We start from the raw sequence: 71,567 nt of genomic DNA on the forward strand, positions 1-71,567 counted from the left end.
TCAGGATACATGAGACTGTCTTGAGTTTTTGTTTTTTTAAAAGTATTATTATTATTTATACAAGTACACTGCAGTTGTCTTCACACACACACACACCAGAAGAGGGCATCAGATCCCATTACAGATGGTTGTGAGCCACCATTTGGCTGCTGGGAATTGAACTCAGGACCTCTGGAAGAGCAGTCAGTGCTCTTAACCGTTGAGCCAGCCCTGTCTGTCTTATTATTATTTGTTTTAATGATTAGGGGATGGGGTAGGGGAAAGGCTGGAGACATGATTCGGTAGTCAGTGGTTAAGAGCACCTGTTTCACAAGCATGGAGACCAGAGTTTGGATCACCTCACCCATCTAACAAGTTGTATAGAACCCTAGGTTTATAACCAGAAAGTAGATGTAGATGTGTTTCCTTAAATTCTAAGCAGTAGTGCCTGCTGAAGGAACAGGTTTCTGACACTGATGACAAGATTTAGAGTCACCATGGCAACACACCACTGTGCATCTGTGTCTGTGTCTCTGTCTGTGTCTCTGTGTGTGTGTGTGTGTGTGTGTGTGTGTGTGTGTGTGTGTGTGTGAGAGAGAGAGAGAGAGAGAGAGAGAGAGAGTCAGTCTAGATTAGTTTAGTTGAGATGAGAAGATTCATCATAATATGTGTGGTGACATTCCTGTGGGCTAGGGGTATTGGTCTGTAACAAGGAGAAGGCAGCTGGTCATAATTCATCCTCTCTGTCCTGACTGTGGACACAATGTGATCAGCTGCCTCACCTTCTCCGGCTGTGACTTTCCTGTTTGGTGGGCTGTAACCTCAAACTGTGAACTAAAGTAAACCCTCCCTTATTAAATCGCCTTTGTTAGTTATTTCACAATTCCAAAGGTAACTACAACATAACCCTGTAATCAATACTAAGACAAACATTAAATCTGAGTGTTGGGAAGCCGAGTTTTCTTACTTTAATTAATTAATTAATCAATTAATTAATTAGTTTGGTTTTGGAGACAGACTTTCTCTGTGTAACAGCCCCGGCTGTCCTGGAACTCTGTAGACCAAACTTACAGAGATCCACCTGCCTCTGCCTTCCCAAGTGCTAAGATTAAAGGCATATACCACTACCCATTGAATTTACCTTTTTTAAAAACTGCTTTTGTTTTCTACATGTTTTTTTTTCCAAACGGTTGTATGGTTGTATGTTTAGACTGCAGAACAATATGTAAAATAAGTGCTTAAAAATTATTGTGTGTGTTTGAGTTGAAGACTACCCATGCTACTGCTGGGTGTGTGTGGTTCTCTTTCTTTTTGGGCTCCGGGATCTGACTCAGGTTCACAGTCTTTCACCGTAAGAGCTTTTACCTGTTGAACTATCTTGTCAATCCAAGATGAATGCTTTTTAAAATGTATGTAGAAGGGTATGGTGGTGCTATTGGCACTTGGGCAGCACAGATAGGTAGATCTCTGACTTTGAAGTCACACCTTGTCTACTTAGTAAGTTGCAGGCTAGCCAGGCCTACACAGTGAGATTGTGGCAGTTTGAATATGCTTAGCCCATGGCAAGTAACACTATTAGTAGGTGTGGGCTTGTTGGAGGAAGTGTGTCATTGTGTAGGCAGGCTTTGAGGTCTCCTAATGCTCAAGTTCTGCCCAGTGTGGAAGAGCGCCCCCTCTTGGCCGCCTGCCTTTTTCTGGCTGCCTTCAGATCAGGATGTAGAACTCTTGGCTCCTCCTGCACCATGTCTGCCTTCATACTACCATGCTTCTTGCCATATGGTTGTCATATTGATAATGGACTAGACCTCTGAATCTGTGAGCTAGCCTCAATTAAAGTTTTCATTTGTAAGAGTTGCCTTGGTCATGGTGTCTCTTCACAGCAACGGAAACTCTAATTAATACAGAGACCCTGCCTCAAAACAAACAAACAAACCAAAAAAACCAACCAACCAAACAAACAAACAAAAAAAAAAACAAGTAACAAATTAAACAAAAATGTACTGAAGGGAAAAGTAAAAGGAATAAACTGGTCACTAGCCTAATGACACTCCCTGTTCCAGTGTTCATCCATTTGTCCCAGTCCTGATGGGGAAGATCACATGCTGTCACAACAAGAGTAGGAGAAATGACAAGCATAAACCTTCTTGTATGGACATCCAGGTGAGAGCTGTTCACTGTGGGAAGATGGAGCTATCACATCCGAGACTCAATGAACAGATTGCAGGAGGCCATGGAGGTTATGAGCATCTGTACCCCAGGTTCTGAGGAAATGGGGAAATTCTTCTTTATATACCTTGTAGCCAGCACACACATTCTGCATGTACACAAGTGGTTGGATATTTGCTGGTGTCCTGGTTCTCTGAACATGAATTCTGACTCCAACCCTGAAGCTGGCAGGTTTCTTTTCCAGGGAGGCATCCTTACTAAGGGACTCTTAGCTAGGATGGCTGCCTCTCTGACCATAAGACCTTACCAATCTCAGAAATTTAAGAAATCATTTGTGAGCAGGGCATGATAGCACTTGGGCTACCCTAGCACTTGGACAGCAGATGCAGAATGGCCACAACTTTGAGCTTACCTGAGTCTATAGAGTGAGTTTTGGGCTAGTCAGGGGTAGTGAGCTCTTGCTTGAAACAGCCCATCAGTTTGGAATAACAGAACATGGTTGTCATATGTCATAATCCCAGCACTAGGAAGGTAGAGGCAGGATGACCAGAAATTCCAAACAATCTTGGGCAACAACAAACACAGCTTCAAAAAACAAAGCAAAACATAGAAATACTATTTTTTCCTCAGTAAGAAGTTAACATCTTGGGCTGGAGAAATGGCCTAGATGGTAAGGTGCTTGCTACACAGCCTGGTTACCTGAATGCAAATCCCCAGCCTCCACAGGAATCCTGATATGGTCGCATGTCTGCAATCACAGTATTCTATAGTGAGGTGAGAGAAGACAATTCTCAGAAGCTTGCAGAGATGCTAACCTGGGATACCAAGTAGTGAACAAGTGAGTCTATCTCAAGCAAAGTGCAAGAAAAGGATCAGCCCCTGGGATTGCCTCCCCACACAAATAAATATATTAAGTGTCCTTTAAAAAACAAACATAAAAATGTTGATAAAAAAAAATCTTTGCACTTGGGAGGCAGAGGCAGGTGGATTTCTGAGTTTGAGGCCAGCTTGGTCTACAGAGAGAGTTCTAGGACAGCCAGGGCTACACAGAGAAACCCTGTCTTGAAAAACCAAAAAAAAGCCGGGTGGTGGTGGCGCACACCTTTAATCCCAGCACTTGGGAGGCAGAGGCAGGTGGATTTCTGAGTTCGAGGCCAGCCTGGTCTACCGAGTGAGTTCCAGGACAGCCAAAGGCTATACAGAGAAACCCTGTCTCGAAAAACAAACAAACAAAAAAAACCAAACAAACAAAAAAAAAATCTTTGGGGGTTGGAGAGATGGCTCAGCAATTAAGAGCACTGACTGCTCTTCCAGAGGTCCTGAGTTCAATTCCCAGTACCCACATGGTGGCTCACAACCATCTGTAATGGGATCTGATGCTCTCTTCTGGTGTGTCTGAAGACAGATCCAGTGTACTCATATAAATAAAATAAATACATCTTTAAAAAAAAAATCTCTGGGGTTGGAGAGCTGGCTTAGTGCCTACGAGAATTTGCTACTCCTGCAGAGGACTTGTGTTCAGTTCCCAGCACCCACATGGTGACTCACAAGCATTGGTAACTCCAGTTTCAGTGGCTCTAACACTTTCTTCTAAGGGGTCAGACATTGTGTGTACACATACATGCTGGCAAAACACCAATACACATAAAATAATACACACTTAAAGATTTTTTTAAATAAAAAAAATAAATGTGTGCACAGGAAGGTGGGTGTCTGTCACAGCATTGAGTGTAGAGGACAGAGGACAACTTTAGGGAATCAGTTGTCTTCTACTGCCAGGGTCAGGCTCTCAGGCTTGGAGACAAGTTCCTTTACATACTTAGCCATTCACTCCCCAGAGCCTTTTTCTTTTGAGATAGAATTTCCCATTTCAGGTTAGCTCTAAACTTGGCTTTGCAAGAGGATGACCTTGAACTCCTAACCCCTGGCCTTCACCTCCAAGTGCTAGTTTTACTAGGATTATGGGTATGAGCCATCACGCCCAATTAAGTGTGTAGGATTATACTTCTTACCCCTGCAGGGTATGCAAGAGGGAGGGAGGATACTCTCAAAGTGCCTGTCAGGCAGGGAGGCCACAGTCTTTCAGGAAATGCATTTGTTTGTGATACAATCCTAACAGTCAGAAGGGGTAAACACATTGTAGCATCTCAGAACCAGCTGCAGCTTGTTGCTACGGGTGGAGGCCAAAGTAGAGGGGCCAAGAGGAGAAGGAAGTGTTACGATGGAGAAGGTTACAGGAATCCAGGGGTAAAACAAAAGCAAAACCAAGCTGCACCTCCATCTCTCCAGATAAAGAAACAGCACGTTTATGGGGTGATTTTGACAAATCGGCCTTCAGCTTTGTTTAGCAGGGAGAACCCCGTGTGGGCTGGTCCGCAGCAGCACCCTTGCCCAGCTCAACAACCTGGGTTTGATTCCTAACAAAACACTGTAAGGCAAAAACAAACAAATCCCCAACATTATTCAGTTTAGGCTGGTAACCTCTGCACTTAGGAGGCTTTTTTTTTTTTTTTTTTTTTTTTTTTTTCCAGACTCAGAGTTAACAGAGGAGTAAAATCCAGAGCCTCAAGCGTGCTAATGATGTCTTCCGTCATTGGGCAGCAACCTCAACCCTGAGACAGGAAACCCCTGACCCAGAATTTTCAAGAAACCTCAGACCTTATGTGGAAATGAAGAGATGGCTGAGTGGTTGAGGAGTTCCTATTACTCTGGAGTTTAGTCCTGCAACTCACAACTGACTCTGAACTCCAGAGGTTCCAGCTATCTCCTCTTCAGGCACTGCACTCATGTGCGTACTGCCGCCCTCACAGACATATTAAAAATGTACCTAGGTGAGGTTGGCAGATCTCTGAGTTCAAGACCAGCCTGTCTACATAGCAAGTCCCAGGTCAGCCCAGGCCTAACTACACAGTGAAACTCTATCACAGACAAAAAAAAGAGAGACAGTATGAATTATGTTTAATTATACAAAAACCTAACCATAGTTACTTGTATTTTTGTATTACATAGAGGTTTATTTTGCTGTATTAAAAGTAGGTACTCTATAATGCCCATCGACTCCCTTCTTCCTACTCCACAGTTTTTATAGACATTTCCGTCCTAAGGGTTACCTCATGGTCCAAAATGATTATTACAGCCCAGCACATCCTGTTTGTGTTTTAGGAAGAAGTAAGGAGGAACCAGGCGCAGGTTAAGTTCCTTTTAAATAGTTTTCCTGGAAGCTCCACCTAAAGACTGCCTCTTATTATTTCATCATCCTACATTAGCTGCAAGGGAGGCTGGGAAATGTAGTCTTTTAAGAACATCATTTTTATTTTGTGTTTTTCCTGCATGCATGTGTGTATGCCACATGTGGATCTGGTGCTCATGGAGCCAGAAAAGGAAGTTAGATCCACTGGAACTGGAGTCAAGGGTAGTTGTGAGCTGTGGTGTGGGTGCTAGGAACCAAAACCAGGTCTTCTATAAGAGCAGTAAGTGCTCTTATCTGATCCACCTAGGGAATATAGTCTTGAAGTCAAACGAATTTCTCACTTAGGTACTAGTATCTAAGAGTCATAGTGGAATGGTCATTTGCGCCAAGTGGACATCACATGCAAAGTTTGAGACATTCTTGAGGAACAACCTCTATTTCTCCCATAAGATTGGAGATTCCACTGGGGTAGGGGGTGGGTACGCAGATGGGAATGTAGTGGTGCTTGCCTTTAATCTCAGTGTCAGAAGACAGGCAGATGAATCTCGGAGTTAAAGACCAGGCTGCTCTACATACAAAGTTCCTGGACAGCTAGGTCTCTGTCTCTCTGTCTCTGTCGCCTCTTTCCCTCCCAGTCTGTCTGTCTGTCTGTCCCCCCCCTCTGTCTTTCTCGCTCTGTAGCTCTCTGTCTCTCTCTTTCTTCTCTCTCTCTCTGTCTCTCTCTCTCTCTCTCTCACACACACACACACACACACACACACACACACAAACACATACGATCTGAGATTCTTTGAAGATTATGGGCCAAAATTTCTTGTAGAGTTGGGATTCCAGCTCAGTTGTAGGAAATATTAACATTCCTGAGTATCTGGCTTTTGCTGGTCTCTTATCTATGTGGCTTCAAACTAGTAACTCTCTTAGTCTCCTCTGTACTGAGATTATAAACGTGAATTACTACACCAGTCTCCAAGTCTAGATATTTGTTGTAGTTTTACACACACACACACACCATGTGCTAGGATCATAGACTTGCACTACAGTTCACATTTCCTCCAAATCATTTTTTAGTATTTTAAATTTTGTTTTTAGGGTTATTTCACTTTTATATGTATTCCTGTCTTATTTGCATTAATGTATGCACATAGAAAGCATGCCTGGTATCAAAGTCAGAAGAGGGCTTTGAATACCCTGGGGCTGGCATTATGGAATGCTGTGAGCAGCCATGTGGGCGCTGGGAATTGAACCTGGGTCCTCTTTGAGAACAAGTGTTCTTCACTGCTGAGTCGTCTCTCACAAAGGTCTTTCACTGATATTTTCAAATTCCTCTGTTCCAATTGTTATTGATAATAAGACAAGTGTAGAGACCGATAAGCCATAGACTATCAGCTGGACTGTGGGGGTTGGAGAGAAGGCACAGTATGCCTTCCACTCTCAGCACTCCCACAGCGCTCACAGCTGTCTGTAGCTCTGGTTCCCGGGGATCTGACACCCTCACACAGACATACATGCTGGCAAAACCACCAACACACAGAACATTAAAAAAAAAAAAAAATGGCTGGGCAGTGGTGGCATAGGCCTTTAATCCCAGCACTTGGGAGCCAAAGGCAAGCAGATCTCTTGAGTTCAAGGCCAGCTTGGCATACAGACCAAGTTCTGGGACAGCCAGGGCTGCACAGAGAAACCTGTCTCAAAATAAACAAACAAAACCACAAAGAATATTATTTTCACTCTATGACAGTTAATATCAGGATTCAGAAACTCTAGTCTGATGCTTCAGAGGGTAAAGGTACTTGCTGACAGTCTAAGTTTGATGCCAGAGGCACATTTGTGGGCATGCACACAAACACAAATAAATGCAAATTTAAAAAGGAAAGAGCCAGGCAGGTGGTGCAAGTCTTTAATCTCAGTGCTTGGGAGACAGAGGCGGGCGGATCCCTAAGTTCAAAGCCAGACAGGTCTGGAGTTCCAGAACAACCAGGGCAGCATAGAGAAACCTTTTTTTGGTTGGGGAATGGGGGTGGGTTGGAGCTGAGGAAGAAGGAAAGAAACTAAACCAAAATAGTTAGGGTGTCAGGGTGCATTCCTGAAGGGGAAAAAAAAAAAAAAACCCCACAGGTTTGAGAGATGAAAATAAAGGCCTGTTCCTGCTAGTTGCAAGTTCTGGTAATGAAGCAGATGGATGTCTTCCCATGTTTATTAGAGATTTAGTATTTGTGTAATATCACATTCCTCCTTGGATCTATGGCTGAAAATAGAAGTCTTCACAAGGAAAGGTCAGGGTCAAAGCTTATTATTGAGTCTGAATTACAAGGGAGACAAATATGGCCTCATTCCTTAAGACCTCAACAGGAACTAGGTGTGTTGGCATGCTTTTAATCCAAGCCTTTGGGCAGATCTCTCAGTCCAAGGCCAGCTAGTTTAATATTGTGATCTAGTGCACTCTAGCAGGAGTGAATGTGTGTAACTCTTGGAATTTTGTTTGGCTACCTTGGTACTGAACTTAAGCAGCCAATACAGTAAATGAAACAAAGCACCCTGCCTGTGTCATCTTGATGCAATTGAGAAAATGCTTCCATAAGATCAGGCCGTAGGCAAGCCTGGGGTGCATTTTCTTAATTAATGCTTGATGGGGGAGGGCCCAGCCCATTGTGGGTGGAGCCATCTCTGGGCCAGTTGGCCAGAGGGCAGTGGGTCTATGAGAAAGCCAGGGGAACAAGCAGCATCCCTCCGAGGCCTCTGCATTGGTTCCTGCCTCCAGGTTCTTGCCCTGTTTGAGTTCCTGTCCTGACTATTGATGATGAACAGTGATGTGGAAGCATAAGCCAAATAAATCTGGTCTTCCCAAGTTGCTTTTAGTCTGTGTTTTTCTTTATAGCAATAGTAATCCTAACTAAGACAGCACCCCACTTATCTGAATGTTTGCAAACTGGGTGTGGATCATATACCTGTAACCCCAGGATCCAGGAGATTGAGGCAGGACACTTGTTATGCATTTTGGGCTAGCCTGAATGACACAGAGAGGCTCTGTCTTAGAAAAACAAGCCCAACCTAATACGCCCCCCCCCCCCACAACATTCTTGCTGATGTCCAGGTTATTAGACACTCCTCTTCTTTCCCCTTGGCTCATTGTAATTCCTCTAATCTCATGATTGGGGAGACCCAAGAATTGGGAGCTCCAGTTGGGGGCCAGCCTTGGCTGGATAGCAAGACCCTTTCTCAAAAGGAGGTTGTGGCTAGGGAGCTGGCTCAGTGAGAAAAGGTATTTGCTATGCAAGCTTGCTGACTTAAATTTGAGTTCCAGAATGCATGTGAATTTGACATGACAAAAGGCCTCTGATTTCTACATGTTTGATCGGGCATGTGTGTCTACACATACATCTTGCCCACAGGTACATACTAATAACTAAAAATGGGGAAGGCCAGGAATGCTTCTCAATTGGGAGAGTGCTTGCCTGGCATGCGCAAGGCCCTGGGTTCTATTCCAAGCACCATATAAAACTGGCTTTAGGGAGGTATATATGCTTGTGATCCAAGCACTCTGGAGCTAGACATGCAGCTCTGTGCTACTCTGCAGTGCTTTAAGAGTCCTTTGCATCCGGACATGATTGATGTCTGAATTATGGAAAGAGCAAAAGGTTTGAATGATAGTAACACATGCCTGTGTATGGAGTGAGATCCTGTTTCAAAGCCCAAGTCAAACCAAACCAAAACACCCTCCCCTTATTCTTTTCAATATGTTTCATTTATTATTATTGTGTGTGTGTATGATGTATGCATGCCATAGTGTGTGTGGAGGTCAGAGGGTAACTTTGTGGAGTTGGTCTCTCTTTCCACCCCTATATGGGTTCAGGAGATTGAACTCAGATCAGCAGGCTTTCATGCAAACACCTTTACCCTGGGTTCAGTTGAATCAGAGACTCACTCCCTAGGCTGGCTTGGAAATCGCTCTGTTCTCCAGTAGTTTAGGGCTGGCCTAAAATTCAGTTATCCTCAAATCTCAAGTTCCTGAGTGTTGGCATTTCCAATGGCATTCTAGGTGTGCTTCAGCCCCTCCACCCTAACCCTGATTCCGTTCTCAAAGGTTACATGTTATTTCTTGGGAACAGGATTGGGAGGACATAGCTGAGATAGGCAGAAAGAACAGCTTACATTTTTATTCTATCTTCCCCTATCCAGTAGGAATTTATCTATGCCTCAACCCCAAGGCAGAGAAACTCCTATCTCTTGAGTGTTCTCTAATCTCAGGGACTTTATGTCTCCTTCCCATATTTGATTTTAGGCCCTGTGACTTTTGTACAGGATTGTTGTTGTTTGTTTATTTTTGAGATTAGCCTGCCTATGAAGTCCTGGTTTACACCAAACTCAATTTGTAATGATTCTCCTGAGTTCTAGGATTGACTTCAGGTGTTTCCCACCATGCCTGACTGAAGCACAGATTGCTTATTTTTTTGGGGGGGTGGTGGTGGTGGTGGTGGTGGTGGTGGGGGGACAGGGTATCTCTGTGTAGCTCTGGCTGTCCTGGAACTCACCCTGTAGACCAGGCTGGCCTCGAACTCAGAAATCGGCCTCCCAAGTGCTGGGATTAAAGGCGTGGACCACCACTGCCAGGCCACAGATTGCTTCTTACAAGCTGGTTTTGGGAACCTGAAGAGTCCAGGTGTTGATTTGTGATTAGATAAAACTCCAGTTCCAGGTTTTTCTGATACCCCGGCACATATACATATGCAGGCAAAACATCAATGCACATAAAATAAGGATTTTTAATCATATATTAAAATTTGAATTATTTATAAAACAAATAAATTATAAAAACAAGATTAAAATATAACATTAATAATGCAATGTTATGACTTCAGTAGTGGCACACGCCTTTAATCCCAGCACTTGGGAGGCAGAAGCAGGCGGATTTCTGAGTTCGAGGCCAGCCTGGTCTACAGGATGAATTGCAGGACATCCAGGGCTACACACAGAAACCTTGTCTCAAAAACAAAAACAAGCAAACAAAAACAATGTTATATATTATCATTTAACAATGTAAAAATAAGCAAAATAAATAAAATAAAAATAAATTATATATAAAACAAAAACGTCTCACAAGGTGTGACAAAGTCCTTTAATCCCAGCGCCCAGGAGGTAGAGGATTTTTTTTTTTTTTTTTTTTTTGAGACAGGGTTTCTGTGTGTAGTCCTGGCTGTCCTGGAACTCACTCTGTAGACCAGGCTGGCCTCAAACTCAGAAATCCGCCTGCCTCTGCCTCCCAAGTGCTGGGATTAAAGGCGTGCGCCACCATCGCCCGGCGGCAGGAGGATTTCTATGATTTCAAGGCAATCCTGGTATACATAGCAAGCCCCAAAACTCAAAAAAAAAAAAAAAAAAAAAAAAAAAAAAAAAAAAAAAAAGGCTGTTTCAAGAAACAAAGCAAAACAAAGAGCGCCACCACACCTGGCTTTGAGCCCATAAGGAAAAAGGAATATGAACTTTCAGACAGAACTTTCAGACAGACCTTTCAGACTAGGGTCTCAGGGAACAAGATAGGTCAGGGTGAAGTCCTGAGAAGCCAGAGCAGGCAGGGTCAGATCCCTCAGGACTTCCATTCAATGCAAGATGGCATACATAAGCTGTCAGCTCAGAGGCTGAGAGATCCTGTCATCGAGCTGCCCCCTTCTTCCCAGGCTCCTAGACCTCCTTTCTGGCACTGATGACTCGGAGCGAGCAGCGCAGGCGCCCAGATGCCAGCAATTCCACATGGGGGGCGTGGGCGTGGGCGGGACACGGCGGTCGCACGTGTCCCGGGAGCGTGCATGGGACAGGTGCCGGTCCACTACCAGTTTAGGACGCACTGGCCGCCAGGCGGCCCCGGTCTCCGGGAAACCTCGGTGGGCGTCCCCGGGGCGCTCACACCTCGGGAGAATTTTCCTTTGGACTCACATGCTTTACTTGTCCCATTAAGGTTGGGAACTCTGGCATTAAAACCACAGAAAGAGCTGTGTAAACTGATGTAAACTGCACTTCTCATGAACTCGAAGAGTCAGCACATAAACACTGCGTGACCGTGCACTCGCAAGCCCCGGAAAGGCCCCCGCGGGGTGCGGTCACCCGGCGGGGTCACGTGACTCTTAGGGGTGCGGGAGCGAAGCAACCACCGCGCAAGCGCAGTCCCTTGGCTCGGGTGTACATATATTTCTTTTTCGGATTTGGTTGGTCGCACTGTCAACTCCTCCCTGCTCTACAGTCTTCATGTTCCCTGACATTTACTCCAGCCCCCGCCCACTGATGACATCAGGTCGACAGGCGGGTAAGCCAATCAGAACGCTGTGTTCAGGGGCCGGCACGCGGAACCCGTTGAGGCCGGCCAATGGGGAAAGCCGACGGTGGGCGCGCCCCAACCGCCTCCTCCCGGGGGCGCCGCTGGCCAAGTGGGCGGCGCTTTCCAGTCAGCATGTGGGCGGGGGAGGGCGGGGCCCGGCCGCCGCAGAGGCGTCGACGCCGCCGCCGTAGACGACGTTCTTCAGTCTTCGGGGTGGGCTCGGCGGCGCAAGCCGTGCCGGGAGCGCCGGTCGGAGAGCGGCGGCGGTCGGAGCGAGGCCGCGGGGCCGTGGGCGGGTGGTAAAGGGGTGAGGGCGAGGCCAGGGCAGGGTGCGGTGTCTCTGAACCGGGTCGGTGGGCAGAGGCCTCGGGCTGTGCGGGGTGGGTGCGGGCTTGCACAGAGGCCTGGGCCGGCCGCCGGGCCCCTCGTCCCTGGCCTGTCGACGACGACGTTCCCGCGGGGGCCCCGCTTAAGGAGGACGCGGCGGCGGCGGCGGCCAGGCCGCGGGAGGCCGCGGAGGATGGAGGAGCGGAAGGAGGAGGGCGAGGCGGAGATCCAGGAGCACGGGCCAGAGCACTGGTTCTCCAAGTGGGAGCGGCAGTGCCTGGCCGAGGCCGAGCAGGATGAGCAGCTGTCCCCCGAGCTGCAGGAGGAGGCGGCGGCTGCCGCGCAGCCCGAGCACAAGCAGCAGAAGCTGTGGCATCTCTTCCAGAACTCGGCCACGGCCGTGGCTCAGCTCTACAAAGGTGAGGCCGCGCCGCCATCTTGGCGCCGCCCCGGCTTGCGGAGCTGCCTTTCCGCCCGGTTCCCGGCTCGGTTCCCGGGACCTGGCGGTTCCCCGCACCCTGCGGGGATAGCCGGACGGCTGGGAGGGGACGGCCCGCGCCGCGGACCCCTGCCGTCTGACCCGCACGACGCCGACGGAGGAGCTACCCTGGGAGGGGGAACTACGATGAAGGATGGGGAGACCCCCGATTTGGAATACGTCCCAAGGATCCTTACATACCGGTCCGGGTGTCCCCGGCCGGATCGTGGGGGTAGGGGAGGAGTCCCTGTCACAAAATGGCGAAGGAGGCGGTGGGGCGTCCCTATTGTGCCCCGAGCCGGCCTCGGGGCGGAGACTGCTAGGGGCGCCTCCCTGAGCTTGCCAGGCGGCGTTAGCAGTTCGGGCCGCGCTGTTGTCAGGTTCCCCTTCCTCGACCCAATAACTCCGGTCTCACCCTCCCTTTGGGATCCCCAAACCCTGAACAAAATGGCGAAACCTAATATGGCCGTTCCGGAGTGAGTGACGCCCAAATAACATTCTCTTCTTTCTCTATGTCCTTGTGTGTGTCTTTTTTTCCCCTTCCCTCTATTGTTTTTTTTTTTTTTTCTTTTTATTTCCAGACCGAGTGTGTCAACAGCCTGGACTTTCTCTCTGGGTCCCCTTCCAAAACGCAGCCACTGCTGTCACCAACCTCTATAAAGGTAAAGATAACCTTGTTGTATTGCCAGGGTGGGAGGGGGGGGGAAGGGAGGAGGGCAGGCCACGTTCGGGTTGACAGCCGATGTTCTGAATGTGTTTTCTGCTCTCAAGTTCAGCTTCTGCTAACCTTGAATGCCTTGAAACTTGAGAATATCTGTGGTGTTCTAGCTAGATATTCAGAGGTGATTTTTGACACTCCTATTCCTTCCTCGGGGACATTGGATAGTGACTGGGGGACACTTGGTTGTCAATCTTGAGAGGGGGCTGCTGGTTACTCTGCAGTGCCAGAGACATCCCCTGGCTCCTACCTTTTAGCAGGAATTTACCCCAGTCTGCAAAGTGCTGAGATTAAGAAGCTCTGCAGTGAAGACTGGTGAGCCTTGGTTGGAAAAGGCTTCCAAGGAAGGAGTGTTTTTTTGTAACACAGAGGTGTGAGATTACCCACCCTCTGCAGATTCTTGGAGCATGGTATTGTGAAAACATTGGATTGGAGTCATGAATGTTGGCTTGTTTTCTCGTATGTTCATCAGGTCTTTTCTTTCAAAATTACTTTAATTTGTAGCTGGCTGTAAATTGTTGGCTTTGATTGGATGGCTTTGTTTTTGGTGGTGCTTTTTTTTTTTTTTGAGTTCATTTTTGAATCTGATGACTGAAGGTACAGGTAGGCATAAGGTCTTGCTTGCCATTGTACTGTTGGTAACAATAAGTTTGGTTTTGTGCATTATTATAGCTTTGGGATTTTTCTTGTGATAAAATAATTTGGGGTTTGATAGTATACATGCTGATAAGTGAAAGTCTTTCAGACATTAAAAACAAACAAGACACTAATGGAAATGCAATTTCCTGCAGTTCAGGGAATAACAATTTAGGTTGAAAGGTTATGGAGTATCTCTAAATGTTCTAGAGTACATTTAGTAGTTTGAAGGGACAATAATTTTGAGATGGTAACTGAAAATGTTAATTTAGAGAATGAGAAACTCAGTCCAGTCTTATTGAAGAAGTGCAAACAGCTTATTGATTTTTTTGCTTTTGTGAGGCAGGGTCTAACTAGCATAGGCTGGCATCAAACTTGTGGTTCTCCTGCCTCAGTCTCCCCTAGTGCTTAGATTACAGGTGTATACTACCATGCCCTGGTAGAAACATAGTTTAACTGATTACTGGTCAGCTTTGATTATCTGAAAGCTGGATATTTATTTTTAAATTTTGGGGAGGGTGTTGGGGTTGGAAGCCAGGGGCCTCAAAAATGCTAGGTAGTCAGTCAGATGGCTGCTGAGTCACAACCCTAGCCCAAATATCATAAGTTTTGACTACTGAATAAATTGATTCTTAGCATCTATCAGTGCTTGGGGGTCTTGAGCATTCTTTTTAGAATAACAAACACTTCATTTTATATAGAAATAAAATTTTGAAATCTTAAAATTTAACAAATTCAAATTCTTTATAATTAACTACAATAAAAATCACCTTTTAAAAATGTGCAGTTTTCTTCTGATACACATACTATTAATAGACTATATCTTCCCACTCTCTGGTAACTACATACCTGATTGCTATATTCTTATGAAATGGATCCATTGAGTTCACATTTGTAGGTATTAATAGCTCAATCAATGCTTTGCTTTATTTTATTTTTTTGAAACAGTCTCTCTGTTCCAGGCTGGCCTGGAACTCAGAGATCTATCTACCTGTCTCGAGTGCATTAAAGGCACGAACCTGCCAATACCTAGTTCTTTTTACACTGTAGAGTAATCTGTTATTTTGATACCATGGCTTATCCTTTTTGCCTCTGTAGTTTTTGAACATTTTTCTGGATGCTGGGTCCCTAACCTGAGCCATATACTTACTGATATAAATCGAATGTTCTATAGTTTTGGTGTTGGTGCATGCTTATAGGATAGATCCCTCTAAGATTAAAGCTAGCAGTTTTCTTTTAATGCTAATTTCTTAAAGACATGGGTTGAGCTGGGTGGTAGGTAGTGTATGCCTTTTATCCTAACTCTCAGGATGCAAGGGCCTCTGTGTTCAAGGCTTGGTCTACAGAGTGATTTCCAGGACAGCTGAGCCTACACAGAGAAACCCTTGTCTTGAAAAAAACCAAACAGGGGAAAAAAAAAAAGATGATTGGATTCCAAAATAATTCTTAGTTTGATTATTTGAAAATGGTGGCAAATGTCTGTAATCTAATATGCAGGAGACTGAGGAAGGAGGAGCACTGATTTCAAGACCAGCCTAGGGTATGTAGTGAGATCCTGTTTCAAAACAGTAAAATAAATAAATGATCTAAGTTTTCTTTGTTTAAGAGCATTGCTTTTGTCTGAATAGAACATGCAGTTCCTGGGCTGTCAGTGTATATTTATATTTATTGTATATATTTATTGTTATATACATTATATTTATTGTAAGGAGGGTGGATATAATTTACTTTCACATCCTCCCCCCTTTTCAGACTGTGGCTATTATAGAACAGACATACAGCTTTAAGAATATTTGGCTAACTTAAATAGAACTAGTAAAGTTAATAAAGTAAATAGTATCATAAGTTAATTCAACATTAAAGGGAAAATTAGGTCAAATTGTTCACAGTTCTGCTGAAATATTTAAACATTTAAAATTTAAATATTTGTTTATAACTTACAGAGAAAACCTTGGGAGGGATCCTCAAGTGGGCAGTGTTCTATGTAATCAAGCACTTGATTAACTAAAAATGACTCATTTGCAGCCTGTGAAGAATGGTGCTCCATGGTAGTTTTTAAAGTGAGCACAGGAAGGTCAGAGTTGAGGTAAAACTCTTAAAAGGATCCTTGGGAACATGCTCCTTTGCTTGTTTGCATGCTTTTCTAAGAATGTCTCCTTATATAGCCCAAGATGGCCTTGAACTAAAAGTCTTTCTGTTACCTGACTTACAGAACACTACTATGCCTGGCCTGGAGCCACTTTTTTAAATGTATGTATTTTTTCGAGAGGTTCTCTGTTTTCTTACTAAATGACACCTCCAAATTAAACATGACCAAGTCTTTCAGGTTAAAAAAAGTTGAACTCCATCTAGTAGGATTGATCAATGACCATGACGGAGAGCAAACCATTGAGTGGATCCTTACAGACCCAGTGGTCTTGAAGTTGTACCATATTTTTTGACCAGTTTTCATCAGACTCTATTGAGGAATAGGATGATTTTGCTTGTTTTTTTTTTGGCCAGGAATCACTTTATTCTGAAAGTCTTGAGAAGATATGGCAAGAGTCAGGGGTTATAGTGCAAGATGGTGGGGGAAAGAAAGGAGGAGGAAAACCTTTTAAAGTTATAATTACTTATTTAGTATGTTTTACATTTGTTTGCATAAGTCAAAGGACACAGCTGTTGGGAGCTAGTTCTCTTAAACATCCATTAAACTTGGGTCATCAGTCTCTGTGGCAAGGGCATTTACCCACTGAACCCATTCACTGACTCTTAGGGAACTTTTGGGGGAGGGGGAATCTTTTAATTGCCAGTAAGCTTTTGAAATTGATCATGCACTTGTGGTTTAGTCCCAGAAGGATTTGGAAGAGAAAGCAAGTTGCTTTTGGCTTCTTGAAGGACAAATGAAATTCAGTAAAGTGGAATGTTTGGGCATGCCCTGGAGATACATACAGGCTTGTAAATCTTAGTTACATGGGATTCTGAGGAAGGAAAGTGGCAAGTTCCATGTCAGCTTGGGTTACACAGTGAGACCTTGACTCAAAAAGAGGGCTGTGAATATAGAACCTGGACCTTCTATGCCAGATCTGGCAAAGTGGCAGATGCTCGCTCTCTCTCTCTCTCTCTCTCTCTCTCTCTCTCTCTCTCTCTCTCTCTCTCTCTCTCTGTGTGTGTGTGTGTGTGTGTGTGTGTGTGTTTTGGAGCAGGGTGACTGGCAAGAAAATTGTGGAGGCTGTTTTTTTATTTGATTATCCCAAAGAGCACCCATCCTATAAATATTGTTGGTTCCTTGGCATAATATACATTTTATATCTTTAACTAAAGGGAGTGTGAACAGGTGGGTATTTGGGAAATAACATTGCTAACATTCTTTTGAAAGAATATTCTTTTTTTTTTTTTTTTTTTTTTTGGTTTTTTCGAGACAGGGTTTCTCTGTGTAGCCTTGGCTGTCCTGGAACTCACTCTGTAGACCAGGCTGGCCTCGAACTCAGAAATCCGCCTGCCTCTGCCTCCCAAGTGCTGGGATTAAAGGCGTGCGCCACCACTGCCTGGCTTGAAACAATATTCTTGCTGGTCTTTAACATACAGTGATCCTCCCTCAGCCTTTTAAGTATTAGAATTCTAGGTATGCTGCTATGTCTGTCTCTGAATAATACTTTGTTTTGCTTTGGGGTGCTTATCTTTTAAGATTGGACTGGTAGTTGTCATTCAGGACAGATTAGCCTGGGTAGCCCGTATAAGACACAAGGTTAGGCTGGGGTGGGAGCTGGTGATCTAGGTTTTTTTGTATGTAGCTTTTAGGAACCTCATCGAGCTATTTCTCAAATTCCCCTTCCCCACTCTCCCAAACATATTGTTTCAAGCCTGACTCGGACTCTTAGCTGTAGATGACCTTGAATTTCTGATCACCCAGCTTCTATCTGGGACTAGAGATTATGTTATCAAACCCAGTTTACTCCATGCTGTGTGATGGTTTCTATATGCTTGGGCGAGGGAGTGGCAACATTAGGAAGTGTGGTCTTGTTGGAGAAGCTGTGGGCGTGGGCTGTAATACTCTTGTCCTAGTTGCCTGGAAGTCAGTATTTTCCTAGCAGCCTCTAGATGATGTAGAACTCTCATCCTCCTCCTGTACCTGCCTGGACACTGCCATGCTTCCACCATGATAATGGACTCTGAACCTGTAAGCCAGTCCCAGTTAAATGTTGTCCTTATAAGTAGCCTTGGTCATAGAGTCTGTTCATATTAGTAAAACCCTAAGACAGAAGTTGGTACCAGGAGTGGAGTTTTGCTGTGATAGGCCTGACCATGATTTTGTTTGGAAGAATGTGGATTTGGAAAGCCATGGATGTTTTAAGTGGGGCTTAATGAGCCATCCTAATTGGAATATGGAAGACTTTGTTGCTGTGAGTGATTCGAACTGTGCAGACCTGGCCAAATAGGTTACAATGGAGAAGAACTTCAGTATGTGGCCTAGAGATTTTTGTGGTGTTTTGGTGAAGAGCATGGCCTCCTTTTGCGCTTTTCTTAGCCTGAGATACAGATTGATTAATTGCATTGACAAAGAAAGACTCAGAAATGCCCATCATAGACTTTGTTGTCTGGTTAAGTATCACGAAAAGTATTTTGAATAAGCATAGCAAGCTTAGACAGGAAAAATATAAAATACAAGGGGAACCAGGAAGTAAAATGAAGCTGAATCCTGTGTTCAAAGACACTAAATTGAACTAAGGGAGTGGTGACCTAGACAAGATCCCACACTGCTTAGTTTTAGTCCAGGCATGGTAGTACAAGTCTTTAATCTCAGGAGGCAAATGCAAACATCTCTGAGTTCCAAGGCCAGCCTGGGACAGAGCAAGTTCTAGGTGAAGAAAAGCTTAATTCCAGATATGATGGTACATGCCTTTAATTCCAGGAGCCCTGCAGATTTGAGTTCCAGGTCAATCTAGAGAGCAAGCTCCAGGACAGCCAGGCTAGGAAGTGAAGGTTAGAAAGCAGAAAGTTGGTGATGATATAATGGAACAAGGGGCCATGTTCCAGCCCCAGCAAACAGGAGAACTTTGACAGCTTTGGCCATGTGTCTTTGGCTTTAGACAGGAGGAAACTACTGGGACAATTGATACTGGTCAGCTGGAGCTAAGAAATTAGTGGTGACTAAGAGACCAGCACAACTAAAGTGAAATCTACTGGGAAGTGTTTCTGAGAGCACAAAGAAGTTGTGTTCTAGAGATAGCCAATGGTGTACCTCGTGCTGCAGCTGTGCTTGGTAATGTGTAAGTCACCCAGGTGGTACTTGTTTTGAAGGCATGAAGGGGTCATGAAGAGCAGCTGAGGCTTGGCACTGTGAGAGGCCATGGAAGGCCACTGAAAAAGGTGCAGCCTCAGTTGTAGTTCATAGCCCAGGACTGAAGGGGTCATGCAAAGTTGAGGCTTGGAACCATAAAGAAGAGCCTATGAGAGGGTATTGGTGAAGCCTAGTTGTAGTGGAAGACCCCAGTGTATTGGAGATGATAGTATCATGGGATGGTCACCAAGAGCAGCGGCAGTGGAGTGGATCAACCAGGGCCTAGATTGCTACAGAGGGCAGAGCTGGAGAAGTTACCCAAGACCTTTTGAGGAACCCAGAAGATCATGTGTGGATCCCAGACATTGGAACAAGAAGCTGTGACATTGATGTTGCCTTGGAGGACCCAAGATGTTAGAGATGCCAGAGCCATGGGCTGTTTACTCAGGAAAGCTGCCAACAGGGAATGGAACCAGCCCAGGAGAAAGAAGGTTGTTGCAGTCAACAAAGATGAAAAAGGAGTGGAGATCTGAAGACCACTTTGACATCAGACATGGAGATGTAGAGTTTGGATATGCCCAGCTGATTTCCTGTCTTGCCTTGGGGATTATAGTTAATTGGATGAATCTCAGAAGAGATCTTAAACTTTGAGCTTTTAACATTGTTGAGACTGTTACAGACTATGGGGGCTTTAGAAGTTGTTTGAATAAGCCTATGAGGAGACAGAGTGGAATGTGATGGTTATGCTTAGCCCAGGGAGTATCACTATTAGGAGGTGTATCCTTGTTGTAGTACGTTGTGCCACTGTGGGCATGGTCTTTAATGCCCTGTCCTAGCTGCCTGGAAGTCAGTATTTTCCTAGCAGCCTCTGGATGAAGATGTGGGACTCTCAGTTCCTCCTGTACCATACTTACCTGGACACTACCTTACTTCTACTTTAATAATGGCCTGAACTTCTGAACCTGTAAGCCAGCCACAATTAAATGTCTATATAAGTTGCCTTGGTTTTGTTGTCTGTTCACAGCAGTAAAACCCTAACTAAGACACTGAGGATCAAACTTGGGCATTGTGCCTGCATGCAAGCATTCTGCCTCATCTATCAGCTTAGCTACAAATCTCAGTCAGTTGTGTTTGTTATTTTTTTTTTTTAAAGATTTATTTATTTAATGTATGTGAGAGTACACTGTCACTCTTCAGACACACCAGAAGAGGGCATCAGATCCCATTACAGATGGTTTGTGAGCCATCATGTGGTTGTTGGGATTGAACTCAAGACCTCTGGAAGAGCAGTTGGTGCTCTTAAACACTGAAGTCTTAACCATCTCTCCAGCCCTATTTTATTTTTTTGAGACATGACTCACCATGTAATTCTATTTGGCATGGGGCTCACTGTAGACAAGGCTAGCTCTAAGCTCACAGATCCTTTTGCCTCTACCTGTACAGAGTGCTTAGGTTAAAGGGCTGAGCCATCACATCTGGCTTTTCTTTTTTTCCTTTTAGAATTCTGTTTTTCTTTTCTGTTACTCTGGCTATGTGCTGTCTGGCCTTAGGCTGTCTTCAGAATTATGGCAGTTGTCCTACCTCAACTTTTCAAGTGCTGGGTTTATAATAAGTATTGTGGGCCAACAGTCCTGTTCAGTTGTTCTACCCCTACTTTATAGTGCCTGTGGAGGTCAGAAGAGGGCATCAAGAACTTTGGAAACTGGATGATTTTTGAGTTAACCATATGGGTGCTGGAAATCAAATACAGGTCTTTTGTAAGAGTAACATATGCTTTAAAACACCGAGACACCATTTTATCCCCCTACATCTAGTTTTTAAAAATGTCTTTGAGGCATGGGTTGATTAGAAGTCTGTAAGACATGGAGAGTTTTTTCTTGATGTTGCATACATGGAGTTTTCTTGTGTATCCTTGAACATCTTTGTTAAGCCATCTACTATTTATTGTAGTACTAAAGACCAATAGCTGGCAGGACTTCTGCAGGTTGATCTCAGATCTAGTTTTTGTTTGCTGGTGTGGTTTTAGAGATGATTGGAGCCATGGATTTCACTGGCGATCTCTTCATTTATTTGCTTTAATAAAAACAAGGCTACAAATATTGTACAAAGTTTTAGTATTTTGTCAGCAGTTAGGGTTTTCAAATGTGGATAGTGCTGAAGATCAGTTTCTAACTGCTACAGTTATTTTGCACAGTGGAAAGTGCTTATTGAGAAAGAAAATAATAGTATTTTTTTGCCTTTTAAAATTGCGTGTGCATTACAATAAGCTTTGGGCAATGTACATTCCTTTTAACAAGCACATGAAGTAAGAGTGGATGGGGAGACAGTGTCATAACACATCCTGGTTTTTTTTTTTTGTTTTGTTTTGTTTTTTTTTGCCTTTGCTGGTTTGTTTCGTAAGACAGAGTTTCTCTGTGTAGTCTTGTAGTCTTGGCTGTCCTGGAACTTGGGTGTAAAACCGTGTGCCATGCCATCACTACTCAGCTTATATTCAGTTTCTGACAGTAAGTTCAGTGGGGTCTGTTTGGACTTAACCTCTTAAGATGAACAAAATGAGAAGTCTGGTACAATCTGGGAGAGCCTAGAACAATAGTTGAAGAAAGTATTCTGCCTTGAGATAGATGGTAAAGATTTGTGGTTCCTTACTCAAACAGTACCAAGTTGTTTCTTTCTTTCTTTTTTTTTTTTTTAAATTTTGTGATCTTTGTTTTTGAGACAGGGTCTTGCTATGTAATAAATAACTTAGACTTTCTTGGAACTCCTGCAGCCTAGGCTGACCTTGAACTTCCTGCAGTTTTGACTCAGCTTGTTAAGTGCTAGGATTGTATGCATTTCCTACCATGACTATTTTACTGTATTAGCAGTTTTTATAGGATTCCAGTGATTTCAAGGCCAGTGAGATGACCTAGTTGGTAAAGGTCCTTGTTCCCCAAGTCTGAGGACCTTAGTTTGATCCTTGGGATTCATAAGCGGGAAGAACTGACTCCTGCAGGTTGTTTTGACCCCATAGCATGTGGTCACATATGCCTGAGTGAAACAGATACATTGTTTGCTTTATTAGTGTGGACCCATTGGTCCCCTTCTAAGTTGCATTTTGTATATAGATTTAACTTGATTTGGTGGCAATACTTTGCATTTCTCTTTGTTGTATGTGTGTGTGGCTTATGTCCATATTTACAGTTAGTGTTCAGTTTGGTTTTATGTTAGTGCTTCTCTGAAACTTAGAAGAGCCCAATACTAGCTTGCAACAGAATTCTTAACCAACATTGAATTATTACTGAGAATTAGTATCATTGCTAGGTGTGGGATTGTGAAAGTCATTTATGTAGGACTAAGTTACATGTTTTATTCCTACATCTAATGTGGAGGGAACTTCACTTAACACATAGCTAGTTATCCAAACCAAAACTTGTTGTACCTATAAGAAGGGATTATAAGAGGCCAAAGAGGCTTGGTTCCCATCCTTTGTTCTGGGTGAAGATTTTTTTAATACATAGGAGAAGAAAAAAAAGAAGTACTTAGTTTCAGGTTCTACAGTAGTACTTAGGGACAGACTCAGGTGAGTTGTGTCCTGAAATAATTGGAGAAAAAGGTTTCATTTTGGCTTTTTTAACTTTATGTTCCTAATAAAAACATTACTTTTGGTCTGGTTGTATATGTAGAACAGTTGGTAGAATGCTTGCCTCCCATGTCCTGAATAGCACTGTATAAGCTAAGCATAAGCTAAGCATGGTGGCGTATGCCAGTAAACCCAGCTCTCAGGAAGAGTGGGTTTTGCCTCTTAACCTAGTTTTGGACAAGGCCCTTTGAGTCTTACTTCCTCAGTTGGGATACCTGCTTTGCTGACTCAGTTTTGTATTTAAAAACATTAAAGGACAGAGGATGTACTCTGGCAGAATATGAGTATAGTATGTGCAAGTGTGCAAGCACCGACGAAACCAAACCAAAACAAAAATCTGATGAATTTTGGCTCTGAATCATGGATGAAGATACTCCACAGAATTATTCAGAGTATTCAGAGTTTTCAGGTGTAGATGTGTTAATCAAAAAAATCAAAAAGTTCTGTTAAAAAACAACTCATTCTTGAAAGATAAATTTTCCCCATTCTCTTTAGCATAACCTCTCCAAATTAGGAGCTTGGAAGAAAAGCATTCCTTTAGGTAGGGTGGGTTTCTAAAAACCTGATTGCTTTGATTTTACACTTCTTTGTTCCCAAGGGGTAATATTAACTATTGATTTCCTTTATAGACTGCTCAGCTCTTTGAGAATCACTGAAATTCTCAGGTTCCCAAGGTCGCCCGAGCTTATCTACTTTACTTTCTAGGATGGCTGTCCTCTGTCTTTCCTGTAGGAGTTGGAAAGTGCTTTCATGAATAATTTTCTTTGAAGATGGAGTTCATATATTTGAGGAAATAAGAAAACATACTGATTCATATGGTGACTTAGGTTCTAGAAGTGACACTGGAGAAGCTAACTCTTGGCTTTTTTTTTTTTTTTCTTTTTTTAAAATTTTATTTATATGAGCACACTGTAGCTATCTTCAGACACACCAGAAGAGGGAATCAGATCCCATTACAGATGGTTGTGAGCCACCATGTGATTGCTGGGAATTGAACTCAGGACCTCTGGAAGAACAGTCAGTGTTCTTTAACCACTGAGCCATCTCTCCAGCCCCAACTCTTGGCTCTTTATACCTATAAAGTTAGACTTTCAAAGTTAGAGTGGTTTGAATCTTGGGGTTTTAAAAACAGGGTCTTTCTATGTAGTCTTGACTGTTCTGGAGATGACTCTGTAGATCAGAATGGCCTTGAACCATTGTTTTTGCCTCAGGTGCTGGGTTGAGGGTTGTCAGCCACCATGTGGGTGCTGGGAATTGAGAAGATATTCTCTGCAATTCTAAGGCAGAGCATCGGTGCCGGGCGGTAGTGGCGCACGCCTTTAATCCCAGCACTTGGGAGGCAGAGGCAGGCGGATTTCTGAGTTCGAGGCCAGCCTGGTCTACAGAGTGAGTTCTAGGATAGCCAGGGCTACACAGAGAAACCCTGTCTCGAAAAACCAAAAAAACCAAAAAAACAAAAACAAAAAAAAACAGAGTCCTGCTTGTATCATACAGCTGTAATCTGATCATCTTGCTTTTGGGAATGAGCACTGGGGATTGAGTCTAGAACTTTGACCATGTTAAACTAGTTGGTGCCCTATTTAACTATTCCTACATTTTTTTTGTGAAATCAGATTTACTCACTGGGGACCTTTGTCTGGATGATTTATCTTAGTGAGGCACACCTCTTCATTTATTATATGTCTTATTTTTCCTTTATAGTCTACTCTGAATTGGAGGCCAGCATAGCTACATATTGAGACCTTGCCTCCTAAAATAAAATAAAAGATAGTTCATGTTTTCTGCTAGCACAGCGCTAACTTAAAAAAAAAATGGAGTGACTTAAGCTTTGAGATACTGCTCACAATAACTAAGTAGAATCACTGAAGGGCAGAGGACATTTTGCTGAGCTGAGTTTCAGTATGCACTAAAGGCTGGTCTGGAGAGGGAATGGTTACAATTTTTAGAAAGCTGCTGGATACAAGCAGAATGCACATACATCAAGGACAGTGAGCGGGTATGGGGACAGTAGTACCCATTCAAGAGTAGATGTGATTTTGTTTCTTCATTGAGTAACAGCTAATACTGTAAAAATAGGCTAAAGTTTTTTAGTTTACTTTTGTTAAAAGTAGGTTCTCCATTTGTGTGTACAATTTTTATCTTTTGACAGGTTCAAAAATCAGTTTTAGAATTAAGGCTTGAACTCTTTGAAGATGAAATAAATGTTTTACATTTTAAACATAACTAAGATAAATTTTAGAGTATTAGAGTATTTGTGGGTTTAGAATGCTTATAGCTTATAGTTCATTTTGGTTAACATAAAATGGTTTCCTTTAGGAGCAAATACAGCATGGCTATAATGATCACCACATGTTTTCCTTTTCTTTTTTTCTAATAGAAAGTGTGGATACCCATCAGCGAAGTTTTGATATTGGAATTCAGATTGGCTATCAGCGACGCAATAAGGATGTGCTGGCCTGGGTTAAAAAGCGCAGAAGAACTATTCGTAGAGAAGATTTGATCAGCTTCCTGTGTGGAAAGGTTCCTCCACCACGAAACTCTAGAGCTCCCCCAAGACTGACTGTAGTGTCCCCTAACCGAGCTACTTCAACGGAAACTAGCTCATCTGTAGAGACTGATTTGCAACCCTTCCGGGAAGCCATAGCTCTGCATGGTAAAGCCGTTTAACATACTTCTTTGGAAAATGGTTAAGAGTGTGCCTGTGGACCCATTTTCATGGTTAGGGTTAGGTCCAGATATGTAGTGTTTTTGTTTGTACAGTAATTCTTTTCTAGAAGTGTTGAAATAGAACGCAGCCCATTGGAAAGGTTACTTTGAGCTTATTATTAGTATTACAGTAATTCTACATCACTGATTGAATTCATTGTTTTCACTCACATGTTGTACATGTTTTCTTAGTCTTCTTGAATCAAAGGGCAAGTCCTGTATCTTAAGAATTCTGTTTACTGTTGCTTGGAGTGCTTCAAACATGATAATTAAGTAAGGCAGGTAATAGTTGAATTAATTCTCATGGGAACCAGGAACTGCCTTTAACATTTATATCTAGTATAGATAACCCAGGGGAAGGAAGTTGAAGAAGTCATACTCCTATGCTTGCTGTGTCTCAGACCCTTATTGTTTAGGTGGACAGGATGTGAGAGGTGTAGCCAGTAGTCAAGTCATCACTATTCCCCAGGCAAGTGTGCAAATGTGTTCTTGGCTCAGAGGATCTAGTATTCTTGAACAGGCAGATGTCATCAGTGATAAGTCTGGTGTTGCTCTCTGCAACAGAGAGAGAGGGTTACTTACTGAATGACATGGCAGGCTGCTACTGTGAATAAACAACAGCAACCATGACTTGGTTGAAAGCAAGATGGACTTAAGATCAGATGACTGAGGAGTGAGCAAGTTAGGTCATGGCATCCTATTATCAGTTAACATTTTTAGGACAGCCCATGGTCATAGGTCATTTAAAATAAGGCTAGTCTGCTAATAAACAGTGGTATATGTAAAAATGGCTTCCATGTCATAGAAATGCTAATGTCTCCAGAGCCCATTCTCCCTTGGCATCTTAATTTATTTTTTTCTCTGTCCCCAATGAAAAGATGAGAGCTGGAAGAGGGTCACTTCCCTCCACCCCATTTCAGATTTACTTGTAAGTTAAGACACTTCAAGAAGAAGTTTGTAGGAATGCAATTCTTAGGACTTCATACTTTTTCTAATATTCACAATATTAGGACTTTTGAAAATGGGAAAAAATGAGGTGGAATAGTATGTCATATTTCCCCTTAAATTTGGAAAAACTATTACAAGAGGTGTATGTATAATGTGTCAGATTAATTTAGTGAATTGCAACAGGTGATAGTTTCCTCTCTTAAATATTGTCATTTTCTTCAAGTGTAGTTTATGATTGAATTTTATACTTAAAATATTTTTCCTGGATACTAGTATCCTACAAAGACAGTCTTAGAGAACAAAAGCTATGCTTGCTAGATAACCATGCCAGGGTATATAGTAAGAGAGTAACTCAGATTCGATGAGGAAACAAACTGCTTTGCTCTTAACTGCTGTTGCATTTTTTCAGATCAGATTTGTTCAACCTGTAATTTTTATTATTCTTTGAACTTTTGAGAGTTTTGTAAGCTATCATTATAAAAAATATTTACTTATGCTTACATGAGATGATATTAATAAGCATAAATATAAAACCAGTAAAAATAAGTTTTGCCTATGGTGAAAACTATTATTAGTAAAGCACTAATTCAATACAGTTTTGAGTGAACTGTACTTGTATTTGACAGGTTCATACCTCTAAAGTCAATCTTGTTTTGAGAATTTAAATGAGGATAATTGAATTAGTAACAGGGCATTGTTAATTTTTTTTTTTTTTTGAGACAGGGTTTCTCTGTATAGCCTTGGCTGTCCTGGAACTCACGCTGTAGACCAGGCTGGCCTCGAACTCAGAAATCCTCCTGCCTCCCAAGTGCTGGGATTAAAGGCGTGTGCCACCACCGCCCGGCAGGGCATTGTTAGTTAAGTGTTAAGGTAGAGGAATGACTTATGGTGTCCTTATCGATCTGGAATGAAGAAAGTGATTGAAATATGTATTTGGAAAGATCTTAATTAGGACATTTGTGTGTGTGCGTGTGCCTGCGTGTGTAAGAATATGTTTAGGCAGATTTGCATGTGCAGTGGAAGTGAACATGTTCTTCACCTTTTTATGAAAGGGACTACTTCCCTCTTAAGTGTGTTTATTAGTTCCTGGAACTCCTCCACCAAAGAGATCTATTGACACATAAAGTCTATCTTTATTGGAAGAAAAATAGTAGGAACTTTTGAGGTGATTGCAGCCATGTAGACAGGGAGTGCCAAGAAGACCCCCCACCCCTCAAGAGATAACCTCATCAGCTGGGAACCAGCTCAGTGTGAGATTTAGGTAAAGTTTTGATTAGAAGAAGATTCTTTTTAGATATTTTATTTACATTTCAGATGCCATCCCCTTTCCTCATTCTCCCCCCTCCCCCCAAGTAGATTCTATTTCAACATTTCCAACACTTTTTTTTTTTTAAAGGAAAAGACTAAGAAAAAGACTTTGCACAGAAGTATGTAAATAAATACACACTTTAAGGCTGTTTTACAAATTGTCTTATAAATCCTACCTAGGACAGAGGATGATAATCCTATGTGAAACAAAAGGCTGAAGATCTGCATCTCTATTATTGGGAACTTGAGGATGCATCCTTGTTAATGAATGAATGATAACTGGGTATTTGCCAGAGTCCTTTTAAAAACAAAACAAACCAGATTTGAACAATAGATTGCCCACTTGACCCAGATAGAAGTAGGTGAAGTATTTGGATTCTTGTGACACAACTACTGAAGGAATCAAGAAGCATGTTGCAGAACCACACGGAGTGGTACTTTTTGTCAAACTCCTTTTTCATAAAATCTGTATTAGATTTCTAACCTGCCTGAGTAGTAGCACACTACTAGTAGAAGTCCTGTTGCTTCTCTTCTGACATGCCTGCAGTTTTGATCATTGCCTTCGAAATGTACATGCTAGAACATGGTCACCGTGAGCCAGGGCTGGGGAGGAGTTGGTGCTACTTAGGCCAAAAAAGAAAGTAGGTAGGATCTCAGCAAGCCGGGGTTCCTCTAGGGACTCCCAGGCTGTGGCTTTTGACCACTTTGGGGGCCAAATGACCCTTTCACAGGGGTCACCTAACTAAGACCATTGCAAAACAACCATATTTATATTATAATTCATAACAGTAGCAAAATTGGTTATGAGGTTACTGAAAATAACACAATAACATATTAAAGGCTTGCAGCATTAGGAAGGTTGAGAACCACTGCTTTATAGGATTATTTTGTTTTGAGATACAGTCTCTACACAGCTCTGGCTGGCTCTGATAAGAACTATGTAGAACAGACTAGCCTCAAATTCAGATTGACTTGCCTCTACCTCCAGAGTACTGGGATTAAAGGCATACACCATCAATCACTTCCAGTTAATGCTCATCAAACAGTTTCAGTAAAAACTATAAGTAATGGACATTTACAACCTGTAAGACTTAAGATTAACCTGTGCTTTTATTTTGGTTACTTTCTTGTAGCATATTGCTTATTTTCTGTGTTCTGTAAGACTTAGTTATTAGACGTTACATTCACAGAAAATAAAATATATAAGCTCATGCCAAGCTGATTTTTTTGTCTTGTTTAATTATCATGTTAAAATAACATTGAAACAGGTGGTGGTGGCGGCACTTGGGAGGCAGAGGCAGGCAGATTTCTGAGTTCGAGGCCAGCCTGGTCTACAGAGTGAGTTCCAGGACAGCCAGGGCTACACAGAGAAACCCTGTCTCGAAAAACCAAAAAAAAACATTGAAAATCTACTGGGAGATTCTACCACATTCTCCTTTTTATATAAACAGTAATTTACGTAGACCAAAATACCCAGAGGACAGAGGACTTTGGTTTATTTTCTGCCTACCTTTCTGATAACATCCTTTTCTCTTCTAGAGTGTGTCATCTTTTACTACATAGCCCTCTGGTTTTTTTTTTTTTTTGGCTTTTTGACTGATCTGAATTCGATTTTTACAGGATCCCTTTCTATAGGTTTTTTTAGGGGCCCTCTTACTCTTAGCTTCCGGATCTCTACTTCCATTCTGAATTCTGTAGGTGCCCATCCTGTTATGTTTTGTTCTCTGCATATTCAGGGTGTCCTGTGAACAGATTACCACAGATAACATTTCCTCTTTTTTCCCCCTTCAGTACTAGGGCTTGAACCTATGGCCTTGTGCAAGCTAGTCAAGTGCTGTAACCACTGAACTGTACATCAGATGACATTCCACACCAAATTCAGCAAGTACATGCCATCTCCATGTGACTGTTCAGCAGTCTGTGTAGTCTCTAGAAGTAGATCAGTGTTTTCCACTTTCTATTGACAAACAACTGGAGGATTTATTTTAATGTTTTGGATGAGTGATTTTTCTGGGGGATAGAAAGGGATATCTCTCACAGTTTAGTTTGGTTATGGGTTTGGGGAAGGGTCTCTGGAGGGAAGTGTGTTTGAGCTTAGGTTAATCTGCTTGCTGTTAATTACGTGATTAGGTACCAGTCCTGCTGATAATGTCTTGAATCTCTGTTCTTTTCACAAATCTCCTCATTCACACCTTTATATTGTAAGGTTGATCATGTGATTTGTGACAAAGCTCTCCATTTTTCTCCTCTTCCTCATTATCATTTTTATCATCATTTTTAACCCAGGCTGCATTTGAATTTATAACCTCCTGACTCTTGAGTGCTGGGATTACAGATATATAACAATACATCTGGCCTGTTGGCCCCCTTCCTTCCCTTTTTCATTTTTAGACGCTGTGTGTCTTATTGTCTAGACCGACCTAGAACTCTGAGAACTTTGAACTCCTGATTTATATGCCTTCAGCTCCTAAATTATAGGATTACAGGCATGTATCTTTTTGTTTTGTTTTTAAATGTAGTTATTGTAGTAATATTGTCTTGGTTGGCCTATAACTCAGCATGTAGTTATATAGAAATGTTGCCCTCAGCTCCTGGGTGATCTTTGTACTGGAATTAAAATGTGTGCCATTATACCTGGCTTCCTACTCTTAGAACTTTTCTTGAACAGAGTCTCACTGTGTTTGCATGCTGTACTTTCCTGATGATTGAGGTTGCATTGTGCCATTCTTTTGGGCTTTCATAGAACCTAGCAAAGAATATGGTGTAACTGTGTTTCTGAATTTACCATAGGGGCGAATACAGAGGTCTGAGAGGTGTGGGTATAAACAGCACTGTGGGGAACCTTTGGAAAGTAATCTGTGTGCCTATTTAATTTCTGGGAAGGAATCTCACATTAGAACAACTGGTATTTTGCAGGACCTGAGAATGAAATCATGGGAGCTAGTCTTTTTTAAATGTCTTTTTTAAAAATGTCATTAAACATTAATCTACCATAGAATGTTGACTGGTAGTGTTACTGTGCAGGTCTTGTCGACAGCTAGTCTTTGGAGTATATACTTTATTTTGTGTATGTATACTTTTAAAAAGATGTTTGTCTTTTAAGGTTTGGTCTTACTGTGGAGCCTGGGTTGGTCTAGAGCTTACTAGTCTAGCTTTGAATTTTTAGCTAGTAATCCTTTTTGCTCTGCCTCTCTGGGATTGCACACCAGGGCCTTTTAGTATGCTGTGTGTCAACAGAGAGCACAAAGGTTCCTCATTTAATGTTCACCTATTCTGTGTTACAGGTTCATTGATGGAGAGAGGCTAATTTTGTTAAGGTAGAATAGGTTAGTAAGTAGATTATTTGTGATCTTTCTGGCTCTAAAAATTTTTCTGCTGTGCCTCTATTTATAGTTTATATTTATGTCTGTTTCTATTGCCCATATTTTTTTTTTTCTCCTCTGGGCTTGGGTGAGTAGGAAAAGTCCTAAGCAATTTTAGAAAACATTTAAATATTATGTGTCTGGGTTTCTTCTATCAATGAATCTGGGGTAACTGTATTCGAAGATATGTGCTTGGTGGCCAGCTTTATGTACCTTTAGCTTACTGTGGTAGGAAGAGCATAGTTATTGTGTTGGCCACAATATCCTATGTAACCTTGGGTAGTCTGCTTAAGATCTCTAATACCATCGTTGTAAAAGTGATCTCCTTTACATGAGAACCAACAAGATTGCTTACCTATCCCTCCAATGATCCTGTGTAAATGTTCTTGCTTCTGACAGCCACAGCCTTTTTTTCTTGACTGTAGTAAATTATAGCCATTCCATAGTGTTAGTTTTGCCTGCATGTATGGTTGTATATCATTTGTGTGCATTGCCTGTGGATGCCAGAAGGCATTGGATCTCATGGAACATGAGGATCAGATGGTTGTTAGCTACCATCATAGGAGCCAGTGGTCTTAACCTCTGAGCTATCTTTCCAGCCTCTGCTCTATATATGTCTTTGCTTACATGCTGAAGATCAAACCTGGGAGCTTTGGACTTGATAACCTAGTCTTTGAAAAGTTGCCTTTAAAAAAACTTGATAAGTTAGGACAAGGCTCCTTTAGTACTGAAGGTTGAAGCCCTTTTTTGTTGGAAAACCCTTTGTTTTCTTTGTGTATTTTGCCTTTCTGTAGTTTATTAAACTATTATACTATAGATAGTATTTACTCACAGTAAATACCAGGTACTATTTTGCAGACACAGGGCATGTGACTCACCTCAAAGAATGTCTGGCCTGGTAAAATTAATCCCATCTTGAAGCATGTAAGCGTAAGAAATCAGTCTGAGACACAGTTTGGTAGAGGGTAAGTTTGAGCCGTTGAACTCTGGGCCTTGTTTACGCTAGACAAGCATAAAAGCCCTGAGGTCAAATTCTACCAGAGCATAAGTTAGTTAAGTTCCTTGCCAGCTTTTTGGGTCTAGAGAATCTGGGTATGGTGCTTGTAAAAAATAAATAAAATGGAGTCATTGATTGGAATTTGGATTTAGTGGTATAACGTTTCACAAGAATTCTTTTTTTGTTGTTTGTTTGTTTTGTTTTTAGAGACAGGGTTTTTCTGTGTAGCCCTGGCTGTCCTAGAATTCACTCTGTAGACCAGGCTGGCCTTGAACTCAGAAATCCATCTGTCTCAGCCTCCCAAGTGCTGGGATTAAAGGCCTACGCCACCCTGCCTGGCCAAAGTAATCTCTTAATCACTTCTATTTGATTATAGCATCTCATGCTTTTACATTCTCTGAAGGAACTTGTACATCATTAGCTTTCTTTCAGACCAGCCCTAGAGACCAAGAAAATTACAACAGGGCACTTAAAATAGCATTGATTTTTTTTTTTTTTTTTGAATGAAAAGTTGGTATTTTCTAACATAAAAGTAGATGTTAGATTAGATAACCAAAGATGGAGATAGATTAACCTTCAATAGTTGTAACACAGAATTTTCTTGAACTTGTAATAACATTACAAAGCCAGGTGACTTACCCTAGTACTTATTCAATAATCTGTTGGTAGCTATTAAACAGTTGAATTATCTGAGTTTAATTCTGGAGAATTTCCTAAAAGCAAAAAGATTCAGTGTCTTGTGATTTCACTTTATAGAAACAAATGCAGCCAAATGATGCATTTTCTTCTAGTCTTTTTTTCCATGTATAAATATTTCACAGTTGAGATACTGCATATATGGTACTGTATCTTGCTTTTCTTCTCACTTAACATCTTGAACCTTTCTTTCCTATAGCATTAAAAACTGTCTTTGAAAAATGGATGTCTTTGATAAATGGAAATCATTTGGGGCTGTTAGTATAATTGAAAATGTTTTCTTGGTGTGACATATGTACCTTTGTAATTGGCTTGATTTAGTGTGCTTTACTTCAATAAAAATTCAGCAATTACAATTTACAGATTGGGGTGGGGAGTGGTATCTACTTTAAATGACCAGAACCTTCCTGGTGGGATTTTCTTTTTTTAAATGATTAAACTCTAAAACACCACATGATATTGACACTGCAAGTGCTTGCAGGTCACTAAGCACACTGCACAGGGAACACTCACACATGTACAGTTCATGCCCAGGAAAGAACAGTGCCAACTTCTTACGGCTCCCAGGCAGGGTAGTACCATTTTTCTCAAGTTTGAGGAATTTAATACACCACCACCGTCCTACCCAAGATAGCACTGGACGATCCTGTGCTGTACATCATCTTGTGCATCCCTAGGGCTGGCTTTCTTCAGAGGAACCTGATGTGCTGAAAGGCAGGAGAGCAAAAACTGCAGGCTCAGGTCTCTCTGACTGTAAGGGTTCCTGGGTGGGGATTGTTTGCTCTCTGTGTGTGACTTAATTCTGGGAAACTGGAATTTTATGTAATTGATTATGCGAACAGCATTTTCATACTACAATAAGCATGAAATGATGAGCATAGTTTTGCCAATAGTGATGTACTATTTTTAATGATTTCTATGTAACTTGGATTCCTATAACCTGGACTGGAAACTTGTTTTCACTCCTGGGAGTTTTAATGAATGATTAAATCACCCCAACTTAAGAACAAAAACACTATTTCAAATGGATGCAGAGACATTAAAATGTGAGTTATCTTATGTTAACCAATTGAGGTTTTTTTTTTTCTCTTTTTTTTTTTTTTTCCTGTCTAATGCTACCTATTTTGTTTTTGCCATGATATTTCTACCACTCCTTTTGAAAACATGTTTTTGGTTAAGGACATAAAATACAACTTAGTTTTTTAGTTGTGAAGCATGTCTAGATTTTCTGTACTTGTGTAGGCTGATTGTGTTCATGTGGCTTAGCAAGGTTTTCTAAAGCAGCTTCAGTAGCTGTCACTGATTTTTCAAAATAAAATTTGTGCTGTTCAAAGTGTTTTTTTAATTTTTATTTTTTGTGGTTATCTTAATTTTTGTTTTTGACACTTGTGAAAATTCTTCTGGGAAGGTTAGTGAATCCAACTTTGAAGAGATTCTCATAGCTGAAACTAGTGACCTGTACCATTACAGTTAAAATCCAGTACTCTGTAGAGAAAGATATCTCAGGTGTTATGGGGATTTTCAGTTGGTCAAGTTGCTACATAATATATTTGTTTTTCATAAATAAGTTGAATTAATAGACATTTGATGGAAGTACTAGTCCACTGCCTCATAGAGTGCTTTGAGTCTTGTCATTATCATGAACATTCATGAAGGACATGGGTAGGGCTCAGTGAAATCTTGTAGTTTTATTTGCAAAAGGGATCTTGAATTATAAAAGCAGCCCAGTTTATTGCCCAGCTCTTAGATTTTACAGTATATTAGATTTTACAGTATAAATCCGGTAGAACCTCTGTATCCTGGAACAAGTACAAAAACTGGTCAGGGTATCTTTTGACTGTAATTTGGGAGGCTCAGGCAGTAGGATTGCTTTGAGTATGAGCCTAGTCTAAGCTATGGAGTAGGACCCTGTTTACATATATATATATATATATATATATATATATATATATACACACACACACACACACACACCTGGAGAAAAGACTGGACAGTGGTCCTTGGATGCTTGCAATTTGAGTTTTCAGGAGGAAGATGCAGGTGGAGTGTGAGGCCAGTATGGATTACTTACAAAAAGGTTGTAGAGCAGGATGTTGTGGGCTGCAGGGTTAAGAAATGCACAGTTTTTACAGCAAGTTGTTTATGGTGTAGCTGTAGTGGGGAAAAGCCCAGCAACTTGGGGATAGTTGAATTTAAAGTGATGGTATTGATGAGATGAGTGACTAGCCAGGAGCAGTCTGGATATATTTCCTGAAATGAAGCCCTGGATTTTCAGTGAGTTGAAATGTGAACAGGCAGTGTGAATAAGTTCAGGTAGATATGGAAGCCTGCCCATAGGATTGTGCTATATAAGCCTGGAGTTTGGTTTCCTTGCATTGTTTGTTTAAGCCTATGTGTTAAAAACAAAGAAGAGTTGTTTCTATTTGAAGCTATGAAGTCTGCGCTGATCAGGAAGCAGTTAGAATTAGGAGTGGGACTTTGAGTGTAAGCAAGGTGGGCACTGCAAGCTAAGGGGTGACACGCCTGTCTGTCAAAGGCTACACAGGCTGCTGAGAAAGCAGCTGGTAAGCTGGGGGAAAGGAAGGAAAGTTTTAAGAGGAAGGGCAGCACCATCATGAGGTCAAAAGCTCAGGAGAGTTGTGACCCTTAGGGGTTCTGGCTGAGCAAAGTTTGAATAAAGAACAGTCTTGACTTCATTGATAAATGAAGTTGATATTGATCAACTACTCATTGATATTGGCTATAAGACAGTTAACATGCTAGGGTAGTATACAGAGGGCAGGGTGAGCAGCCGTCAAGATGAGGCCTGAGGGTGGTGAGCAGTCTGGCCCTGAACCCTAAAAAAAGTTGTGTGTATGGCAGTTTTCCTGTTTCAGCCTCCTAAGAGAAGGCAGTGTACTCTCTTGCCCTCTTGTGCTCAAATAGAGTTGCTTTGAGGACTAACAATGCTTGATCCTGGAAGCAAGCCAGCATTGGTGCTGCCCCATCCCCAATCAAGAACAAACAGGTGCTGGCCTTTGAAAGGTGGAGAGGTAAAGAGGGATACTTTGATTTTCCCAAGAAGACCATTGCAAAAAAGGGGTGCATTTTAATGGGGGTAGAACATTGAGGGAATCTGGTTAAGTAACTGCTAAAAAGAGAGGAGGAATTGGCTGTAGATAGAGATTGTTGTCCTTAAGAAGTGTTTGTACAGTAAGAACAACTTTGGGGTTTAGTAGATTTGATTTGATAGGTGCAGAGTTTTCCCCTTTCTGCTTAATATCCAAGCAAATGGAGAAGGACTTTGGCACTACCAGATCAAACTGAACTTTGCTTTAAAGGATCAGGTAGAATTCTTAAAATGATATTAAATCATTTTCTTTAGTTAGGCAGTGGTAAAATCTAAGGAAGAAATTTATGAGTTGGGAAATGGCACAGACCATGCCAGGATTTAACTTTAATGTTACAGTTTCTGTGCCCTGACAAGGCAGATGCCTTTCACAGGCTTATCTTGAAAATTCAGGATGGACTGTATGTGTCATTCCTTAACTGCCACTATTCTAGGCAATGAGGGTTCAGCAGTCAGTGTGGGCACATACTCTGCATTTAAGAACTGGAACATGAAGAAGGTGGATTCTTTATCCACCCCTTCCCTTGCCTTTTCTTTGAAGGATTGGAAATGGTATTGACTTAGGCTCTTGTGTTAGCTATCTTAAGGGTGTCAGATAACAGTCCAGAGACCTCAGGTGGTGATAAGAGCCCCTATTTGTCCAGGACATACCCACCAGTGGTCCAGTATAAGTTTTAACAGTGATTTTTTTTCAGGCTTAATAATGGATGATACATATGCCTTATCTAAAGGGTTGTTGGACAAAGCCTACTCAGACCTAGAAAATGCTTTTTTTGCTTTCCCTACATCATCATATACAGACACACATCAGAGATGTGTGACAATGGATCCAACAAAAAGCCCTGCTTTTAAGCAAGCACCTTCTTTCCGGGTCTGTACAGTGTGTGTGTGTGTGTGTGTGTGTGTATCTTGTGTAAGGGAAAGATGGGAGAGACTACCTATCTTAGTGTTCCTAGTTTAGTGCTTGGTACATTTGGCTTTCACAACCACTGGTTGTCATTTATGAAAAATGGTTATATTGCCAATAAAGTGTAGGTCAAAACCATATAGTTGGTCCTTAAAGAATAAATGTTAACTCATTGCTGAGCTCTTACCAAGAAAACCAGCAGGAACCTGTGGACACTGGCACCATGGAAAGTAGAGTGGGTTGCTTTCAAAAGGGTCAAATAACGAGCAACTCTAAAACCTCTTTTCTTCTTCCTAGGTCTTAGTGGTGCAATGGCTAGTATAAGCGTGCGTTCGAGTACCCCAGGCTCTCCTACACATGTAAGCAGTGGACCGAATGCTAGTCGAAGGAGAAATGGACTCCATGATGTCGATTTGAACACTTTCATAACAGAAGAAATGGCACTCCACTTGGACAATGGTGGAACTAGAAAGCGTACCTCAGCCCAGTGTGGCGATGTCATTACAGACTCACCAACCCATAAACGCAACAGAATGCTCTAAACTGCAGACATTTTCACACCCACCATGCTGCTTGAAAGCCACTCGATCCTCAACATATACTATTATTGCAAAGGAAACATGAGGTCATCTTTCCTTGTTCACTGTTTAAGAAAAGTGAATTCTCTAGTGGTTGCCATACAAGGAAGTTCTAGGTATTTACAGTAGATGCCTCCTGTAACTATGGCTTTCTCAAACTATAATCCTAGCAGAGGACATGAACTATTGTAGTCATTAGCAAGATCATCATAGGCAAACATATATCCGTTCCAAGGCGAAAAGTGACCTTAACTGTATTTATTCTCAAAGGGAAAGGAAATATCAGATGTTTATTTGGTTATAGAATGCTTTCTTATTTTTATTTTTTGGTCCATTTCCTGCTGTATTGAGTATTTTTACTTAAACAGTATTGCCAGGTTCTTACAATTGTCTAAAATTTTGATCTGGCTTGCAAGCCAGATCTGCAGGCTTCCACACACCTGGTTTCCATAGTGATAGCGTGCAATTTCTGATTATCAGATTGTGCCCAGTTTTCAGTTTTCAAAACAGTTCTAACTGGTGATTGTGAGATGTAAAGGTGCTATGGTGGTCATGCAAGTAATAAGTAATACTGAATCAATACACAGAACTCTATTGGATTCACGTTGTGTATGTTAGTGCTCTCAAAATAGCAATAGCAAACTGTCCCCAGAATAACCCTGGAGGCTTCAACTCAGTTTTAAGACAAGTACTACTTCCTATGCCGGGTACTTAACTTATGATTAAACACAGACTGCATTCAAAGTGGCCTGAAGAACAGGTCATGATCTTAGAAAGTGGGCTTCCTTTTTGGTTTGGTAGTAGTGAGAGGAGATGGACAGTGGGAGTAGATATTTATTCTTTAGGGATTTTTTTCTTGTTTTTTGTTTTTTGCATTTTTTGGATGCCCTACTGTGTGTAGTTTGTCATAGTAGGTGGAAGATGATATATATGTTTTATCTGCTACTAATGTGAAAGTAACTTAAATAGCAAAACCCAACTTTTCCTGTCCCTCCATTTCTCTCAGAAATGCAGTTTGGAATTTCATTTTGGGAACGAGAACGCTGAGATGGCATGGAGGTTCTCTAGATGTTAGGTAGATGTACCCAGATCAAAGCTCTCAAGAGTCCTCTGGGTAAACACAAGACCTTGTAGCTACAACATTTTAGAGCATGTTTCATCTGCATTTTTACTACCTTGAACTGAATGATAGTCTTTTTTTAGAAGACTGATGTCAGCCTGCCAGGTACTGTAATTCATTCTATTCTATTCTATTATATATCAAGTAGGACAGTGAAAAATGTTTCCTTGCAAACTTGTAGTCCAGTTTCAGTTTCTTCTATTTTTACCCTTAATAACCATTGCAAATCAGTGTAAGGGTTTTTCTGGTAATTACAGCACTTTGTTAAAAGTTTGCAATTTTGTCAGCCATTAATAATACCTTTATGTGAAGAAACCTTACTAAGTTAACCATTACTGACTGAGTGGGGTGTGAATGGAATGTTAGAAGTACTGTGTGAATTGAAGTTCTGTATTCATTATAGATATAGCCCTTATTTAAAACAGTGAAATCCATATTCAAACTAGGAATGAAAGTAAGGTATTTCTCAGTTTTTGCAAAAATGGAGCTTTTTTTTTTTTTTTTTTTTTTTTTAAAGCAGGAAGAATTATAGCAATCTGTCATTTTACCTTAAATGGACAAGCCTGTGCATCACAAGTACTGACAGGCTTCCCTTGGGATATACCAAGATATGGAGTTCGATTTTGCTTTTCTGTGGTTGTGAATATAGATTCTGGAATTGGGGTTTGAGGTGTGATGGCTGCTGACAAGAAGCCAGAACTCCCGTTCCTAAGGGACTTGAGACTGAGGAACACGTTTCATCTCCCTTCCTGCCTTGTTCTGTTTCCTCTGTCCAAGTTGAATAATGATGTTCTTGGTTGTTTGGTTTAAGTTGGTGCTCTGAAGCTGAATCTCAGTGCCCTTTACTCTCAGTTGTCAAAATTTTGATAAAACGTGCCATTTTCTTTGGTAAGAGAAAGCAGGTTTAATGTCTGCCAGAATACAATTTATATGCCGAATTATTGGCTCCATTAAACTTTTTAAAAACTTTAGCATTGGTTACTTTTTTCCACTGCATTCAATATGTAGCACCCTCCTCATTAGCCCTGTCCCACCTCCTCTGTCCCTGTCCTTCCTGGTTCTGCCAGAATAGATAACTGAGACTGACCCAGCAGTACAAGTAAGCTGTTTTCTTATCTTAGTGCCAGTTAGTCTGATGAAGTTCAGAATCTTTTGGAAGTTTTCATTAGTTAAGATGCAGAACGTCAGAGACGGCCACATAGTAGAGCAGCGTTAGATACTGACTTTGACCTTTGCTGTTTGTTTTGTTTTGTTTTTGTTTTGGACAGGTCTTTTTGCATAGTTCATGCTGACTTCTAGCATTCGATCTTCCTGTTTGCCCGAGTGCTACAGTTTACTGGCATGGTGCTTGTTTGGCCTTTTCAGCCGAAAAACAGAATGGGCTGCTTGCTCTGTAAGCTAAGCCCTTGAGGATGGGGGAACAGAGTCTATCGTGAGCCAGAGTCTGATTCTTAACACAGTGTATCTCCTTAGTTCTGTCATTAACCTGACAGGAGTAGGCCTGTTCTAGTTCTCCACTGTCAAGTTCTCCACTACAGTGTCCTGAACATAGCTGAGAGGCTCAAGAACAATGTTTAATATCATATCCAGCAAAATTAGAATATCATCAATGTAGTTTAGTTTATTGAAGAAATGACATCTTAAACCATAATACAAATAAATCATTGAAAATACCAAAAAGATAACAGGGGCTGTAGTTTTGTTTTGGTCATCATGTTCCAGTAATTTTGATGTAATCACAAAGTTTAGAGAGGAGGGATGGGCTAAACGTGTGACCAAAGGGGTAAGGTATCTAGGTTGTGAGACACCCTCTAATTGGTGATCTGGGCAGCCTGGTTAGTGATAGAGTGCTATGAGTACTAAGTATGGATACCATCCATACAGAAGTATTTATTAGTGATGTATTTGTATTAGATTATTTGTGGATAGGGTCTCATGTAGCCCAGGTTGGCCTCAAACTCATCTTGTAGCTGGGGGATGACCTTAAAGTACTGATCTACCTGACAGTACCTCCTGAGTTCTGTGGTAACAGGCTTGTGCCGTGGTGATGGACACTTTGGATTTTATTTTATAGTTAGTAATCTTCAGAATTGATGTTGCTTGGAATTAAGTCATGGGAATCCTGTTTAAAATAAACGTTAACTTGCTTAGTTAAAGGGGGTTCTGAAACAAAGGAGGTCCTTGATGCACATACAGTACTTGTGACATCTCCTACCTTTCTGAAAGCTGTTAAAATTTTTGGTTTAGGTGGCTTTACCTGGAAAAGGGAGCTTCTGTGTAGAGTAGTTGAGGCATATGAAGCTTTTGTGGGAACATGATTTGAGAAGGGAGCAGGTTTGAGACGCCATTTGGCAGTTGTGCTTGCTATATAAACAAGGTCGGGGCTTTACTTTCTATGTTGGGATCTGCTTCTCTGTGAAATGAGTATGTTGATCCTTGCATTGAGGTTGTTTGTCTGTGGTCCTGTATCTCAGCCAACATGGATCTAGGCTTCATTACAGCAGACTCTGTAGTTTTAGTTTGAACTCTCTTGTGGATGGTTTGTGGGTTTCAGTGCCTGGCTAGCTTCTAGCTTTTTAACTTTCCTGGCCCAGTTTCATCATCTCTGAATGGTAAAAAGTGATTTTTCTAGAATTCCTTGAAAGTTGGAAACATTTATGTCCATGTTTATCTTCCCATTGGTTGAGTGAGCCCTTGAAAATTCTGAAATGGGGTTAATAGTTTTTATTTTGTCCAGTCTGTTGTTGATTGCAGTGGGCCATTGAAAAATATACAGATTTTTTTTGTGTGTGAGTAAAATTTACAGACAGCCTTTTGATTTGTTACTTTCTTTCTTAACCCCCTCCAGTGATAAAATGAAACAATTTTCTATATATTCTTAAATCTTTTTACTTTGGGAACAGTCTTGTGCTGTAAGCTGTTCTTGAGCCCTAGGTGATCTTCATGCCTCAGACTGCTGAGTGTCGGAATTACAGGTTGGAATGACCATTCCTAGCTTATATAAACCACTCCTGGATGTAGCCATTGAAATTGTCTGATTGGCTGACTGTTGGTGTCATCTTGTCCCAGGGGCAGTTGGAAAGGAGAGGGGCTGGCAGCAAATACGATGCTGTGTGTTGTGGAGTGTTTGTCTTCAGAGTACTCCCTGCCCATGCTTTGAGTATTTTCAGTACTGGTTGCCATTATAGGAAGGTGCCAAGGGTGAGCTGGTGCAGGCTGCTTCACTTCATCCTCAGGTGGAAGGACCTGCCTCTAACCTAGGTGTAGGAGAACTTCTGAGTGCTCTCTCCCTCAGATTGTGGGGCGTGTGGACAGGTCACAGCGTCACAGATGTAGCTGTTGGTGTTGTGGAATTTCTGTATTCCGGGTCTGGTGGCCACAGGAAGTCCTGGACTTAGATTATCCTCCACTGCTTTGGAGAGTTCCACATAGGTATCAAAAAATTCTGGACTCTGCAGCCCCAGAGTGGTGGTCTGCACCCTGCCACAGGAAGGCCTTAAAGGTATGAGGCTGTCTCAACTCCTGGGGACCCAGTAGTAGCCTCAGTATTTACTTGTATACTTAAATGCACATATTTCTTTTTCTTTTTCTTTTATATTTTTTTTTTTTTTCTTTTTCTTTTCTTTTTTTTTTTTTTTTTTGGTTTTTCGAGACAGGGTTTCTCTGTGTAGCCCTGGCTGTCCTGGAACTCACTCTGTAGACCAGGCTGGCCTTGAACTCAGAAATCCACCTGCCTCTGCCTCCCAAGTGCTGGGATTAAAGGCTTTCGCCACCACTGCCCTGCAAATGCACATATTTCTAAACCCACCCAGGAATGAGCCATTGTAGTGGAGTGTTGAGGAAATTCTTAGACCATTGCTTTCTGTTCTTGGGATGGAGATGCCAGGGCTAAAGTCCTTTGGAGAGGGGGATCCTTTTTCAAAGTCCTGGATTATAGAGGTAAGAAGTGGATTGCTCTTCAGGAACATGTGGATTTCTACGTATAACAGACACAGCATTCACTCTTTTGGATGATGGAGTCTGATATTTCTTGGGTACTTAATTGAACATGCTATGATGTCATAGTAACATCACCCTCATCCTGAGAACCTAGGGCCTGGACTAGTAACACCCAGCAATACCCAGGGTGGGTATGGATATTTCCTGGTTGAGTAAGTAGATTGAAATGTGGTTTTAAAAAAGCCAGGGGTGGTGGTGGTTGAAATGTGGTTTTAAAAAGACGGGGTGGGATGGGGTGGTGGTGGTGGCAGCACATGCCTTAATCCTAGCACTCTGGAGGCAGAGCCAGCTGGATCTCTGAGTTTGAGACCAGCCTGATCTACAGAGCGAGTTCCAGGACAGCCAGGGCTACACAGACTTGGGTCTTTCGATTGCTAAGAACTACAGAACACATGTGATTAGAAGCATGGATTAGGGTAAATGGGGATTGGATGAAAATCCAGTTTTGCCCCTAGCTACCTACCCTTTTGCCCTTCCTGGATCCTGTTATATGGTGACGATGTCTATAGATACTTGAACACCATCTGATGTGGGCATCCTGTTCTCAAGGTTTCCTTGGGCTCTGGGGCCTCTCTTGAATTCTGTTCCAGTTTCCAGCCTCCAACTCTAAAACCCTCTTCTCTCCAATTTCATGGTTTCAACTTTGTGTATTAGAACCAGCTCTTTTCAAGCTGTACCCACTGTGGGTTTTTTTTAAAGATACTTAAAGCTCTGTAAGTAGAGAACTCAGGAGCTGCTGCTATTTCTGCAGAAGGAATGTTGCCTTGGCCCCACCAGGTTGTCTTGTGTAGGTGACCATTGGCACTAGGCTCCTAAGGTCCCAGGCTTTGAGGAAGCCAGTGTGACCATTACATTCCTCTGGGGCAGGCTTAATTACTGGGCTGGGCAGGAGGAAGTTGGCACTGACACTGTCAAAGGCTGTGATGAGTCAAAACTCGTCTGATGTGACCTGGCAGTGCTGTGTCACCTTGTGGTTTAAAACAGATTCCTGGACTCATTGCCTCTGATTGCAAGCATCTAGAGACCAAAGGTTTGGGGCAGAACAGGATCTCTGTCTCCTTGATCCCCTCACTGAAGCCTTTGGTTTGAAGTCCTGGACTCTAAGCCTCAGGCCTAGGTCTCTGACCATCCTGCTCCTGGAGTCCTTCCTTCAGGCTGCTCTGTCCTAACCATAGGCAAGCTGCCTGTCCCCCCAGAGTGTGACTGAAATTTTCCTGGCAGATGGAGCCATGGGAAGGAGCGTTAATCCAGAAAACGTGGGGTAATGGCTCCTGGTTTGCACAGCCTGGGGCTCTTGTGGGTGTGCTCTGTCTACTGAGCATTTCGCCCCTGCTTTTCTGGGCATAAAGGTGAATTCAATAAAAGGAAGTTGTGAGTCCTGTTATTTGTCTTAATGTCTTTACATGACACTACTTCGGGTTGTATACAGGTGAGTGCCTGCTCTGCAGTTCATCTAGGGCCGGTGGAGCCACAGCAGCTATTGAGGGAAAATGGATTAAGGTCAGGCCTGATGGACAGAGAAGACTTGGTTCTAAAGTGTACCGGCCATTGCATTAAACTCCCCAGGTATCCTGATACAGAAGCAGTTTCTGCTCATACTGGGAATCCTGTTGTGGGTTGGATGCACTACCCTTAAAAATCATTTACAAACACCTGTTCTTGCAAGCCAGTATCCAAAAGGTTTTCCCTTCTGTGTAAAGGATAATGTGGAAATAGCATCAGAGGGCCGGAGTGGACCCTTGAAGATGACCCTGGTTCTTTTTTCCAAGAGAGTTGAAGTGGACCACGTCGCCAGATGAGAGGACTGGCTTGTTTAGAGGTATCTGTAGGAAGCATGGCATGAACAGGTTCCTAGCACTGCCTCCACCTTAAGTACAGTGCTAGCTAGCACCTGCTGCATCTAAAACCCTTTCATCTTTTAAAACCTATTCCTTGAATCTTCCACCTTGTATTGGGTTTCTAGCACCTTTGGAATGCCAGGGAAACCAGTATCTCTGGGTACTTGATGAACATGCTTGCACAGGGTGCTGAGGGGACCAGTATCTGGAAGGAGAGGCTCCTTAACGAGGAAGATTTGGATTATTTCTAGCGCCCTCCCCTCTATTTCCCCTGGAACCCAGCTGGCCCTTCTGAGGCATGGAAGAAACGGGGCTGGAGTAGAGTAATTCCTGACTTTTGCATTGTGTTTTGTGCTTTCCTTATTGGTTTACTGTTTTAATGTGTCTGTGTAAACCGGGTAGTTTTGTCTCTCTAGTAAATACCTTCTCATCTTACTGATGAGAAAAATGAGGCACTGAAGGGTTAAGGGAATGGCTGAATCATCAGAACCAGGGTCTATCCAATTTCTGGCCTGTCGAGAAAGCACTTATGGATGGTTCTTGTTTAGCTTATGTTTGGGATCAATCAAATCAAGGCAACACTGGGGTGTGGGGGGTACGTTAGTTCCTCACCTGTAAGTGCCTATGGCTGAGCGCAAACATGACTCTGGAAAGCTTGGGTGTGGCGCACCTGGATGATCCAAGATCTTCCGGAAGCCTCATATCACCTGGCAGGAAGGCAAGCTGATTCTGTACTGCTTCTTATCAGGCCTCCACAACAGCTCAATTTGCCACAGGGGGCATCCAAGGTCGGCCTGAATCCCCCTACAGCCAGGAACCCTACATTCTTCTTAGGTGACTCACTTCCTGTTTGGGTGGAAGTTTGCGGAGACAAAAACAACTCTGAGCTGCTTCCAGGGAAACAGTATGGCCCCGCCCCCCAGGGCCTTAAAGCAATAGGCTCTCCAGACACGCAGTCTCAGAGCTAATGAAGTCTGGAGCCAGGCATGGTTTGAATCCAATGGGCCTGCTGCCATAACCCAGGGTCCAGGTGCTTCCTGCTCCCTTACTAAGCTTGGTTCTCTGAAACTACACTGTTCTCCAACCTCCAGCACCCAAGAGACGCCCCAGGGTTATCAATAGAAGGGTCAGCATTGGTCTCACCTTGGCAAGGTTTATTGAGTAGTAAGCCAAGGAAGGTGGATATGTGAGGTACGAGCAGGTAAGTGATACAAATAGGTGACTCCTTGAGGGTAGTGGATTTCAAAGTGGGTACCTCTTTAAGAGCAGTCACATGAATCTTGTTTTGAGACAAGAGTGGGGGAAACTGGATTTGCTGTACCTGCCTCTGCAATTTGACCAGACTGAAGCACACCTGCATATATGTGTATACACACATCATTTTGAGATTCTTACACTGGTCAGACTGCCCAGGGATTACCTGCATGTGCCTCCATTCCATGTCTCTGTGGTTAACAGGTTTGTAACCACAGCTGGAACCTCTAGAGGGACTTTGGATAGATAGAGCCCTGGAGAATGGCCCAAGGGTAGTGGATGAGAAGTGAGAGGACTGAAGCAGGACCTGATTTCTGACTGAACCATCAGCTCAAAGGAAGGGCAGTGGGTTAAAAACCTAGCAGCTAGCCGGGCGGTGGTGGCACACGCCTTTAATCCCAGCACTTGGGAGGAGGCAGAGGCAGGCGGATCTCTGAGTTCGAGGCCAGCCTGGTCTACAGAGTGAGTTCCAGGACAGCCAAGGCTATACAGAGAAACCCTGTCTCAAAAAACCAAAAAAAAAAAAAAAAAAAAAAAAAAAAAAAAAAAAAACCTAGCAGCTTCCTGAAGGTTCCAGCACCAACCCACTATTTAGGTTTCCCAAGCCAGAAGGCACCAAATTCGAACCTCCCAGTGGACTTTGTTGGGTCAAGGTGCTCTGAACACTTGAGCATGGACAAAGCAGGCACCAGCTTCTCTATGTTCAGGGTGGGGCTGAAACGAACAGGAAGCAGGCCAGTTCTGCAGGAACTGTCAGCAGCCCTGAAGTACAGAGGTCCCAGTTGTCATATCATCCTGATAAACATTACCGAGCCCTCCTGGGTGCTTTGAACACATCTGGTAACCCTGGAGGCAAGCATGTCACTTAGCTCACAAAGGGTGACTGACTTGCTTGAAGATGGTCTTTCTCAACTTTAGACCCTTTCTGTGCGTGCTTCAGAGCTGGAGATCCACGGGAGAATGGCGTTTGGGTTATTTGACATCCTTGATATTGGGTGTCATCCACTCCAAGTGAATGCTCAAAGCAGGTGGTGAGTTGATTTTCTGAATTATGCTTTGTGTGTGTATGTATGTATATATTCCCTACATCAGCCATGATGTAGAGATAGGATGTGGCTTAGTGGATAAACCATTCCTAGGTGGATGTGAGAACCTAAGTTCAAATCCCCAGACCCCAGGGACATGTGCATAGACTTCTGTAATCCTTGTGTTCCTACAGGGAAAGCAGGACGTTTCTTAGTTACCATTCTTTTGCTGGGAGGAAACACCATGACCAAGGAGACCTATAGAGCATTTAATTGGGACATTGCTTACACTTTCAGAGGGTTAGTCTATGGTCATCAGGGCAGGAAGTGTGGCTGGCAGGCATAGGGATGAGAGCTAACATCCTGATCTGCTGAAAGACAGGCAGAGGGAGAGAAAGGGATAGATAGAGGGAGGGAGAGGGGGGAGGGTGGGAGAGAGACATAGGCACACTCTGGGTCTGTTAATGTGCTGTGTATGTGCTTTTGAAACCCCAAAGCCATACCTCAGTGACAACAACAAGGCCATATTTTCTAAACCTTCCAAAACAGTTCCACTAACTGGGGGCAAAGCATTCAAACATATGACTATGGGGGCCATTGTGGTGGTTTGGATGTAATTGGGCTCCACAGGGAGTGGCAATCTTAGGAGGAGTGACTTTGTTGGAAGAGGTGTGTCACTGTGGGGGTGGGCTCTTAGGTCTCCTATGCTCAATCTACGCCCAACATGGCACAGTTTCCTCTGCTGCCTGGGGATCAAGATGTAGAACTCTAGGCTCCTCCAGTACCATGTCATCTGTCTATATGCTGCCATGCTTCCCGTCACGATGACAGTGGACTGAACCTCTGAACTGTAAACTAGTCTCTTCATTGCAATAAAACCCAAACTAAGAGCCATTTTCATTCAAGGAGGAATAGTGTATAGGCATAATTTTTTTGCAACCTACTTTTAGTAAAGGTTCAACTTCTCCTCTAGTCCACCACCCACCAGAGGTAGTGGAAAAGTTCTTAGGATGTGGGGAAAGTAGACCTGTACAGCAATAGTTCTTTAGGGCTCAGTCTTCTTTGGCAGCAGTTCAGTCCCATAGCAAACATCAAATATGACCTAGTAGCTGCAGACCAGTCCTCTAGGCAGGTAGACACCAGGCATGACCCAGCAGCTACAGTCCAGTCCTTTCAGCAAGCAAGACACCAGGCACGAACACATAATAAGCTGTAGTTCAATCCTGAAGAAGCCACCATGCTCACCACCCAGCCTGAAGTGAGGCCACAGAAGTGGCAAGCTACCACAGGAACCTCATGAGCAGTTCTTAGACGAATTCTTCTCAGTGGCAGCCTTATTACAAGTTGAGCTCAAGGACACCATGTAAGGCCCATCATTAGCAAAGAATAGCGAGGCGGAGCAAGCCAAGACTCTACTCGGGGCTTGTCTTCCACTGTCTGTTGGGTTATATTTATACTTCTTCACCATGGGTCCTTCCACATGTTCATGTTTGCTATATCAAAACATCCTTTCATCTGTTTCTGCTTCAGGGAAACAGTCATTCATGTGTTCAAATTGGCAAGACACTCTTTCAGCTGTATGTCCCAGCAAAACATCATTTGACATAACTAACATTCCAAAGAACTAGAAGTTTCCATGTCAATACTGAGAGAACCTGGAAGCTTGAGGCAGCCTGGATGTGTGCAACAGAAAAAAAAAAAAAAAAGTCCCTGTTTCAAACAAGTTAGAAGGGTGAGGGTTGCTCTCTGACCCCCCCCCACCTCCACTCATGAGTGAGTACGCTCATACACATAAATATTAAAACTCACGTAGAATATTAAACATTATGTAGATCAGAAGTATGAAACGTGTATGACTCAATGCTGAGATTCAGTCTCGAGATAAATGGCGGGATTTGAATCCTGACTCCAGCATTTAATGAGTTGTGTGACCTTGAACAAACCTAGTTAACCTCCTGCCTCAGCTTCCTTGTCTGTACGATGTAATTATGGTTTTAATTTTGAGTTATATTTAGAGTTACATGAATTTAACAACTTCAGAACTCATAATGGTACTCACGGGGCTGGGGAAGAACATTGCACAGAACCTGCTACAGTGTCAGGTACATGTAATCCCCATCTCGGAAGTAGAGGAGTTCAAGGTCACTGTCCGAAAGGGTGAATTCGAGGCCAGTGGACTCTGTGAGGCCTTGTCTGAACTAAACTAATGACAATGATAAAAATGTGTATAATATCTTCTTTGTTTTATGCAGAAGTGTGCTTATGTCTATGTGCCATGTGTGTGCCTGATGCTTGGAGAGGCGAGAAAAGGGCATCAGAGCCCCTGGAACTGGAGTCACAGACAGTTGTGCGCTGCCATGCAGGTGCTTGGAATTTGAACCTGGGTCCTCTGCAAGAGCAGCCAGTGCTCTTAACTGCTGAGCCATCTCTCCTGTCCCAGTATGTACTTATTTGTAAACACAGAGGAAATAGACACTATTTTCTAAAACACGGCATGAATGTAAAGTTTTGTTCATAATATGAACTCTAGGGAATGGAATTATGACAAGGACCAGTTTGCAGCTAAGGAAATGGGTCTAGTGAGCAAACCATGTGCCTCAGAACCCATGTGAAAGCCCAATGGATGTGGCAGCACCCCCCTTCCTGAGTGCACATGCGCACACATGCACAGACAATAAAAGAATGAGAAATCTACTTTCCTGATCCACAGACACTGGTTTTTGCCTGTCAGTGAAAGGTGGTGCTGCACAGTGAAGGCCAGGGTGTGACTAGGGTTTAGAACTAGAAATACAGACAACTTCTGTTTCTGCTCTATCTTGTTGGTAACTAGAAATGTAAAAGCAGAGCCCTTGGAAAGCAGAGGTGGGAATGTTGCTGTGAATTTGAGGCCAGACGAGCTTCCTACATCGTGAGATTGTTTTCAATCAACCAGCCAACAAAAGATGCCCGTGGTAATGGTTCATGCCAGCGCCTGGGAAGCTCTTCCTTCCCTTGTGATGTCCTGTCTCAACAAACCCAAAGGAAAACATCTAATTTCTGTCCCTACGTTCCACATTTCAAAGAAATAATGGTGGAATCTGGTCCTTATGCAGTGGTATCTATCGGGTGTGTATCACTTGGTGCAGAAAGGGCCCAAACGCTTTCTTTCTTTTCTTTTCTTTTTTTTTATACACACACCAGTTCACTTATGCTATGGAAGAAAATTCCGTGAGGCTTGGAGGTGTTCCAAGTAGGATAAGAACTTAACATTTTGGGCTTTCTGGAGGGCCAAGACAGTGAGCAGGGTTTTAGTAAATCCTCCATTGTATCTTATATTTTTTGGGTCTCTGAACAGTCCCAGGTCCTCGCACCCCTTCTTTGGCACCCCCCCCCCACCTTTGTGGGTTCCCTGTTTATCACAGCTTGTTCGAGTTCCTGGCTGGGCACTGCCACCTAGAGGCTACTGGGCCTCAGGGCAGCTGATCCATCTACGTCACCAGATTACTGGTTTCCAGCCACAGGGAATCCCTGCTATGACAGGCATGGCCTCTTGGAGTGGGCTTGTTTCCTAGAAGGCACTGAATAAGTCAGCACTAGAAAGACCCTTTGAGGTACAGTGTCCTTGAAGATTTTAGGGGACCAAGGAAGCCTTTGAGAACAGTGTTTCATAACCCATGATTCTTTGAAACAACTGTAGGTGGGAGATTATCTTAGAGAACCCCTGCAGCCATCCCCAGCCCCCTAATCAGAACTTGCTGGTGGTATTATGCTTCCTGTGTGAGGTGGCTGTGGCAGAGGTGGCTCAGGCCCCCTGGGAATCTAATAAACCACGTGACACAGGCTTTCCTGGAAGCACAGACACACCTCAGGAGCTAACTTGAGTCTTCTGGCTCACTGTGTATCTACGGAGGGAGGTCTGCTCTCTGAAAGAATTCTAGGTTCAGAGAATGAGTGTCAAGTGGTAATTGACCTCCTGTTATGGTCTAGACACTGTGCCCTGGGACACAATGAATACAGGGTGGAGGGGACAGGGTGTGGCTGAGATCTCTGTGGAGTTTTTGGGCTCGTGAAGGCAGACAGTTGGTGGAACAAGTCTTGTAGGGGACTTGGGTCTCTGGAGGGGTACAGCCGACATGGAACTGAAATGAAGTTTGGAGCTTCTTCTAGCTGCTCTTGAGAAGTGGAGGCAGTGCTGGGCGGTGGTGGCGCACGCCTTTAATCCCAGCACTTGGGAGGCAGAGGCAGGCGGATTTCTGAGTTTGAGGCTAGCCTGGTCTACAGAGTGAGTTCCAGGACAGCCAGGGCTACACAGAGAAACCCTGCCTCGAAAAAAACAAAAAAAAAAAAAAAAAAAAAAAAAAAAAGAAGAAGAAGAAGAAGAAGAGAAGTGGAGGCAGGAAGATCAGGAATTCTAGGCAATCCTTGGGTATGTATGGAATTTGAGGCTAGCCTGGGCTCCTTAGACTGCCTAAAAAAATAGTGAGCAAAGTTACTTAAATCAAATCTAGGGTTAACTTAGAATATCCTAAGCTATCTTCACTTTGTTGGTTAACCCTGACTGTCAACTTGATGCGCTTCAGAATCACCATGGAAACAGATGACTGGGTATGCATGTGAGGGATTCTCTAGATGAGGTAAACTGAGGTGGGAAGAACCACTGTAAACGTGAGTGGTGCCATTCCATCACGGGATTTTCTTCCATAGCATAAGTGAGCTGATGTGTATAATTAGACCTTTGAAAGCATTTGGACCCTTTCTGCACCAAGTGATACACACCCGATAGATACCACTGCATAAGGACCATCAGAGTTGACTCATCTTGTGTTTTATCACAACAATGAAAAGTGTACCAGCGGACTCTGAGTGTGACAGTCCGCTTTTCACGCCCTCAGTGTGTTAGTACGCCAGCCACCTAAGGCACAGTCGTGTATCCACCCCACCCCTGCCCCTTTCATTTAAAATTTTTTTATCGTGGTACCTTGGCACCAGGTGTTGCCTCAGTCTTGGGGTTTCCCTGGCCCTTCACCTGCCTGCCCATGCACAGTCCTTGTCTTCCTTTCCTCTGTGGTCCATCCAGTTTGCTCCCACATGCGCATTCAGTTCCCACATTTTTCCTGCTTGTCTTCATGTTCAAGCTTGTGGTTCCTTTCATTCCTGGACATTCATATTTCTTGTCTGGTCCCTTTTTTTGTGGGGGGGTGGGGGAGGAGGTGGGACCATCCCTCTCTTTTTCTTATTCTATCCTCAGTACCCCATACAGTACTCTGCATGAGAGGGACTGGCTGGTACTGGTGAATACAGGGGATGCTGGGGTTGGCCTGGGCGGGGGACTGTGGGAGACAGGATTTAAGAGCATGCAGAGCAGGTAGCCTGCAAACCGGACTGCTTCTCTGACCTCCAGGATCAGGTACGATCTCCATTTACCTCTCCTCCTCCATCCACCTGGTGCAGTCTTGCCCTTGTATACTGAGCAGAGTGTGGATGAGAGACTTATCCCCAGGGCCGGGTGCAGATATGGCTGTGGTTGTGATAGGGACACTTTCATAGTCTCTATTATAGAGACACTCTCGTATCCCATATTATGAAAAGGGATCTGCACATAAAGGTTTATCAGCAGCTTAGTGAGCTTTCTCTGTCCGGGAGCTGGTTTGTTGAGTTAATCCGCTCCCCACCCAGATTCCCCTAGGGGGAGCCCAAAGATGGTACCAGTGGGGAGTAACTGGACTCAATGCTTCCAGAAATGCCTGAGCCCAGACACCCACAGAAATGGAAGCAACACAGAGGTCATGAGGGCTGCCTCAGCAATGTGGCTGACTCCTAACCACAGACGTAGGACAGAGCTCTGCAATGATTGTCTTTGTCTCTCCTTTCTGCCCCCGTCACATGCCAGCTGGAGATGAGCTGGAAGACTGATCTTTTAGGATGTTAACCTACTGTCTTCTCAGATTGCTGGCTCTTTGGATGGTGTTTGAAGATCACCCACGCTCACTGTCTTCTGTAATGGTAGGCACTTGCTGAGCTATTTCAGTTACCTCTGGGCTCCTGTGTCTGGGCTCTGGGTGTCTGCAGAGGGCAGCAGTGCTACAGTCATAGCCATGCTGAGCCCCTGAGGGAGGGAGACTCACACAAGCTCTGAACTTGAGCAGAGCAGGCTCCACCTCACTCCCCAAGAGATATGCAGGGTGTGGTGGGGGTGGGGTGGAGGTGGGGAGTGGAGATGCACCTTTCCATTACTCTGCAGATCTGCAGACTGTTTCTTGACACAGGGATGGGAAGAATTTTTTTTTTTTTTTTTTCAAGACAGGGTTTCTCTGTATAGCCTTGGCTGTCCTGGAACTCACTCGGTAGACCAGGCTGGCCTCGAACTCAGAAATCCGCCTGCCTCTGCCTCCCAAGTGCTGGGATTAAAGGAGTGCGCCACCACCGCCCGGCGAAGAATTTAATTATTTCTGCTTGAGAAAAGTAGCAGGTTCTTGAGTTTAAGAGTAAAATTCTAAATGTGATGTTTCGTCTCTGAGCAGCCAGTGCAGAGGCTCATAACACAGCCTACAGAGGCACAGTGTGTAAAGCAGGTGTCAGTGTTTCTTTTCTTTCTTTTCCAGGTGGATTTTTGAACTCCTTTTGTAGCCGTTTGTGTCTGCCTGTGTGGGGTGAGGCAGAGACTTGTGCGTGCATGTGGAGAGGCCTGGGGCTGACATTAGCAGTCTTCCTTAGTTGCTCTTCATCTTATTTGTTGAGGCGAGGTCTTTCGATTGAACCTCTCCTTCCTAATAGGACTGCTTTGGCTAGTCAGCTGGCCTGGAGACCCCTGTGTCCTTCTGAGTGCTGGAATTATAGGTGGGCCACCATGTCTGTCCTGTTTACTTGGGTTCTAGGGATCCAAATTCTTATCCTGTTGGTAATTGTGGCTGGAGAACCTCAGGGAGTCCCTCACGTCAGGCTGTGGGTAGTTGGCTGGGAACGCTCTGGGTTCCTCCAGCTGTAATTTAGGCCCGGCTGCTGTGGCTCCACAGTTCCTCACTGCACGGCCCCAAACACAAGAAAGTCCTTGGGTTTCCAAAATGGGTTTATTGGCATGACGGATGGTGGATGGATCTGGATGCAACACCCCCCCCCCCCAAACCCAGGGCAGACCTGAGTTAAATAGGGAGGGAAAGAGGAGGAAGGGGCTGGGGAGGAATGCTCAATTGGCTCCACCCTCTGGCCTTCAGGTATCTCATTAGTATGTAAATCTCTCTAGGCCCTGAAGCCTGTTAATCAGGCCCTCTACCTATGCCCTATGTGACTGAAGGGTGCAGGTTGAATGGAGGTTAGACAGGAGCCTGGGTTCTGGGGGCGTGGCCAAACATCCACAACCCAAGAACCAGGGTACCCTTCCACAGGTCCGACATTATCCCCCTACTTACCTGGCACATACTCTGTCTCCAGAGCCATGTCCCTACTGCTCATATGCTCTCTCTGTCTCTTTCTCCCTGGTAGGATCTCTTGCAGCCCAGGCATATAGCTGAGAGTGACTTTGAACTTCTAACCCTCCAGCTTCCATGTCCCGAGAGCTGGCTTTCTAAGCATACACCACCACTACTACCATTACACCTGATTCACATAGTTGAACTTAACCTAAGAGATACACTACCTCAGGGGCCAGAGAGATGGCTCAGCTGTTAAGAGCACTGGCTGCTCTTCCAGAGGTCCTGAGTTCAATTCCCAGCAACCACTTGGTGGTTCATAACCATCTGGATCTGATGCCCTCTTCTGGCGCATACATTAAATAAATACATCTTAAAGAAAAAAAAAACCACTACCTCATTGGGCATTTTGGGAGTGTAACTTGCTTTGTGTGGTAACAGCACATTGAAAACTCTTGGTAAACTCTCTTCTAACATCTAATTATATCAGCTGTCCCTCCTCCCTAATGAGAACTCTAGAGAAGAATCCTTTGGGAGAGCATAAATGAGCAGATGAGGTTGCTAGTGTCTTCTTCTTCTTCTTCTTTTTTTCCTCCTGTCTGAAAGAATTATAAAAACAAAATTGTCTGATGGTAAAGAAGCGAATTCAACTGAAAATGGAGTCATTTGAGCTGCTCTCCTGCTCAGAGTTTTAGCTGACAAAGCACAGCCTTCCAAATATGTGTGGCATTTTTTATTGGAATTCTCTTAGTTAGCTGTGTTTACAAACACACAGCTCAATTGTTCTACACTCAGCCCAGCCTTTCAAAAACAGTTCAGCCACGTTCTTCTCTGACTTTCTGCCTTTAGAAGCATGGCTCAACATTATCTTTTTGTTTTTGTATTGAGACCCCACTGTTTACCTGGGTTTCGTAACCCCCGGTGTGTGTGTGTGTGTGTGTGTGTGTGTGTGTGTGTGTTTATTGTGTGTATTCAAGTGTGATGGCCTGACTGTGGCAGCCAGAGAACAACTCCAGGAGTCAGTTCTGTCCTACCATGTGGAGCCTGGGTTTGAACTCTGGTTGTCAAGCTGGGCAGCAATCACCCTTGCCCTGTTGAGCTATCTTGTCCACCCCAGCATGATGCTTTCTAAGATCCTGGGTTGATCTTGAGTTCTCAGTTTCTGTCAGATGTCATCACACTTTGGAACTAAGGGATCCCAAGGGGAAAAAGAACAAAGGCCGAGAGCGGAAGAAAGGGAATCAGTATGCGGTTCATGATTAGCAGGTGACGAGAAGGAGAAGGCAGAAGATGGCTTCTCATGGTCTCCAGGTGGCTTCAGACTCACTAAGGTCCCGACCCTCTTGCATCTAGTTCTCCATTGCTGGGGTTACAGACAGGAGCTGTCAGCCATTGCTGCAATTGTTTCTCTTTAACAGTTTAAAAACATCTCTATATATGTTTTAGTGATATAGAATATAACTTGGAAGAAGGTAATTTTTGTAATTAGTCTGTATTGATAGAATAATTCTGATCTATGAGTCTTGTCCTAGCTCAGGCTGGCCTTGGATTTGGACAACCCCCTGCTTTCACTCACACGTGTTGGGATTACAGGTGTGAAACACTAACCTGGCACATAGAACTCCTAAAACATGGTAAGTAGGTTTTGTTGATGTTATGAAATAAAGCAGAATTTACATGTTATTTACTGGTGTGGCTTTGTTCTAGGAAATGTGCTGGAGTGTCAAGGGAAGCCAGGCCTTCTCTCTCTCTCTCTCTCTCTCTCTCTCTCTCTCTCTCTCTCTCTCTCTCTCTTCCTTCCTTTCTTTCTGACTTGTTTTTTTTTTTTTTTTTTTTTTTTTTATGTAGTCCAGGCTGGCTTTCAGTCTAATCCTCCTGCCTCAGCTATGATGATAAGCATACACCAGCACCCCTGACTTAAAGGAAGCCAAGCCTTGTGCACACAGCCCTGTGCTGGGGTCAGTTGCTTACCCACACTCTGGGCTGATGAACCCTCAGGGCTGTACCTGAGGCTGGTTTGTGATGAGAACCAAATGTTCTGGCAGCCTCTGGAAACAGCATCACACCTACAGGACTGCCTGCTTTATTAGAAATGATTGCTAACTTTGCCCCCCTCTGGGGGCGGCTGAAGCCCACTGCGCTTGCATCTCTTTCTCTCCTGTCCCTGTTGGTGACTGAATTTGGTTCATTTGCTTTTTTCTGCAAGGATGTGGGCAGAACTCCAGCCAGCCTTTGGGATGGCTGTGGGTAATATATTCTTTTCAAGTACAGACGTTTTTATTATTATTCAAATCTTTAAAATGTCAGTCTATTGAATTTGGAGGTTGGGTATCATGGTTGTGGGGTCAGGTGTTTTTTCCTTTTTCTCCCTGTTCTCCTCCCCCAGTTTTGTGGGCAGGTGAGGCTGCTGTGTGTGTTTTTGACCTTCCTGGTCTAACCTCAGTAATATTGACACTTGTGACTGGCTCCTTCCTGTGGATCTGTGCACATTTGTGGGTACCTGTCTTTTTTATTTAATGTATGTATGTATGTATGTATGTATGCATGCATGTATGTATGTATGTATATGATACACCATTGCTCTCTTCAAACACCCCAGAAGAGGGCATCAGATCCCATTGCAGATGGTTGTGAGCCACCATGTGGGTGCTGGGAATTGAACTCAGGATCTCTGGAAGAGCAGTCAGTGCTCTTAACCACTGAGCCGCCATCTCTCCAGCCTGTGAGCACCTGTCTTCAGCTTCATTTTTTCCCCTAGACTCTCATAGAGCCCAGACTGACTTGGAACTTGCTGGGTAGTTGAGGATGGTCTTGAACTCCTGGTCTTCCTGTCTTCACCTTCCCAATGCCTCAGTACTGGTACCACCAACTCCAGGCTTCAGGAGTATTAGGCAAGTACTTTGCCAACTAAGTGTTCCCAGCCCTTTCCCACAATCCTGAGGTTGTAGGTGTGTATGTAATGCCACTCCTGGTTTTTGTGGTGCTGAGACAAGGTACCTTCCTATTCGAGGGATCATAGGATTTTTGTTGTTTCCAGACAGGGTCTCCATATATATCCTAGGCTGACCTTGACTTGTGACACGCCTGCCTCAGCCTCCTGGTTGCTGGGATCATAGGGCAGTCACCACACACAGCTGGTAAGATGTTAACAGTCCCCCTGAGCTTGGTGGATGGCAGTAACAAGCTCTCTCTTTTCAAACTCTTCCTACACAAGGACTCCAGGCATTGCCTAGTGTCCCCTGGAGGCATGCCTGTTCCTCTTTGAAACACTGCTCTGTTCCTTTCTGCATGCTTCACTAACCCAGTCTCTCTTAGTAATCAGTGGCTGAACTCACATGTAAGGAATGGGGATCCGGCTCCATCACTCCGTACTTTCTCTGATCTGTGCTGTACCCTCAGCCCATCCAGGCTTCGGTTAATCCTAAAGATGGAAGGAGAAAGACCACTGACCCAAATCATCATGGCCAAAATAATTAAAGCAAGCTTTTTTTTTTTTTATTCATGTACACGGTTGCCTCCCCCTAAGGTGGGGTTCGAGAGGTCAGAATTGGGTGTGAGGAAGACAAGGCTTTTATAGCTCAGGGGTATCAGGTTTCCAAATTGATGATTTGGTGGGCAAAATAGGCGGGTTATGGGGGCTGAACATAAGCATAACAAGTTAACCCCTCCCGAAACAAAGACGTGTTTGCAGGCGGGCAGAGCAAGACCCACATCGCTGGTCAGATAACATTTTGAAACAAAGGTAGGGTTGTGAGATGGTTATAACCAACTTTTTGAAAGGAAGGCATGATTGCCATGCCTGGAGCAGGCAGTACAGAACCATTTGCAGTTAAGGTTACAGGTGGGGCACAGCCCAATCCTTGAGAAACAGGTTTAATCATAACAAGGAATGAGCCCAGTTTGTCTGTACTGGAAGACAACTTTTAAGCCTGAAACGAAGGCAGGCTGGTTCTTCACTTCAAAGGATCAAAGGTGAGGCCGCTGCCGGGGGAGTGACTAGGTAAACCAATGACAGCTTTGAGGGCTCTCCTAGTGAAGGTTTCCGTGTGCCTAGATATCCACTGGAGTTTGTGAGCTGGGGAGCAGCTAGACACCCTCCTGCTTCTGATGACCCACTTGAGACATTGCTTTGGACTTAAGTCCAAGTGACAGTGGCCTGGGGCCCATGTCCAGGACTCAGAAGGTGCCTCAGAAACTGGGTGACAGACTGTCCACCCCTATATGTTCCAATCCCACTTATCACCTCTTTCAAACCTCGTGAACCCCAATTTTAGAAGTCCCAGGGGCTGACTGGGGTCTTTTCTGTATTTATTTATTTAGGCTGAATCTTGCTATGTAGCCCTGTTCTGGCACTCTTTATCTAGCCCAGGCTAGCCTTTAATTTGAGGCAATCCTTCTGCCTCAGGCTGTCCAGTGCTGGGATTACAGGTTTGCAGCACCACCCTGGCTTAACCATGTTCCTTCTTCTTTTGTTTTTCAGTGCTGAGACTCGAACTCAGGGTCTTGTGCATGGTAGACACGTGTCCTGCGGCTGAGCCACACCCCCAGCCATTCCTGTTTTATCCATGGCCTGCATCCTTCACCTCATCTGTACCCCAGGTCTGATGTAGCTGAGACCAGTCATGTTTAAGTTCAAAGCTGTTAGGGTATAAAAGAAGAAAATTAATGTCTTATCTATCTTGAGTTCTCTTGTCAATTAGAGTAAACAAAGGCCAGGAGAAGTGGGGCGGGGGTGGGGGAGAGAAGAAAACAGGACAAATTTGTAATGTGTGTGTCTGTGTGTGAGTGTGTGTGGTGTGCTGGGGATGGAGCTTAGGTGGATAGAGTGATGGCCTCACACAAATGACTCCCTGGCTCCATTCCCCACACTGCACAGATAGGTGATGTCTATCTGTTATCCCAGCAGGGGGTGGGGATAGGGTAGGGGGCAGGGCTAGCATGTTGCATGTGTGTGTGTATGTGTGTGACAGAAAGAACAGTTCAAGGACATTTGCAATAACCAAATACGTTGTGAGGCCAGCCTGGGTTACAAGAGACCCAGTCTCAAAACCGACCAGATAGCTGGGAGGTGGTGACACACCTTTACTCCCAGCGCTTGGGAGGCAGAGGCAGGTGGATCTTTGAGTTTGAAGGCAGCCTGGTCTACAGAGCTGGTTTCAGGACAGTCACAGCTACACAGAGAAATCCTGTCTTGAAAAACAAAATCAAAAAGAAAAAAAAAAAAAAAGAAAGAAAAACAAAATCAATCAAACAAACAACAAAGGGAGTAATCTGTGCTCTTTATGGTCAGCTGTTTTAACCCCTGTCTTCCTCTGTGCCCACTTTGAACACAGGGAGGAGGTGCACACAAGCCGCTCACGCTCACTGTGCTCCCTCTGGAGGTCCCCAGTGTCTCTCACTTCGGAGGGAGTCACAGTCAGTGTGGAAGGAGACAGAATGGCAGGACAGAGAGGGGCCTCACTTGAGTGTCTGCACCTGACTTTGAATCCAGAATTGGCCACTATGTGGCCTTCATCAAGTGCTTTACCTCCGAGCCTGAGCCTGTTTCCTGGTCTATAAAACAGGATGCCCCGCCCCAAGATGCCTTTTATTTAAAAAAAAAAAAAAAAAAAAAAAAAAAAACCTCTTAAAAAAGTTGCACATAGTTGCACATATCATAGAATTCACTCAAATTATACAATTCAGTTTATTTAGACTATTTAGATGTGTTGTACTATTTAAAATCTTGCCATGCCAACCCTGGTCTAGAGAGTGCCCTGTTGCTCAGGCTGGCCTTGAACTTGGGGTGATTCCTCTGATTTAGCCTACTAAGTGCTAGGGTTATAGATGTATATACAGCCACGTCCATTCAAAATCCTCACTATGTGCGTGCATACTCACCCGTGCTTGCCACCCATGTGTTGAAGCCCAAGGATGACTAGTCAGGTTGGTTCCCCTTCTTCCCACCATGTGGTGGGGATCTAACTCAGATTGTCAGGTTTGGGGCAAGCGCCTTTGCCCCATGAGCCATCTTGCTGGCCCAGCATCTGCACTGTGGTCAGTACTGGTTAATGAGGCTCTTCCCATAGGCAGGGTCTCTCCTATTTAGGAGTTCGGGGCCTCAGTGCCGGCTGTGACATCACTAGCCCCCTCTGAAATGCCCTTTAGTTTCCGGGAGGCATTTTCAACAGTTGAACCGCATGCTGTTTTCTGGGTCGTTTGTTGAGGAAATGCCCCGAGCCTTCCACTTTGGGGATATTGGTAGGAACTCATGTCAGATACCCCTTTTATTAAAATCCTTAAAGTAAATGCCACTGGCAAAATGTCTGTTTACCATAGACAGAGCCTGAAGAGCCCGGCAGCTTCAACAGTTGCTCTGGAGCTGAAGTGTGGAAGGGAGACACTGGGCTCCTGACGGTTGTCTCTGACCTCACAGCCGCATGCGGTGCTGTGTGCACCAATAAAGAAACAAAGGCACTTCTGGGTGTTTGTTTTTTTGTTTTTTCAAGACAGGGTTTCTCAGTTATAGTCCTAGGGCTGGCCTGGAACTCAGACCTGCCTGCCTCTGTCTCCTGAGTGCTGGGATTAAAACCATGTGCCATCACTCCCTGGCTTTTTATTTATTTATTTGCTTTTAATTTTAATTAATTAATTAATTAATTAATTTTTGTTTTTCCAGACAGGGTTTCTCTGTATAGCCTTGGCTGTTCTGGAACTCACTTGGTAGACCAGGTTGGCCTGGAACTCAGAAATCTGCCTGCCTCTGCCTCCCAAGTGCTGGGATTAAAGGCGTGCGCCACCACTGCCCGGCTGCTTTTTATTTTTAAGAGTAGTGAATAACTGAGATACTAAACACCTAACGAATGCAAACATGTTCCATTAGAGGAATGTCCCACCACACCTGGCAGCATAGTTGTCTTTTTTTTTTTTTAATTTATTTTGTGTGTTTATTTTTGAGTCAGGTCTCATTGTTTAGCCTTTGCTGGTCTTGAATTCACAGAGATTGCCTGCCTCTGCTGGTCTTAAAAGTGTGCATTGCTGTTGGTTACACCCTTGTGCATGTTAGACTACCCAATTGTACCATGAAGCCACTTGCCAGGATGGTTTGGGGAAAGCTAAGTGCCTTCCTGGGAATTTGATTCTTAGAATAGGATGCAAGCAGAGCCAGGAGTCAGGCACCAAGACCTTGAAATTCTCACATTCCTGCCACATCGGTTTCTCAGTCATTCTGAATTCAACCAGCAGGGGGCGCCAGGACACCACATTCCTTTGGGTGTCGGGAACCTAAGAATCCGCCGGTGCTGCCTCCTGCCAGGAGATGACCTCTATGTGTCTTTTCTGCCTGTTCAAACTGAGTTCTTTTCTGCAGAGGAAGGTAAGGGGATGAGCTTCTTGGAGCTACCTGGCAACCAGCAACTGAGTAGTGTGATCCTGCTTCAGCAGATGGAAGAAAATGAAAGTGCAGACCATGTTGTGGGAAGCTGTCCCCTGGCCTCAGCGCGTTCTATGCATCACTCCGTCTGCACTGCATGCGTGTGTCCGAAGGGAAAAAAGACTGCTGGGTTTTTTTTTTTTTTTTTTTTTTCCTTTCTTACAGAAAGGCAAGGGAGAAGACGAGATGACTCACTGGGCAAAGGGAGCTGCCAGCTGCCACCAAACCCAGTCTCTGGTCTTCACAAGGGAGAACTGGCTCCCCGGGCTGTACTCTGCAGCCATACACCCACCACCCCCAAACACACAAGTGTTTAAAACAAGCAAGAACTGGGCTAGGAAACTGTAGTGGTTTGAACCAGGATGACCCCCCCACCCCCCCGTAAGCTCATAACTTTGAATGCTTGATTTCTGGTTAGTGGAACTGTTTGAGAAGGACTAGGAGGTATGGTCTTGTTGGCGGAAGTGTGCCACTGGGGTGGGTTTTGAAGTTTCAAAAGGCCAGGCCAGGCCCTCTCTGCTTGCAACTGTGGATCAGATATAAACTCTCAGCTACATCTCCAGCGCCATGCCTGCTTGCCTGCCATCATGCACCCCTGCATGCTCAGGGCTCGCTCTCCAAAACTGTAAACACGTTCCCCAATTAAATGCTTTTATTTTTATTATTAAAAAAAAACTTTTTATTGATTTTTTGTTTTACATCATGCACCCCAGTCTTGCTCATCTCCCTGTCCCCTCATATCTGCCCTCTGCCTTTGCAATCCCCCAAAATAAAACACACACACACCAAAGCATAGAAAACATCTCACCGTGGAAGCTGTAATGTGTGACAGTGTGTCGCACAATATATCCCTCTGTCCACACATCTTCACTTGCAAATGAGTCATTGGTCTGGTTTGAGGTCCCCGGCTTCTGTGTGACACCATCAACATTGGATCCTCACTGGGACTCCTTCCAGTTATCTTCTTGTTGCCCTGTGTCATGGAGATCTTGCAGTTTTGGATCGGCAGGAACGGCCCTTTCACACACACACACACACACACACACCCCAAAATTCACAGGTGATGTAGATGTTGGGGTGGGCCAACTCAAAAGCCCTGGCTCTGGGCGTGGGTGGCAGCTGAGCAGGTCAGCTCTCCAGTCCTTATCCACACCACCAGGGCCAGGGCGAGAGCTCCTCAGTACCGCTCTGGCCACCCAATGCTGCTCTTGGCAGGAGGCAGCTCTTCTGTTCTCATGTCCTCTGGGTGGCTCACCTGTATCCACACCTCTACAGCCAGCTCCACTGTGCTGCCCAGTCAAGGTTCGAGGTCCACTCTCCCAAGTGCTGCAGCTGGCAAGAGCTCTCCTAACTGCTGGATGTGTTGAGGGGTGAGGTGTGGCATGGGCATCCCCTCCACACTAACACAACCCCATGGTGGCGGGGCCCATGCTCCCATGCTGACTTCCCCTTCAGGGCTGGCTCACCTGTGGCCCTGCCACTAGGACCAGCTCTACTGTGCTGGTCAGGCCAGGCGCAGGGCCCACTCTCCTGAGTGTACAGCTGTTGAGGGCAAGGCTGGCTCTCCGGCTCTCATGACTCCCTGGCAAGCTCCCAATTGCCGGTTATGTGTGTTGGCGGGGGTGTCATCACCTCTACACCTGTGCCACCCACAGCAGAGGCGATGAGGTCAGCTCTCCCACACCTGTGCCCTGGCCTCCATTGTGCTGTTGAACGAGGCACAAGACCAACTCTCCAGAGTGCTGCTGCTGGTGAGAGCAGGAACCAGCGATTCAGATTGCTGCTACCAAGTGAGAGGCAGGCCAGTTCTGCACAACCCTTGCACATCACATGGTCCCTGGTGGCTGCCCAGACAAGCGACATCTTCATGATGTCTGGTGGTCATATGAGCCACGAACTTTGACAAAGACCCCTGCTGCTGGAACAGCTGTGGACCCAGACATGGCCTTCAGTGGCAGCATGGGTTGGGACTTCACTGTGGCCTCAGGTGGCAGGGCTGGCCACTCACAGTAGGCTCCTCCTCTCCAGTTCCATCTCTCTTGATAATGCCCAAGCTACTCCAGTTGCCTTTCTCTCCCGTCTGGCCACCACACATCTGCACATTGCTGCTCCCGCTGCAGGCCGGCTGCGTGGCTGCCAGGCCTCTACCCAACTTCCTCTGTATGTGCTGAGTGGCGTGGCTGCTAGTGGGCCTCTAAGTGTTTACAGCCCCCACCCCATGTGGCATGGTGGCAGGCAGGTCTGTGGACATCTTCCCTCTCTTGCACTGAGTTTCATGGTGGTAGGCGGGGCTTTGTGTGTCTACTACACACACACACACACACACACACACACACACACACACACACACACACGGCTAATCACACCTGGGGCCCTGGAGTTGGAATTAGACCTTTTAAAAACTCTAACACAGATATGATGATTCTGAACAGCCAAACACTGTGTCATGGGAGAAGATCTCTGGAGACAGCTTCTCCTAAGTTCAAACCCCAGTACTGGCCCTTGTTAGATGTTTGACTAGCCATGGGCAAGGAACACTGCACTCCTCTGACCCATCGTGTCTTTCTTATAAACACAGAATAATCTTTTCCCCATCCCAGAATGGTTGAAGGATGGCGAGAAATGTTCGTGTACTACAGAAGTCTTGAGGACAATCCCTGGCTCCCAGCGGGTGCTTAGCATTTAATAGTTTTTTTTGCCTGCTCTTTTTTGTTGGTCTGGGGGGACCTTCTGGGACAAGGACCCTATTATATGTTTCTCAGCACCCCAGAATCAACCCCTAGTTCATGCCACACCCTGAGGATAGCACAGGAAGTAAGCGCCTGACAGGCTCAGCAGCTGTGGGCCATCGAAGGCCTAGGGCAATATTCCCCGGCCTGGTCTTGGCTCAGGTGCATCTTGACACCTGTGTCAATGAAAAAGCCCAAAGGCTTTTAACTTCAGGAAACCTATCCTTACACAAATACAATCAGTAGAAGGTTAAAATTATTTTCTATGTTGTTTGCCCAGGAGCAAATTGGAAGCGACTTTATCAGTAGGTCTGTTCAGTAGTTTCCAACAAAATAAATCATAAAATGGATGGGATAGGTCTGGCAATGTAGTACGGAGGTAGAATACTTGCCTAGCATGTGTGCATGTGTGAGGTCCTGGTCAGTTTCTAGCACACGCACACGCACACACACACACACACTCACCCTATGTATTGTAAATTGAAAAAAAAAAATCAATGCTGAGCATGGTGGCACACACTTTTAGCCCTAGCACTAAAGAGGAGAGGCAGGCAGATCTCTGTGAGTTCAAAACAAGTTCTAGGGTAGCCTGGGATACATGGTGAGACTCAGTTTAAAAAAACAAAACAAAACCCCAAAACCATCCCCCCAGATACCACAAAATGCCCCCCCAAAACAAAAAAAAAAAAAAAAAAAACAAAATAACTAAGGAGAGGAAGATTGCTAAATCACATTTGTTCATTTTTTTAAAAAAAAAAAAAGTTTCTCTCTGTGCGTGTGTGTACGTGTGTTTGTGTACATTTGTGTGTGTATGTGTGCACGCATGTGCACGCATATGTGTGACTCTATCTCTCTGTATTTGGGATAGGGTTTGGTCTGCTCTGTAGCAGAGGGTGACTTTGAACTCTTTTTTTTGTTTTGTTTTGTTTTTGTTTTTTGAGATAGGGTTTCTCTGTGTAGCCCCGACTGTCCTGGAACTCACTCTGTAGACCAGGCTGGGCTCCAACTCAGAAATCCACCTGCCTCTGCCTCCTGAGTGCTGGAATTAAAGGCGTGCACCCCCACTGCCTGGCAACTTTGAACTCTTGGTCTCATAGTTCTGACTCCCAAGTGCTGACATTACAGGCGTGTACCATCACACCTGACCTGTGGTGTTACTGTGCACATAAAGGAAAACTTGGAGGGATGTAGTGGGACCCATGTAATCCCTCAGTCTGGAGACATAGCAAGACCCTGGCTCAAGAAAACCCAAACATTCTGGGGAGGATGTATTTCAGTGGCAGGACACTTGGGTGGCATGAAAGTGCTTGACAAGTATGTCTGAGGTCCTAGGTTCACCCCTCCTAGCTGCAAAAAAGCATCAAACAAACCCCCAAACAAAAACAAAACCCCCATCACCGCCGTGACTGCTATCTCTCTGCTTTGCAAAATCAGCAGTGGGACCCACTTTGGTTAACGAAGAGTAGATTTCGAGCTGTTTTCCCAGTGTGCCTTGAGGCAGCTGCAGATATCACTGATGCTCTTCAATGGCTGTTACGATGAACATCTTGTTCTTAGGTAGCTCATTGGCACTGGAAATTGCCTGGGAGTCAAGCGCCTGATAAAGGACTTGTGTTTTGTATTAACATATGACACTTAATCTTTTATGTTTGGGGTGGGGAGTGTGGATGACCTTTGTGGCTTTAACTGAGTGTCTGTTCTGTATTGTAAGAACAGCAAAGAGATTCTTCCTCACATTTTTAGCAGATGCCATCCATAGTCTGCCTGTTGTCTCCCTGGTCCCAGGGGCTTCTACTTGCAGAAGCGCCTGCAGATCTGGGCTGGGCTTTCCTGTTGACCTATGTGGGGCTGGAGACACTATGGGGAGGGTGTGTTTCCTTTAGTGATACCCAAACCTCAGTGTCTATATCTGTCAATATGATCTTAGGAAATAGAGTTCTGGCAGATGGCCAACTTGAGATGAGGTTTGTTTAGGGGCAGTCTGGACACAGAGATGGATACCTCTTCCATCAGGGATAATGCTATCTGGAGGTGAAGGCAGAGGTGGAGGTGATGTCTCAATGAGCCAAGGATTAGCCTTGACTGCTGTGCTGGCTAGACTTATTTCAACTTGACGAAGAAGGTACTCATTTGAGAGGAGAGAACCCCAGTTAAGAAAAGGCATCTGTGAGATCCAGCTGTGGGCCAGCCTATAGAGCATTTCTTAGTGATTGATAGAGGAGGGCCCGGCCCGTTGTGGGTGGTGCCATCCCTGGGATGGTGGTCTGGGTTCTGTAAGAAAACCGGCCGAGTAAGCCATGTGGAGCAACCCAGTAATCAGCACCCCTCCTTGGCCTCTGCATTACCTCCTGCCTCCAGGTTGCTGCCCTGGCTTCCTTCAGTGATGGACAATGATGTGGAAGTATAATCCCAATAAAGCCTTTCTTCCCCAATTTGCTTTTTGGTCATAGCGTTTCATTGTCGCAATAGAAACTCTAACTAAGACAACTGCCAGGTCTTTAGAAGCCAGAAGAGAGGCACCAGAAAGATTTCCAGCCTTAGTCTTGGAGATCCAGTCTCTAGAGCTTTGAGCCACTAGAGTTCTATGTATGTTAGCACTGGAAACTCACTGTGGTGTGCACTGGCTAGTTGTATGTCAACTTGACACAAACTAGAGTCATTTTAGAAGGGGGAACCTCATGAGAAAATGCCCTCACTTGACCTGGGGACAAGGCTGTTGTGGCCCGAGCTGGCCCACATTTGGGGGCCAAAATGTTGCAAGCTGCTCTATCAATGTTGGAACCCGCACTGCCAAAAGCCTTGGGGACTAACTTGTTAGCCCACACTGCCCCAAGCAGCTCCAGTCCTCGGGTCAGGGTTCAGCAGGAGAGAGAGTGAGGACAGACACAAGAAATGGAGACCAGGCAGAGTGTGATTCAATCCCGTTTATTCTTCAGTCTCTCTTCTCTCCATGTCCCAAGTCTTGAGTTCCTAATCCCTAGTTCCTAGTCCCTAGTGCCTCCAAGTTCCAAGTTTCTTCTTCCAGGTGCTAAGTGCTTACTACCTAATTCCAAGTTCTTCCTCTAAGTGCCAAGTGCCTAATTCTCTGTTGCAAGTGTCTAACCTAATTCCTAGTTCCAAGTTGTACTGTAAGTTGTACTCTCTAATGTCTAATTCCTACTCCAAGTTGTTCTCCAAGTTGTACTCTTTCAAGTGTCTAATGTCTACTGATTTCTTCTGTCTGCCTCTAGCCTTTTATATGTCTCACTTCTAAGCCACACCTTTTAGTCATGCCTTTAAATCATGCCCTTGGGTCTTGTCTCTAATTCAGATCTCTAAGTCACACCCTTAAGTCACACACCTTTAAATCTCACACACCCAAGGGAAAATCCTGGGTATCTAAGACAAGATGTTATCAGAGTGTGCTCAGCTGTTGTAGGCTATTGTAATCAAATCTCTTGTCAGGGTATGTGGCTCAAGATGGCTGCAAGGATGATAATCGCCTTCTGTCGGCTCCCCACACAAGGCTGCGGTACATTCTTGATCAGAGATTGATGTTTGAGGTCACTCGCTGTAAGCATTCCTGGGCTGGTATTGGACTCTACAAGAAAGCAGGTTGAGTTAGACATCAAGAGCAAGCCAGTGAGCAGCACCCCTCCATGGCCTCTGCATCAGTTCCTGCCGTGAACTCCTGTCCTGACTCCCCTGGATGATAAAATAAACATTTTCCCCACTGAGTTGATTTGACCATGCTGTTTTATCACAGCAATAGAATCCCTAACTAAGACAAAGAAAGATAACGTCTCCCATCTGCTCCTGGGTCACCCTCCTCCAGCAGCTAAGCCTGGTTAGTGGGTCATTCCCAGGATACCTAGTCTTTCCAGGAGGGTCTATGCTGTTTGGTCTTCCTTGTACCATCTATGTGTATGGAGTATGTATGTATGTATGTATGTATGTATGTATGTACATATGCATGTGTGTATGCATGTGTGTGTATGTATGTATGTGTGTATGTGTGTATGTGTGTATGTGTGTATGTGTGTATGTGTGTATGTATGTATGTATGTATGTATGTAACACACACCACAGCACTTGTGTGGTACTTAGAGAGCAGCTTTTGGGAGTTGGTCCTCTTGTTCCACTATGTGAGGTCTAGGAATTGAATTGAACTCAGGTTGTAGAGTTTGGCAGCAAGCATCCTTCCCTGCTGAGCCATCTTGCCAACCCTATTTGTTTGTTTGAGGCAGTCTCATGTAGCCAAGGCTGCCCTTGAGCTAACTATGAAGCCGAGGATAATTTTGAACACCTGATCTTCTGCCTCCACCTCCCAACTGTTGGAATCACAAGCATCCCCCAATGGGTATTTTTAAACAGAGACATTGTTGGTATCAGCCTCTGAACCCAGTGACGTCACTTCTAGGCGACTCCCACATCGTTGCCGAGGGAACAGCCCCACGCTCCCAGAATCCACCTGGCTCCCTCACCTATACCTGGGAGATACTACGTCACTGCCCATATAAAACAGGCAGTACACCAACAGGCAGTACACCGGACTCGCGCCCTCTTTAACCTCTTACCTCTCCCACCTATCTCTCCCCACCTTTGCCCTTTCCCCTGAATAAACCTCCCCCCCCCTTGGAACCACGTGGTCTGGAGTAGTCTATTCTGTACGGCGGCCGGGTTTTTCTTTCATCTTCCTTTCAGACATCACTCTGAGGTTGAACATGCTGGTGCATAGTGGTAAACCTAGCACTTGGGAGGTGGAGACAGATGTGTATGGAGGTCAGAGGTCACTCACGGTCTGTATGCTGCTGTGTGCATGTATGTACAGAGCCTAAGGATCCACATTCTGATGTCTTCCTTAATCACTCTCCACACTGTTGTTGACTCAGAGTCTCTCAGGAAACCTGGAAGTCACTGCTTGCCTAGGTTGTCTGGTCAGTGAGCCCAGGGGTCTACTTGTTTCTAGCCACTCCCCAGTGCTGGGGTTACAGGTGCACCTGGCTTTGTGTGGGCCCTGGGGATCCAAACTCAAGTGTACATGCTTGTACGGCAGGCACTTTAATCCACTGATCCACCGACCCAGCTCCTACACTTAGCACTTTATGTATCAGTGGGAGCGTTTCTGCAGCTCTGACTTTCTGAAGCACAATCTTGGGGTTAAATGGGAAGCGGGTGTCACACTTGGGGCGGGACTCTGCCATGCCCTCCACAGAGGCTGAACCAGTTGATACTCCCAGAGCCCTTTATTTGAATATTAAGAAGGCCCTTGTCCTGGTTTTGTCCTCTAAGCTGGCGGGAAGTGGGACAGATCTGTTACATGTAAATAGGTTACAAGGCAGCAAGCAGGTCTGAACTGGCTCCCACTGGGCCGCTTGTTGCTGCTTGTTTTCCAGGGTTCTCACTTGAAAGGGAAAACAACAAATTGTTTCTCCTCTCCTCTCCTCCTCTCCTCTCCTCTCCTCTCCTCTCCTCTCCTCTCCTCTCCTCTCCTCTCCTCTCCTCTCCTCTCCTCTCCTCTCCTCTCCTCTCCTCTCCTCTCCTCTCCCCTCCCCTCCCCTCCCCTCCCCTCCCCTCCCCTCCCCTCCCCTCCCCTCCCCTCCCCTCCTCCCCTCCTCCCCTCCCCTCCCCTCCCCCCCCTCTTCTCTTTTTCTTCCCTTCCCCTTCCCCTGCCCCCCTTTCCTTTCCCTTCCCCCTCCCTCTCCCCCTCTTCTTCCCTTCCCTTCCCTTTCTTTTTCTTAAGTTTCTTGCTTTTTGTGTGCGTGTGCGGGTCCCCCCCCCCCAAAAAAAAAAAAAAACAAAAAAAACAAAAAAAACAAAAAAAACAGGGTTTCTCTCTGTAACAGCCTTGGTTGTCCTGGACCTCATTCTGAAGACCAGACTGGCCTCAAAATTCACACAGATCCACCTGCTTTTGCCTCTGCCTTCCACGTGTACCACCACTGCCTGCACAAACTGCTCCTTGGAAACACTGTAGAAATGGACATTTTTCCGGCTGGATCCGGCTGGATCCAGAATGGTCCCTTTTCTGGTGACTTTGGAGCTCCTGGGGTTTTTCCCTCTACCCAGGACAGGTGATCATCCTAGAAGGAGGGGCGATGAACACACAAGAAATTTGGGTCTTGACATTTTTTTTAAAGTTATTTTCATTTTATGCATATGCATGTATGGGTAACACTGTGTGTTTGGTGTCTGCAGAGGCCAGAAGAGGAGCTGGGCCCCTAGAATTGGAGTTAAAAATGGTTGTGTGTCACCATGTGGGTGCCGGGAAACTGAATCTAGGTCCTCTTCAAGAACACACATGCTCTTGAAAGACCCCCAAGAGGGGAGACCCTCACTCTAGTCTCGGGATATCATGGCTACCCAATAACTCGCAAGACAATGAAACCCTGTCTCGAAAACAACAACAACAACAAAAAGATTCACATTCAGTCCTTACACTCTCAATTGCTGAGCCATATCTCCAGTCTCCATCCCAATTTTTTTTTTTTTTTTTTTTTTTTTTTGAGACAGGGTTTCTCTGTGTAACCCTGGCTGTCCTGGAACTCACTCTGTAGACCAGATCCGCCTGCCTCTGCCTCCCAAGTGCTGGGATTAAAGGCGTGCACAGGTCATGACATGAGTGTGGAACTCAGAGGAAACTTGCAGGGCCTGGTCTTCTTTTTCTACCACATGGGACCTGGATCTAGCTCAGGCTGACAGGCTTGGAGGCCAGCACTGGTCCTGACAGCCTCTCACTGACCTGCAGCTCTCTGAGTAGGTAGGCTAGGTTGGCAAAGATCCATCTCCCCAGTGCTGGGTTATAAGCATGTGTCACCACACCCAGCTTTTATGTGGGTTCTGCAGTTCAAAGTCAGGCCTTCATGCTTGCAAAGTAAGCATTCTATCAAGTGACCTCTCTCCTTTTTTTTTTTTTAGATTGTGTCTCATATAGTCCAGACTGGTCTCATATTTGCTATGTAGCTGAGGATGGCCTTGAACTTCTACCTCTGGGATTAGATGCCTAGTGTCCAATGTCATTTATTTATTATTAGTGATATATAATAGTTATTTTATATGATACACAAAGTAACATATAAAATATAAAATATATAATTGATGAGTGAAGACACAACCATGACACATGACACATGTGAAGTCAGAGGTCAGTTTATAGGAGTTGGTTCTCTCTTTCCACGGTGGTTTTGAGAGAGAGAACTCAGGCTATCAGACTTGCATGGCAAATGCTTTTCCCCGCTGAGCCTTCCTGCTGGCCCTCCGACATTATCTTCAACTGTAAAGTTAAACAACTGCTGAGTTATTGCTCCTCAGTTTAATTCTTTTCAAGTTTTCCTAAGTGAAGGAAATGGTGCCATTTGGGTCACCTCGCTCTGGGGTGGGTCACCTCGCTCTGGGATGGGTCACCTCGCTCTGGGATGGGTCACCTCGCTCTGGGATGGGTCACCTCACTCTGGGATGGGTCACCTCGCTCTGGGATGGGTCACCTCACTCTGGGGTGGATCACCTCACTCTGGGGTGGATCACGTTGCTCTGGGG

General features: G+C 44.3%; 1 protein-coding gene and 1 long non-coding RNA gene across 2 annotated transcripts; one reads left to right on the forward strand and one right to left on the reverse strand.

Moving 5' to 3' along the window:
* The first annotated feature begins 11,834 nt into the window (after positions 1-11,834).
* Positions 11,835-39,382, forward strand: Hapstr1 (HUWE1 associated protein modifying stress responses). The gene is made up of 4 exons (XM_034504544.2): positions 11,835-12,388; positions 13,029-13,109; positions 25,058-25,333; positions 37,011-39,382. Exons 1-4 carry the CDS (start codon positions 12,163-12,165, stop codon positions 37,253-37,255), a joined length of 828 nt encoding a protein of 275 aa, XP_034360435.1. The 5' UTR covers positions 11,835-12,162; the 3' UTR covers positions 37,256-39,382.
* A 624-nt stretch (positions 39,383-40,006) lies between these two features.
* Positions 40,007-45,150, reverse strand: LOC143442884 (uncharacterized). Its single transcript, XR_013111466.1, has 2 exons — positions 44,861-45,150; positions 40,007-42,337 (listed from the first exon to the last, which is right to left on the reverse strand). It is a non-coding gene; the product is annotated as an uncharacterized LOC143442884 (long non-coding RNA).
* Between the last annotated feature and the right edge of the window lie 26,417 nt (positions 45,151-71,567).

Source organism: Arvicanthis niloticus, chromosome 6, assembly GCF_011762505.2.
Source record: "Arvicanthis niloticus isolate mArvNil1 chromosome 6, mArvNil1.pat.X, whole genome shotgun sequence".
In the NCBI taxonomy this organism is placed as follows: domain Eukaryota; kingdom Metazoa; phylum Chordata; class Mammalia; order Rodentia; family Muridae; genus Arvicanthis; species Arvicanthis niloticus.

Excerpts from the sequence above, each read along its gene's own strand:
- Hapstr1 (XM_034504544.2), top strand. The coding sequence starts at position 12,163 with ATGGAGGAGCGGAAGGAGGAGGGCGAGGCGGAGATCCAGGAGCACGGG. Across the intron at positions 13,110-25,057 it reads TGTCACCAACCTCTATAAAG|AAAGTGTGGATACCCATCAG; the intron begins GTAAAGATAACC and ends TTTTTCTAATAG. Across the intron at positions 25,334-37,010 it reads GGAAGCCATAGCTCTGCATG|GTCTTAGTGGTGCAATGGCT; the intron begins GTAAAGCCGTTT and ends TCTTCTTCCTAG.